At 42.3% G+C, this 72,089-nt stretch overlaps 1 protein-coding gene across 1 annotated transcript; it reads left to right on the top strand.

Moving 5' to 3' along the window:
• The first annotated feature begins 19,090 nt into the window (after nt 1-19,090).
• Nucleotides 19,091-47,616, top strand: LOC142140439 (organic solute transporter subunit alpha-like). Its single transcript, XM_075198187.1, has 8 exons — nt 19,091-19,529; nt 29,310-29,461; nt 30,911-30,984; nt 34,430-34,588; nt 36,579-36,690; nt 38,586-38,732; nt 43,287-43,392; nt 45,133-47,616. The coding sequence occupies exons 1-8, from the start codon at nt 19,424-19,426 to the stop codon at nt 45,315-45,317; spliced, it is 1,041 nt and encodes a 346-aa protein (XP_075054288.1). The 5' UTR covers nt 19,091-19,423; the 3' UTR covers nt 45,318-47,616.
• The last annotated feature ends 24,473 nt before the right edge of the window (nt 47,617-72,089 follow it).

Below are 72,089 nucleotides of genomic sequence, written 5' to 3'. Positions count from 1 at the left end.
ACCTCACTCAGCCCAGGTGGCGGAACTAGTAGCACTAAGGAGAGCGTGTGAATTGGCAGAGGGTAAATCAGCCAATACATATACTGACTCTAGGTACGCCTTCGCGGTAGTGCACGATTTTGGGGCCCTTTGGCGTCTTAGAAACTTTACGACAGCAGCAGGTACACCAGTAGCACACTCACAACACATAAAAGGACTTCTGACAGCGATACAGTTACCCAAAACAGTAGCCGTCATAAAGTGCAAAGCCCATACCTTTGAAGAAGACCCAGTGTCATTGGGCAACAACAGGGCAGACGAAGCTGCTAAATGGGCAGCAGGGCAACCTATGACTGTATCGACCGAGACTATGATGGTTTTTCAGACATTAGACACTCAGAAATTAATTGAAATGCAAGATTTGTGTTCCCTGCAGGAGAAGGCGGTCTGGAAGGCGAAGGGATGTGGTCAAGAGTCCTCAGGACTCTGGAGGGATGGACAAGGTAAGCCTGTAGCTCCCCAAACATACTATCCAAGCCTGGCTGAAGCAGCACACGGCCTGACTCACCTGGGTAAAGAAGGTATGTGCAAACTGGTGAGAGCGTACTGGTGTGCTCCCGGATTTTCCTCTCAAGCTGGTAAGAAAGCAATGTCATGTCTTACTTGTTTGAGGAAAAATGTTGGGAAAACTATTCCAACTGAGCCATCCCACATCCCTCCTACAGACGGACCTTTTCAGGTAATACAAATTGACTATATCCAATTACCACCGTGCAGGAATCTAAATGTGTTAGTGTGTATTGATGTGTTTTCCGGTTGGGTAGAAGCATATCCGGCAGCCACTAATACTGCTGTGTTCACTGCAAAGAAAATTGTACAAGACTTTGTGTGTAGGTTCGGTATCCCTAGAATCATTGAAAGTGATAGGGGTACCCATTTTACTGGTGATATCTTCCAAAATATGTGTAAACTCATGGGAATCAGTAGCAGACTTCACACCCCTTACCGACCACAAGCCAGTGGTAAGGTGGAGAGAGTAAACGGTACTATCAAGAACAAACTAGGTAAGATAATGGCTGAAACTGGGTTGGCATGGCCTGAGGCTTTGCCGTTGGTCCTCCACAGCATTCGAACCACTCCTAGACCTCCTCTTAATCTGTCCCCCTTTGAGATACTGTTCGGACGACAACCTCATTTGATCGTGAGTCCACAAGACGACTTAAAGTGTAATAATGAAGTGACTGTACAATATCTTATAAGAATGAGTAGACAGCTGAAACAACAACAACAAAAACTAAAAATGCTGTCACCTGGTATGCCAGAGACGAACTGTCATGATGTTGAACCTGGAGACTATGTTATGATCCGCAATTTCTTACGTTCAGGTTGTTTAACAGACCGTTGGGAAGGCCCGTACCAAGTGCTGCTGACCAGTACTACATCACTGAAGGTTGCAGAGAGAGACACTTGGGTCCATTCCACCCACTGCAGGAGAGTCCATAATCCGGAGAAAGTGCAAGACAAGACTCAGACCGACGACATAGAGCTGTCACTCGTAAGCCTGTTCCGGGAGACCTAAAGCCTGCAGTTGAGACACCTGAACCAGAGACGTTGCTTCAGAACTAGGACATTCTATTTTTGTGAAGGAGGATGGAGGACGGAGGAGAGTTCTGGGAGTGATACGGATGAAATGGAGGCCGAAGAAAAGTTAATAGGATATCCTGAGCAGCCCATTATCAAACTTGGTCCAGGGGTTATGAAAAGGTCTGCTAGCTCAGGAACTCGGAGGCAGTGTGAGGGGCTATTGTCTGATGAGTATTGTATCTGCAAGTTCTGCAACTCCCTAGTTGAAGAGAGATGCATCCAACGATGCCAGTCCCCCAGTACTCTGAATATAGGCGGGCATCCTTTGGAGGATTATCACTCCCTGGTGGGTAAGGTGCTAAACCAAACCAAGTGTTGGGTGTGCTCTCACGTGCCTCAAGGGCAGCATAACATAGGACTAGTGCCATTCCCTCTAAACATATCCGAAGTACTCGAATTAAGGGGTGGGAGGCCCATAGAAGGGAGGTACAATAACACTAGGTCCCCTAGTCTGACGCTTCGACAATACTCCATAGGCAGATCTTTGCTGTGCCTAAACATATCTCACGCAAAGCGCCTGGAGAATTGGGAGGCTGACCTATCAGATCAGACAATGGCTCGCCACACTCATTTTAGAGAGAGACTCACAAGGTCACTACTAGGCAGGAATATTGATGGAAGTCACAAGTTAGGGCGTATAACCAAACATAAGAAGGTATCCATTGGAAAAGTCTCTACCGATAAATGTGAAAATGTCATTAATGCCGACACATGTCTAGAGCAGATGGAGACACTAGGCATGGGTAGTTTTATCAAAACTCTGTGTGACATAATTCATGGGCATACCATCCCTTATGTTCTCCCTGAGGATGTGTACTTTGTTTGTGGAAGAAAAGCTTATTCCTGGGTGACTCCGAGTTCCAAAGGCTTGTGTTTCTTAGCTAAACTGGTTCCTGAAATCATGACTATTACTCATGAAGAAATGGTTGATATTCACAAGACTACATCACCACCATACATACACACACAGTATGAACACCATGGCAAAAGAAACATGATTCCTGGTGAGGAACCCATAGCTACAAAATTGATTAGCGAAACTACTGGTTTCCAAGTTATGGTTGCTCTAGATCTCACCAGGACCGCTCGGGGAACATTAAACTTTAAATATATCCAAGACCTAGCTAAATTAATAGATAATATCACCGAGATGTATGATGACACTTTCAGGTATACTGGAAGGGAGCTACAAGCGTACAAAAAGGAGTTGGTGCAACATAGACTGGTACTAAATTATCTCACCTCTATTACTGGTGGGTACTGTGTGACACTGACCACCCAGTTCGGTGTCAAATGTTGCACGTACATTACTAATAATACTGATGACCCTAAAGAGGTTATAGACCGGAAGATGGATGAAATTTTGCAGCTGAAATGGGAATTTCGAAAGAGCCATAATTCTTCGTTATATGAGGTCGGGGAAAAGGTGGCGGGTTGGTTCTCATGGTTGAACCCAGCAAAATGGTTTTCCGGTCTGGGGGAGTGGGTACAGGAAATGATTGCGAGTGTAGGTAAGCTCCTTCTCCTTATACTGGGTGTCATCTTAGCAATTGGTTTAGTTGTCAAATGTGTTCCTACTGTGTTGAAGTGTGGAAAACGGTCTCATGGGAGTAACACTGAGAAAGAGACTGAAAGGGTGGTACCAGATACTGAGATCATGGTCTGTGAAGAAGTATTGTATAATCCTGAACTTGAAACGGTGATTGGGTGATAGTTTATTACACTATCAAAGGGTGGAACTATCGAAGTCAGCAAATTGGATAAAGTCATTTCAATTAAAGTCTAGCAAACCTGGTTGTCTTTGTCTGAAAAGATGCGTACGGTACGCTATGACGTACAAGGGCACGCTACGGCGTGAAAGGGCGTACGCATCCACTGCACGTGGCAGCAACAGTAATTGGTCTTTTACCATACATTCGCACAAACACGCATACTTATAAAATAGTACACATTAATGGTAGTTGCAACACATAGTCAGTTATGTCGAAATATAGTAGTATTTATATGTTATATCAGAGTTACATGCATATTAGTGAAATACACGGAACGGGTTAAAGGAATAACCTCATGAGTGGTATCATAATGAACCTTGTTACATATCCTACTGTTTGGTACACTCTGCGAGGGAATCGCAGAGTGCATACGCAAGTTATGAATGATAGGGAATTATGAACTACTTAAGACTAAGGAATCCTGGCGGGAAGAGCAGAGCATACCCCCTGCAGAGATGACCCCCTCCTTTGGATTCCTTAGGATGAACCAGCCAATGATTGACGACCCCTTGGACATTCCTGAGACCCGGACCAATAGATGCAAGCTATACCATCTTCATTGTATTACTGTATTTGATTGTGTATATAAGCAGCAGCTTGTGATCCAGAGTGCAGACATCTTGTCCCCAGACTTCAGGATTGAATGACTGCACTGGATCCAGAGCGCCTGCGATAAGTAACGGCTGTATTTACTATTACTTCGCTTGAGCATATTATTCCACTTATTGCGAATAAATCTTTGTGCTTTGGAAACACAAATCGAGGTTCGACAATCGTTATTGGTTAGCGACAATAAGCACATAACAGAGCCCTTTTATAGGGCTCTGCTAACATTGTGAACATGAGGAAATACACTTAAATATGAGTAAAATGTACACTGTGTATTGTTAGAGCTTTAAATGATTAAGCTATAGACTATAGGAGCTACAATAGGCTATATTGTAAGCTTTGTTATAGAGTCACAGACCATGTGGTGTATCTTTTAAGAAGTGTTTTGTTTAGGGTAACACTGTAATGTGGCTTCTCTGTGAATATCTGCTAGATAAAGATTCATACTATTGTATAACACTGTAACTATATATTGAAGTTCTGGTTGTTGATTTTAATACTGACTGTATTTTGAAACTTGTCTGACTAGTGTGTGCACTCATCCCCTCCTTCTTTGGTTGTTGCTGGGAAGTTTGTAGATATCCCTCCCCCGTTAGACAAGAAATATTAGTGGACCTTGTGTGATAACTGCTGAATAGAGAGCTATTTGTGGTGGACTGACTAATACTGGTTGTAATAAGTTAAGGGCCTGTCCTGACTTTACATTGCTAGTAAGTTAGGCCATTGAGCGAGCCAGCATATACTTATAGCAAAGCATTGTAAGCAGGGCCGCCATCAGGAGGGTACGGGGGGTACTGTTGTACCGGGCCCAGGCTCACCAGGGGGCCCGGTACAACAGCACAGCACAGACTTACCTGGGGCCTTGCTGGTCTCCGCTACTCTGTCTTCAGCCTGGCTGTCACCGTGACAGCCAGGCACCAGGATGCGATCGCAGGGGTGGAGGAATCATTCCCTCTGCGATCATGTGATCTGCCTGATCGCAAGGGGAATGATTCCTTCACCCCTGCAATCGCATCCTGGTGCCAGGCTAAAGACAGAGTAGCGGAGACCAGCGGGGCCCCAGGTAAGTATGTGTTGCTGTTGCTCATGGGGGGGGGGGGGGACGCTCATCGGGGGAGGCCCGGGGGACACGGGGGGTCCATGCTGGTCCCATGATTTCTGAAGGCGGCCCTGATTGTAAGCAAGCCATTTTGGATGGTGACTTTGCACTGTAAGAATAAGTTTCATTATGGTCTGAGATACATACACACAGTTACATGCACATACACACATATGCATAATTAGCAACAAATTAATAAGATATTGTACCTACACACAGAATACCATCTATAATATGTAACGTGTGTAAGATTATGTTATCGAAATTATATTATTATATTATTGTACAAGTAAAGATTCTCTTTCATACATATATATCTGCATTGTAGTTATGAATTTATAATGTTTTGATACAGGAGATATTTTATATAGAAATCTGTGTGATACAGTAAATTAGGTTTAAAGGACTGAAGTAAGCATGTCATAAGAGGGAAAGTGTAAATGCCTATGGTAATGTAACAAACGTATCCAGAAATAGAATAATAAAATAGCGTACGTAATTAAGGCGTAACCCCAAGATCTTTTACAGTATAGACCAGTGCCTCCCCATGGGGGCAGACAGGCGGCCGCATCACATGACAGGGGATGCGGCCGCGTCATGTCATGTGATGCGGCCGCCTGTGCGCTGACGCGGTCGCATCTGATATCATCAGATGCGGCCGAGGGGGGAAATGATGTATTTTGCATCGGGGGGCGGCTGGCCGGCCGGCCTACCCCCCAGCCCTAATAGCCGTCTGACCCAGAGGCCCGGGGGGGCGTTGCCCCCCTGCCCCCCGGGCCAGCCCGCCCCTGCTCTTTAAATATACAGCCAAAACCAGTCTCCACCCCTGCCATAAATTCAAATAAGCACTTGATATAGTGCACCAATCCTGGTGGATGTTTGAGCAGGCAATCTGGGAATGGCACTGAGCTAACCAGGGGTAGATTTGACTCCCCCAATGGGCGAGGACGTTTTGTTCATGACCAGTTTATTTTTCCTCTGGCTTTGAAAGTAGGCAGACTTCTCTTTGTGCCTATAGGAAAGTTTACAACTCAGATATATTACATATTAATGTTTAGTATCAGGGTAGTAGCTCTAGTCACAGGAAGCAATGTATTATCTAGAATTGGATTTAAACACATTTACAGTAACTTGGGGTTTCCAAATCTGCATATTTAAGCAGTACACACGCACATATTGACACACAGGTAACACCTGGCCGAGGCTTCAGGTCTCAAAATATTACACAGACTCTCTCAAAAATAAAAGTACATAAATTCCACTAACTGCATTTACAATAATATACACCAAACACACTGATAAATACATTATTACAATAAGTTACCTTTTCTTTCAAAATTCTGTTAATATGCTATGTCTAATCAGAACCCAGTCATCAACCAAGTCATCAGGTACCAGATGGTGTTGGATCTTTTCTCTCAATAACCTTAAATGCTGGAAAGATTGATTGGCTATTTATAACTACACTAGTATTTGGTCAAGGGACCACCTCATACTCTTTGAAAAAAAAATATGTGTTATGTGTCACGCTGTAGGCCTATGAGGCTGAAGATAATAACACACTAACCGGTATTGGTGCCACTGGTCAAACAGGCGCGGAGTCTAACGTACCCCTGGTGTTCACCAGGGACCCCCGCAAGGAGGTTTGGACTTCGCAGCAGAGAGCACGCAGGTCGCGGTCCTATTAGCCAGTTACCAGTGTAGCGTAGAGGGGTCAGACGGTTTCCGGGTCACAGCAATCAGGAATATCAGGTACAAAAGGGTAATCCAAAGGAATAGTCGCCAAGCCGAAGTCACAGTACAGAATGGGTCACACAGAAGAGTAGAATGGTCGCCAAGCCGGGGTCACAACAGGTAATCAGGAATCAGAATACTCAGGAGTATGGAGAAATAAGGAAGCCAGGAACACTGGTGGTGAACCTGTTACTCTGGCACCCTATTGGCGCCAGAGGCAGGTTTAAATAGAATCCAAACTGAGGTGATTGGTGCAGAGCGGAGGCGGAAACTGAAGCAGCGTCCCGTTGCCTAGCAACGGGACTGAGGCCAGGGCGCATGCGCCCGCAATCCGGAAGTCCGCGGCAGCCGACGGGGGGATCAGACGTCCGTTCCCCGTCTGACAGGGAATCAGCGGGGACGGCGTCTGACATTATGGTGCATTTTGCAAGTCCTTCATTGAGATCTCTACTTGCAAAGTTGATATTGAAAACGGCATGGAACCTGAAAGAAGACAACAACAATATATAAGCACTAGTATTGTAAGATATGTTCCCTAACTTAAAGTTTAAAATGATGGGGCCTATTTATCAATCTGCGGTGATAAGTATGATTGTCTATCATGGTGATAAAAAAAAATCTCTTATTCCCGCAACTTATCAAAACTGAGCGATGCTTTGCTGCCCCTGGGACACTAGGTAAACGTAAACTGGCTTGATGGCTCACACATGCACAGTGTATTTAAAAGTCCAAATTGGGCTTTCAGTCCCACCAAAATAAAGAAAAAAAATGTAAAAAAGATATTACAATTATTACAAATATATTTCCACACCCTAATAATTTAAATAATGCTTTATTAAAAATAATAAAGCATCTTAAAATAGTTTTTATCAAGTGATACTTAATAAAATAGGATTACCCATGAAAAGGCATAGAGGAGCTATCGCCAGTGAAAGCTCAGTTATTGCCAGTAGTAAGATCTTGGGGGCAATGAGAAAACGCCCTATCACCAGCAAGAACACCTATTTTCTCCAGCAATGGAGGTTTTGTACCCTTCCATAAAGTGGCCCCTTATTCTTCAAACTGGGACATAAGCAGTTATTTGCATAAAATACAAACTACACGAGCCATGCTACAATAGAGCTTTTTGTTATATCAGTGTAGTGTATATTAAGGATGAGCGGGCTCGGATTCCGCTAATCCGAGCCCACCCGAACAGTGCGGATCCGACGGGATCCGAGCACTGTTCGGGTACTTCCGCCCGGGAAAAAAATCTGAAACGAGGCTATGACATTCAAGTCTTGGGTCGGATCTCGCGAGACTCGGATGTCATAAATTTGCCTCTTGCGGCCGCCATCTTCATTTGGGCTGTGATCAGGGAGGTTGTAGGGTAGTGGTGCTCCTGCTCCTGTGTGATCAGTCCATTGGTGCTTTATTCTTTTGTCCTGTGCTCTGTCCTGTTGAGTCCAGTGGTGCTTTGGCCAGTGCTCTGTCCTGCTGAGTCCAGTGGTGCTTTTGTCCTGTGCTCTGTCCTGCTAAGTCCAGTGGTGCTTTTGTCCTGTGCTTTGTCCTGCTGAGTCCAGTGGTGCTTTTGTCCTGTGCTTTGTTCTGAAAAGTCCATAGTAATTTTATAATTATTAACAAATCATAAAAAAAATGTAAGAAAATAAAAAAATAAATTATACAAAAATAATTTTAAAAAAAATCTAAAAAAATAATTTAAAAAGTATAAAAAAAATTCTAGAGCAATATATTCTTGCAGTCCAGAAATATTAGTACTGCAATACCAACATTCACTGTTCTTGCAGTCCAGAAATATTAGTACTGCAATATTTACCTACGTTCACTGTACTTGCAGTCCAGAAATATTAGTACTGCAATATTTACCTACGTTCACTGTTCTTGCAGTCCAGAAATATTAGTACTGCTATATTTACCTACGTTCACTGTTCTTGCAGTCCAGAAATATTAGTACTGCTATATTTACCTACGTTAACTGTTCTTGCAGTCCAGAAATATTAGTACTGCTATATTAAACTATGTTCACTGTTCTTGCAGTCCAGAAATATTAGTACTGCTAAATTTACCTACGTTCCCTGTTTCTGCAGTCCCAAAAAATAGGTACTGCAATCTATATTACTACGTTCACTGTTTCTGCAGTCCCAAAAAGATAGGTACTGCAATCTATATTACTGCGTTCACTGTTTCTGCAGTCCCAAAAAGATAGGTACTGCAATCTATATTACTACGTTCACTGTTTCTGCAGTCCCAAAAAGATAGGTACTGCAATCTATATTACTACGTTCACTGTTTCTGCAGTCCCAAAAAATAGGTACTGCAATCTATATTACTACGTTCACTGTTTCTGCAGTCCCAAAAAATAGGTACTGCAATCTATATTACTACGTTCACTGTTTCTGCAGTCCCAAAAAGATAGGTACTGCAATCTATATTACTACGTTCACTGTTTCTGCAGTCCCAAAAAGATAGGTACTGCAATCTATATTACTACGTTCACTGTTTCTGCAGTCCCAAAAAATAGGTACTGCAATCTATATTACTACGTTCACTGTTTCTGCAGTCCCAAAAAGATAGGTACTGCAATCTATATTACTACGTTCACTGTTTCTGCAGTTCCAAAAAATAGGTACTGCACTCTATATTACTACGTTCACTGTTTCTGCAGTCCCAAAAAGATAGGTACTGCAATCTATATTACTACGTTCACTGTTTCTGCAGTCCCAAAAAATAGGTACTGCACTCTATATTACTACGTTCACTGTTTCTGCAGTCCCAAAAAATAGGTACTGCAATCTATATTACTACGTTCACTGTTTCCGCAGTCCCAAAGTGTGTGTGGTTTAGGGAATAAAGTAGGGAAAGATCAAGACCCACTTCCTCCTAATGCTGAAGCTGCTGCCACTAGTCATGACATAGACGATGAAATGCCATCAACGTCGTCTGCCAAGGGCGATGCCCAATCTCAACAAATGTATGGCCATATGTAGCTTATGTAAAGCTCAGATAAGCAGGGGTAAGGATCTTGGCCACCTAGGGACATCCTCCCTTATACGTCACCTGAAGAACCTTCATAATTCAGTGTTTAGTTCAGAACCTGTGGCTAGTCCAGGGACACCTAAATCCCTTGGTCCTGTTGGATACACACCACCAACACCCTCCTCGTCAACTTCCTCCACGATCTCCATCAGATATAGTCCTGCAGGGCATGTCACCAGTATGACTGAGTCCTCTTCAATCCGGGATTCATCCGAGGAATCCTGCAGCTGTACGCCTTCTACTGCCACTGCTGCTGTTGCTGCTGGTAGTCGGTCATCTTCCAAGAGGGGAAGTCGTAAGAATGCTACGTCTTTCACCAAACAGTTGACCGTCCAACAGTCGTTTGCCATGAGCACAAAGTACGACAGTAGTCACCCTATTGCAAAGCGGATAACTGCGGCTGTAACAGCTATGTTGGTGTTAGACGTACGTCCGGTGTCCGCCATCAGTGGAGTGGGATTTAGACGGTTGATGGAGGTATTGTGTCCCCAGTACCAAATCCCGTCTAGATTCCACTGCACTAGGCAGGCGATACCCGGGATGTACAGAGAAGTACGAACAAGTGTCCTCAGTGCTCTGAAAAATGCGGTTGCACCCACTGTCCACTTAACCACGTCATGTGGACAAGTGGTTCAGGGCAAACGAAGGACTATATGACTGTGACAGCCCACTGGGTAGATGCATCGCCTTCCGCAGCAACAGCAGTAGCAGCATCTCCACAACCGCTGCTCGTTCCAAGGCAGGCAACGTTGTGTATCACAGGTTTTAATAAGAGGCACAATGCTGACAACCTCTTAGAGAAACTGAGGGAAATAATCTCGCAGTGGCTTACCCCACTTAGACTCTCCTGGGGATTTGTGGTGTCAGACAACGCCAGTAACATTGTGCGGGCATTACATATGGGCAATTTCCAGCATGTCCCATGTTTTGCCCACACCGTTAATTTGGTGGTGCAGCATTACCTGAAGAGTGACAGGGGTGTGCAGGAGATGCTTGCGGTGGCCCACAAAATTGCTGGACACTTTCGGCATTCTGCCAGTGCCTACCGCAGACTCGAGCAACATCAAAAAAGGCTGAACCTGCCCTGCCATCACCTCAAACAAGAGGTTGTGACGCGCTGGAACTCCACCCTCTATATGCTGCAGAGGATGGAGGAGCAGCAAAAGGCCATTCAGGCCTACACAGCCACCTACGACATAGGCAAAGGAGTGGGGATGCGCCTGAGTCAAGTGCAGTGGAGACTGATTTCCGTGTTGTGCAAGGTTCTCCAGCCGTTTGAACTTGCCACACGAGAAGTCAGTTCCGACACTGCCAGCTTGAGTCAGGTGATTCCCCTGATCGGGCTGTTGCAGAAGCAGCTGGAGAAAGTGAGGGAGGAGCTGTTAAAGCATTGCGATTCAACAAAGCATGTAGCTCTTGTGCATGAAGCCCTTCGTACACTTTGCCAGGATCCGAGGGTGGTCACTCTTTTAAAGTCAGAGGAATACCTTCTGGCCACCGTGCTGGATCCTCGGTTTAAAGCGTATGTTGTGTCTCTGTTTCCGGCGGACACAAGTCTACAGCGGTGCAAAGACCTGCTGGTCAGGAGATTGTCCTCTGAAGAGGACCGTGACATGCCAACAGCTCCTCCTTCATTTTCTTCAACACCTGTGGCTGCGAGGAAAAAGCTCAGTTTTCCTAAAAGACCCGCTGACGGGGATGCTGAGAACATCTGGTCTGGACTGAAGGACCTGCCAACCATTGCAGACATGTCTAATGTCGCTGCATTGGATGCTGTCACAATTGAAAAAATGGTGGAGGATAACTTTGCTGACACCATCTAAGTAGACATGTCAGACAGTCCTTATTTTTACTGGCAGGAAAAAAGGCAGTTTGGAAGCCCCTGTACAAACTGGCTATATTTTACCTGAGTTGTCCCCCCTCCAGTGTGTACTCGGAAAGAGTTTTTAGTGCAGCGGGGAACCTGGTCAGTAAGCGGCGAAGGAGGTTGCTTCTGCAAAACGTTGAAAAAAATGATGTTCATAAAAATGAATTATCAATTCCTCAATCAAGAACAGCACTGGCCTCCAGAGACTCCAAAGGGACCTGTGGTTGTGGAGTCCAGCGGGGACGAATTGATAATGTGTGAGAATGAGGAAGTACACACTGAAGGGGGCGAGGAATCAGAGGATGAGGATGAGGATGACATCTTGCCTCAGTAGAGCCAGTTTAGTTTGTACAGGGAGAGATGAATAGCTTTTTTTGTGTGGGGGTCCAAACAAACCAATCATTTCAGCCACAGTTTTGTAGGCCCTGTCGCTGAAATGATTGGTTTGTTAAAGTGTGCATGTCCTATTTCAACAACATAAGGGTGGGTGGGAGGGCCCAAGGACAATTCCATCTTGCAACTCTTTTTTTGGCATTATGTGCTCTTTGGGGCCTAGTTCTATCTCCATCAGAGATATTCCTGCAGGCCATGTCAACGGCACAGCTATGTTGGTGTTAGACGTGCGTCCGGTGTCCGCCATCTGTGCAGTGGAATTTAGACTAGTTGAAGGAGGTATTGTGGCCCCGGTACCAAATCCCGTCGAGATTCCACTTCAATAGGCAGTCCAGAAATATTAGTATCAGATATTAAACTACGTTCACTGTTCCTGCAGTGCAGAAATATTAGTATCAGATATTAAACTACGTTCACTGTTCCTGCAGTGCAGAAATATTAGTATCAGATATTTAAGTACGTTCACTGTTCCTGCAGTGCAGAAATATTAGTATCAGATATTAAACTACGTTCACTGTTCCTGCAGTGCAGAAATATTAGTATCAGATATTAAACTACGTTCACTGTTCCTGCTACATCAAAAAAGCATGAACCTGCCCTGCCATCAACTAAAACAAGAGGTAGTGACGCGCTTGAACTCCACCCTCTATATGCTGCAGAGGATGGAGGAGCAGCAAAAGGCCATTCGAGCCTACACAGCCACCTACGATGGGCTTAGACATCCAGCTACCTCGGTGCAACCTTTTGGACTAAAAACAATATTGTGAGGTGTTCAGAATAGACTGAAAATTAGTGGAAATGAATGTTATTGAGGTGAATAATAGTGTAGGAGTGAAAAAAAAAACCAAAATATGGATTTTAGCACTTTTTATGCTTTTTTAAAAAAAAATCAGAACCCAAAACCCAAAATCAGAACTAAAACCTTTCGTGGGGTGTTTTAGCAAAACAAATCAGAACCTAAAACCTCAAGCTAATCAGAACCCAAAACACCAAAAGTGGCCGGTGCACACCCTTAGTGTATATATGATTTTTATTAACAATTGTAAATATAAATAAAACATATGCAAGCTCAATCTACACTATTAAAGTTGTCCCACGACTCAATATCCTGCTAAAATTAATCCCTTCATTTTTTCGGTAATTAGATTTATGGGAAAATAGTATGTAATAATATTCAGGTGAGGGTTGTGTGGAAAAATAAAATGTTTATGTAATCCATTGGGTTACAGCATATCCACCAATGTCTGATCCCTGACATGAGGGCCTTAAACCAGCACCACACCAATACTAGGAATTGTACATTTTAATATCAGTGCTAAAACTCACATAACCAAAATGTCAGAATTTTACAGTCTATAAAAAGGACAACCCAAAATATATTTACAGCAGACTACTATAATATTTCAAAGAAATCAAAGAAACAACTTTTCCCGGACCAAAATATAACAAATGCAAAGACATCCTGCTAATCTAAAATACTTCCCTGTACCAAGCTGCCTACAAATGACAATACAATAGCTTTACAGGGAATATCCTTGCATTGTCAAATGTCTGTTTCAAAATAATATCTTAAGTAATCCCTTGGTGCTGACTGGTGTTTGGATAAGTAATGTGCACACATTCCCCACAGCTCCTATAGTTGTTTTGAACGTTTCCCAATTTATCAGAACTTCCGATGTTGAAATTAATTTGTCCCTGGAGTTCAATGAACTTATGGTAATTCAGTATGTGACTAATTACCAGAAAGGAATTTCAGGTCTTGAATAAAATGCTCACTTATACATATATACTTGACATCAGTACATGCCTTACCACATAAAACCACATTACAGTATTTAAAGTTTTGTGCAGAAAATTAAGATGAGAAATAAGTGTTAGTGCAGCTAGATTTTCTTATACACTACTGTCTAAATGGCATAGTGAATAAGTTAGAGAACCCCTGATAGTTTTTTATTGCTTTACTATAAAGTGCATTGTGCACTATGTAGTTAACTAACTTTCCACCCTCCAAAAAAAGGATTTCCCTGTGACTATACTTACTATTTTTTGAACTTTGCCCCTGCTTATCCATTAAATCAAGTGTGCCCTTTATGTGCTATACTCTCTTTTGGGACTGTTTCCTTGAGCCCATTTAATAGTAGAGATGAGCGGGCTCGGATTCTGCTAATCCGAGCCCACCCGAATAGTGCGGCTCCGAACGGGATCCGAGCACTTTTCGGATATTTCCGGCGGGCAAAAAATTGAAAACGAGGCTCTGTCGTCCAAGTCTCGCGTCGAATCTCGTGAGGGGTGGGAGGGAGGGCCCAGAACAATTCCATCTTGTACCTCTTTTTTTGGCATTATGTGCTCAAGCTACCTCGGTGCAACCTTTTGGCCTAAAAACAATATTGTGAGGTGTTCAGAATAGACTGGAAATTAGTGGAAATGATTGTTATTGAATGTTATTGAGGTTAATAATAGCGTAGGAGTGAAAAAAAAAACACTTTTTATGTTTTTTTCAAAATAAATCCGAATCCAAAACCTTAAATCCGAACCAAAACCTTTCCTCAGGTGTTTTGCGAAACAAATCCGAACCCAAAACCTCAAGCAAATCCGAATCCAAAACACAAAACACGAGACACCAAAAGTGGCCGGTGCACATCCCTATTTAATAGAAGACCTTTCAGGTATAGAGGAATTTGTCTTGGGCGCAAACTCTCTATGTTGACAGCCTAGCTAGTCTCTGGAGAACAGCAATCAGGCGTACTATGGTAGCTCCTATCCAAGCTACCTCTATAACTTACAGCTCTCTTGCTGAACAGAAGGTTTTTTTTTCCATCTGCTAACTAAAGTACATAGGATCCCATTTAGCGTGTTGAGTAAATCCAAGTAGAAGATGCAATTTTGTACCTCGGTAAAACCATGTTGCCCAGTATTTATGTGCTACATCCAAAAGTAGCTAGTATTTTCCTTGCATGCCCAAAAAAAAATTGCATTTACATCCATCACAACATGGTTTGTCCAGGTGTAACATATATAGCGTTACAGAGATTAGGCCCTGCCCCCTGGCTACGGCAGGCGAGCTCACCTGGAGGATATCTTAGGGTGTTCAGACTACTGCCTAATTAGAGCAGGGAGCCGCATCACCGGCAGTGGGTTGACCTTAGCCACATGGTACAGATGTGGATGGTAGGCTCAAGTGGGGAACCAAAGTCTATAAGGCTCTGGTTTCCCTGTGATCAGGATGAGAGTGGTCATATTGCCGGGGGACAGAGAACAGGGGAGGTAGAAGTCCCGATGTTCCCCCGACATTTGAAAGTGGGACACGCGGTCTCTGTTACGAGGTCATAGAATAGAAGAGCTCCTAGAGGTGTAATAAATGGAGGGGGGTGTGTAGCAAATACCGTGCGGTCTCAAATAAATTACTCCACTAGGGAGTCTAGACCCCAAATAGACAAAACTTCATTAGATAAAGGGCAGCGCGTGGCAGGTGCCCTAGGAACCCTATAGAGGGGACATTCAAAGTGATAATTATTGAAGTGCCATGAGGCCAGTGTGGATAAAGAGGGGAAGAGAACCCTGATAGCTTAAGCAACTATGAAGTAGCCCACTTGGAAAGACCCCCATACTAGGAGGGGGGAGGAGGGTTGCTGCACGGTGCACCATGGCTAAATGGGAGTATGGCTGTAAGGGAGGAGGAGACTGTATGGCAGAGGAATCACTGGAGAATGGGACGGAGGTCCTGAGGATCTGTGAATGGTCCATCTGCATGCCTGCAACTGGTTGAGCTGAATTACTTTTGAGAGCCAGTGAGATACGCCTGTGGTCTGTGCTTGTGAACTACTGCTCCCAGCAGCAATGGCTGGTATGTAACAGCTGTTAAATTTATAAGTCCTGTGCAGGAGTGAGATGAGAGAAGACAATAACATCTGTTGAATAAAATGTGCAGGAGGAGGAGGCGCTTAAAGACATGTATACCATTTGCATCTTTTATGCTTTTCTGTGCTGGAGGAAGAGGAGTTAAATAAAGATTATGTTCCTGTTGTGAACTGAGATGACCCGGCCCAATATTATTGCTAATGCACCATGCACACCATGGTGTATTACGCTACCCTGTATCCAGAGGCTGTGGCTCTGTCCACCATGACTTCGGAAAAGGTAGTGGATGTGCCACTAGGGATTTTCAGCAGAGTAGGGTTTCCCAGTACAATCCTAATTGATCAAGGGACACAGCTAATGAGTGAACTGATCCAGTATCTGGATAAAGTACGGAGAGCGTCAATGCAATACCACCCTCCTACAATCTCCCCCATTATCTTTCCTCTGTGACTCTCTCCCCCATTATCTTTCCTCTGTGACTCTCTCCCCCATTATCTTTCCTCTGTGACTCTCTCCCCATTATCTTTCCTCTGTGACTCTCTCCCTCATTATCTTTCCTCTGTGACTCTCTCCCCCATTATCTTTCCTCTGTGACTCTCTCCCCCATTATCTTTCCTCTGTGACTCTCTCCCCCATTATCTTTCCTCTGTGCCTTTCTCCCCCATTATCTTTCCTCTGTGACTCTCTCCCCCATTATCTTTCCTCTGTGACTCTCTCCCCCATTATCTTTCTTCTGTGCCTCTCTCCCCCATTATCTTTCCTCTGTGCCTTTCTCCCCCATTATCTTTCCTCTGTGACTCTCTCCCCCATTATCTTTCCTCTGTGCCTTTCTCCCCCATTATCTTTCCTCTGTGACTCTCTCCCCCATTATCTTTCCTCTGTGACTCTCTCCCCCATTATCTTTCCTCTGTGACTCTCTCCCCCATTATCTTTCCTCTGTGCCTCTCTCCCCATTATCTTTCCTCTGTGCCTCTCTCCCCCATTATCTTTCCTCTGTGACTCTCTCCCCCATTATCTTTCCTCTGTGCCTTTCTCCCCCATTATCTTTCCTCTGTGACTCTCTCCCCCATTATCTTTCCTCTGTGACTCTCTCCCCCATTATCTTTCCTCTGTGACTCTCTCCCCCATTATCTTTCCTCTGTGCCTTTCTCCCCCATTATCTTTCCTCTGTGACTCTCTCCCCCATTATCTTTCCTCTGTGACTCTCTCCCCCATTATCTTTCTTCTGTGCCTCTCTCCCCCATTATCTTTCCTCTGTGCCTTTCTCCCCCATTATCTTTCCTCTGTGACTCTCTCCCCCATTATCTTTCCTCTGTGCCTTTCTCCCCCATTATCTTTCCTCTGTGACTCTCTCCCCCATTATCTTTCCTCTGTGACTCTCTCCCCCATTATCTTTCCTCTGTGACTCTCTCCCCCATTATCTTTCCTCTGTGCCTCTCTCCCCATTATCTTTCCTCTGTGCCTCTCTCCCCCATTATCTTTCCTCTGTGACTCTCTCCCTCATTATCTTTCCTCTGTGACTCTCTCCCCCATTATCTTTCCTCTGTGACTCTCTCCCCCATTATCTTTCCTCTGTGACTCTCTCCCCCATTATCTTTCCTCTGTGACTCTCTTCCCCATTATCTTTCCTCTGTGACTCTCTCCATTATCTTTCCTCTGTGACTCTCTCCCCCATTATCTTTCCTCTGTGACTCTCTCCCCCATTATCTTTCCTCTGTGACTCTCTCCCCATTATCTTTCCTCTGTGACTCTCTCCCCATTATCTTTCCTCTGTGCCTCTCTCCCCCATTATCTTTCCTCTGTGCCTCTCTCCCCCATTATCTTTCCTCTGTGACTCTCTCCCTTCTTTATAGCACTGTCCCTTTCTGTTTTCCCCCTTGCCTCTCCGTTTCTTTGCTCACCTTATGTCAGCTTCTTTCTTTTCTTTTCTCTTCTGTCTTCTCTTCTCTCTTCTTTCTTCATGCTTGGTCCTCCTGGCTGCGGCGCTCCTCACTGACTGACGGGCGTGACTTGATGACGCCATGCCCGGCAGTCAGTGTGAATGAAGCAGAGAGGAGGAGCGCAGCTGTCACGTGAGTATGTATTTTTTTTTATTTTTTTTTTAAATTCTTACAGCTCCCCCCACCAACGATCAAGGCGGACATACATTGGAAGTGTACAGCCGGACTTGGGCTTCTAGTTCCACTTATTTTAATATCTTTACTTAAAGAAAGTTGCTTTATTTAAATAATAAAGCCTTATTACCAGTATTTTCAATGGGAGCGCCTAGTTAACAGACCGCTTTGTTAGTATTATTTGTTTTTTTTAAATAATGGATTAGGTCAAATCAAGATAAGAACATGGTAAGTATTAATTCCACAACACTACAGAAATACTGGGCAGAAAAAAACTGATTCATATAATAACAGCAGCATTATTTACTTAAGAATTTATTAAATGGGCCAATATTAATTTATTAATATATTAAAGGCGGAATTATTTAATTATTTTAATAATAAAGGGGGCAAAACAAATTTATTTATAATAAGGGCACATTTTTATTATGTTTAATCTACAGCAGCCACAATTCATTTACTTAATAATAATGGTGGTAGACATTATTAAGTTTATAATAATGGGGGCCCAGTTTAATAATCAAATTCCTAAATAGGACACATTCATTTTTTTTTTTCAGGCACCCACCAGTCATGGGTACCAGGAGGGGCCAAATGCTTCTTAGCATCACAGCCCATTAATGAAGGGAAGGAAGGATTTTTTTATAGCGATGAACATGGCCTTTTCAGCCTTCTGTATAGTGGTTTAAGCACTAAACAGTCGGCTGGAGCACTAAACAGTCGGTTGTGGTTTAAAACCGCCAAATTGAAACGCCGTTTAGTAAATCTATCCCCAAGTGTACATGCATTGCTAGGAATGTCTGAGCTACAGGTTTTTAGCATGGAATCTGATCTACAGAGTCTGCAGACACATGTTATGCTCAGAGAAAATACAATAGTGAATGGCAAAGCCCTCTGGTGGATCACCTCCTATCAGCAATAGTGAAGTGAGTCAGCTGCAAACTGAGCATGTCTCATATTATAGAGATCTTGGATAACTGATTTACAACCTATTTTTATAGCCTTTGGTTGATGTTTAGCTGAACTTGCCTTAGCTTTAAAACTAGTGCAACCGAGTATTAGAAGCTTAGTACAGCTGAAGCAGCCTTCAGCACCATATTTTTCCATTCGGTATTTCTACAGCCTCAGAAGTTTTGTCTTTAAACAACTCCCTCTGTTGGCTTTAAGACTCCCTCTGTGAACAAAGAGAAACTAGAACTGTATTTTTTTTTTGTGTGAAACCGTCCACTCCGTATTGTCAGTGAGAGCAGGAGAAAGGCAGGCAGCAGGAAGGAACGGGGATATAGAAGTGAAATATCTCCAGAAAAAAGAGTACAAAATGAGTGTAACCCCAGTGACTTCTAATGGAACTGCTACCCCTGTTACTCCGTTTAATCCAATCTGTGGGACCAGAGAAGCTCCGTACACCTATCAAATCCTTCAAAGTAAGTACAAATGTATCTACTTTTAAGACTTTTTAAACAAAATGCATTCTTTCCCAATACAATTTCTTAGTTATTCAACTGTTTCACTCTCCACATTACTGAGTTATTTTGGTTAGTTTTCAGAACAGCCACCGTCTGGAATTATTTAGTGTAAATCAGGTTATTAAGGTTAATATATTTGTTTTATGTGTTTCATTGCACTCAGCCTTAATGCCAGAGGATCACACGGCTTCAATATTTTCTAATCTCATTGTATGAAAACAGATGAATTTTTTAATGAATAAGAATCATTAAGACAGATTCATCACTGCTAATGACAGTTCTCAGATATCATTCAATAACAATACTCTTTTTAGCAGAATCTAGGTGAACTTTCGTCATGTATCTGGATAAATAGCGTTGGCACAAATGTCAGAGTGGTGTCCTAGTTTTATGTTTCAAAACAGGATCTTTATGCATTAGCCTTACTACATTGCAGTAGTTGTAATAAATTATCGTTCTATCACTCAAACATTTTAGTAGCATTTTATCTGTATCTTAAGAGTGACTACATTGAACCAGTGCTCAGCTCTGGCAATAGCACTGGACTCAATCCAGGCAGAGTCCCACGGGCAACATTATATATCTCATCCTGTTTTAGGTGTTCCCTAACTGCCTAGGATTCCCCATTGGGTGTGCTGGCCCTCTCTGTACTTAAACTTGAAAGAGGAGTATTTCATCTTCATCACTCCATGATAAATTTATTATACTTGCTTTCTCGGGTCTATGCATTCACTAACACCACTTTCTACATAGGGTTAAATGTTTCATATTTCAAGTCTGAACCCAACCAAAGAATGAATGGAACACAGCTCATATACATCTAATACACCTGATATTGAATAGCTATAGTGTTGCTGGACTAGAGATTTAAAACCTGTAAGGGGATATACCCACATATAGTACATCAATCCATCATACATTGCTTTAAGAATAGAAAAAGATTAAAAGCAAAAAAGTAAAAAAATAAAAATGATCACTTGCAGTTCTTGCACTCATGGTGTTTTCACAATTGTCAAAGAGACTGTGGATGCTAATTGTTGTATTCATGGTCACTGACAATACTGTTATGATCACAGAAACAGCATTTGTGATAGTGATAACATAATCACTATTTTGACAAGCATTTAAGCTGCCTTACTTTCTGGTGAATGCAGGTCAGGGCAATGCCCCATAGTGGACTTTTAGTACGAGAACGTAAGGTGAAACTTGCACAAAGAGCCTTGTGTTTGTCTTAAAACAGGCTTTAACTTTCGAGTGAGGTTACATTTTTTACATCTTAATGGAGGAGAATAAATGAAATTTTCACTAGTATAGTGGTTTAGTTTTCCCTTATACCTATTGCGTTTTTGTGGTCAATTTCAGTAGGTTCCATCATCAGTGCCACCATATAAAGCAGTGGTAGCCCCAGTATAGATTTCCATCCAACAAGAGAATTGAGACTGGAATAGTGAGTAGTCAAACTGTATGCTCCAAATTAACTTCACATTACATGGTGTACAGGCCTTAAAAAGTCTGCATACTCTAGCAGAGTCCAGATGGATGCCCTTGTAATTAAAGAAAGGCATTTCAATTTTAATCATTACCTATCTATATCTTTCATATACTCTACTAATAATGCTTTCTGATGGAAGACTGTTTGGGTTTTTATCCTATACATCTAGCATAAGAATTCCTAGTTAGCATCCACAATATAATACACTGTTTCAGGATTACTAGGCAGTGGAATAGTTGGTCCTGCTGATCAGCCACAATGGCAGGAAGTAACTCTCAAACATGGAGTAGCCACTAATGGTGTGCAGGGCAAAATCAAATAAAAGTTGGGCACCAGACCATCTTATACCAAAAATTAAGTTTTTATTTTCCAACACCTTCTCCTCCTACACACACCATAATGGCTGCAATTCAAATGAATTCAAATGCCAAACTGCTCCACCACAGATCATAAGCACAAATTCTCAAATGCCTCCAGCGCATAAACTTCAGCAAATTTTAAGCTGTAGTACTTCTTTACACCACCTGCACTTGTTTGCATCCATTAAATATAATTACACAGCTGCACACCCAGTGTTGTTGGGTGCAGTAGTTCCACACACTCTAACAATATTTGTCTCTCTCTCTCTGACAAAAGTCAACACAGAATGGGCATACTTCAGAGGTTCATACTCAGGGTCCAACAAGGATTGATATCCCACTATCTAGGAATTCTCCTTGCCACGGTGCACCTCATCCCTCACAGGGACCCTCTTACTCCAGCCCCACTGCTGCATCTCACACTGCCACTTTCAGGTGTCATCCCAATATCCAGAGACCCTTCCATTCTTAGAAACCATTCTGCAATTTTGTGCAATTCAGAGACATTAGATTTTCAGGCAGACCTCTTAAACATCCCAATGGCAAGGGACTCTGCTTCACTTGAGTAACAATTATTCAACCACAGGACTCATCTACATCTTGCAGTGGGGGTGTCTTTCCAGAGTAGCCAACTGCCGGGTTGCTGTGACACCCTGCCTCCTAATGTTATGGGGGACTTTTCAAGGGGGCTCTCTTACATGGGAACCTCCTCCGCTAATTCAGCTAGCCAGCAGCAACTGCAGCGACCCCCCCTCACATTATGGAGGCCTTTTCAGGGTCCTCTCTCACTTCACATATGGCGTGCAGCCAATTACACTCACACATTTGAAATAGTTTTTCTTTCTTTCCATCCATGCCGTTCTCTCCAGGACCTGTCCTCCAAGGCTCTCCTCCGTAAGGATTTTTCTGGTGGGAACTCTCCTCTTGTCCAAGTGAAGCTCTCATATACTTTGGCATTCACACTCCATGTCTGGTGTCTCTTCTAGAGACCCCTGAAGGTGGGGATCCCCCTCTCTCACTGCCCCTTAACTATGGGGCTTTTAGTTACTTGGGGATTTTAACCCCTTTATTACTCCTTCCTGAAGGCCTCATTAAAATTTGGGGGCTCTTTCTACTGCTTGTAGTAGACTCTTACATTGCCCCCCCCCACATTTGCTGAGCACCCAGGACCACCCTCCTCGCTCTCGGGTCCGGACTAAAATAGCTGCTCTCTTTCAACGTGGGAAACCAGAGTCTTAACTAGACATGGGGCTCCCATAGCCAGCGCAGATGTTTCGCACCGCACAGCCACCCCCTAATCTTGCGATGAAGCAGATAGCCGCGTCATTGTGATATAGTCTTGTAAGATCCACACCTTGATTCCTACAACTACCCCTCAGGATGACTTCACCTGTCACTGGGGGAGGGGGGGGGGCAGGACCTATTCAAGTAACGCTAGACCATACTTGCCAACTCTCCCTGAATGTCAGGGAGACTCCCAGAAATAGGGGTGATCTCCCTCACTCCCTGAAGAGTCTGGCATTCTCCCTGATGCTGAGCCAGTACAAGACGTGGTTGGCTTCGCCATCTGTGGCATGATGACACAGTTCAGAAATTGTATCCTATGTCTATGTATTGATGCCTATGTAGGTGGCCATTTTCATGGAGACCAAGATTTAATCAAAGCCTGACAGGTAAGACAACATGACTTCAGTAATGGAGACAGAAATGTAAAAGACACTTCAGTCTCTAGAGATTCATTAGCTGCTTTTCTTTAATGCATAGTTGCCTACTATCCCGGAATGTTTGGGAGACCTCCTGGGCTCCCGGGAAAGCAGGACAATGTCCCGGTTCTCACCACCGCAATAGATACGTGATGGGGCGGGACTTAATGACGCAAATATCGTGTCATCTAAGCCCCCCCCCCTGCTGTAATTGGCCAAAATTGTGACAATCGTTTAGGGGGTGGGGCCAAAATGATACAATTCATCAAGCCCTGCCCCCGCACACTCACCTCCTGCGGGATTTCCCTGAAGCCAACGAGGAAAAGTTGGCAAGCATGTACTAGATGTGTTACATAACCCAGTTGTGTAGAGGCAGAGAAGTGCGAGAGTCCCACTACATGAGCATCAGCGCTATTGCCAAGTACTACTTCAAGTTCTTATGTCACCTTAATACACTAACTGTACACTACTACACCTGCTCTATCTGCACTTTACAAACTTTGTTGTTATTCAACCTGCATGGGCTGGGACTCTGGCTTGTTGTTCTCCCACTGGAGCATGAGGTGAGAGAAACTGGGTGATTGATCTGAACATACTGCAGAGGTGTAATGGAAAAATACACTACCACCCACCAGATAGAAGCTAGCGGACCTAATGACAGGTTTAAAATTATTTCAATCTGCATGCAGTATCTGGCTTATTACTGTTAAGCACACACCTGCGTACTCTCCCGGAATTCCCGGGAGGCTCCCGAATTTTGGGGAGTCCTCCCTACCAAAGACTAAATTCCCTAACATACACACACACACACACACACACGCACACACACAAACAGACTAGGGTCAATTTTGATAGTAGCCAATTAACCTACCAGTATGTTTTTGGCACATAGGAGGAAACCCATGCAAACAGAGGGAGAACATACAAACCCACACAGATAAGGCCTGTTCGGAAATCGATCTCATGACCCAAGTGCTGTGAGGCAGAAGTGCTAACTACTTAGCCACCATGCTGCCCCACCTTTATTGGCTTCAGGAAAGGACTCCCCTTCCATGCTAAAAAAGAGGCCTAGTTACTTTAGTTCATTAGCAGTCATCTGCCATCATTTGTGTCTCCATCTGGGGGCACTGAGATGGTGGGAGCAGGTACAAGGTACAGGGGCCTGCCTGGGGACCCTGGCTTCCCTGTGTAGTGGGAAGAGCCACCCATCTGGTGTGGTTATGTCCAAGGAAGGGGTCCCATGAAGTTGCTGTACAAAGGCCTGAAATTCCTCCTGGCGACCCTGCCTCCATCCCAGACTAATCTAGAAAACTTCAGCTGCTTATGCAATATATCTGTAGAAACAGGCCCTGCCTGAAACAATCACTAATAATATATACAATTTATAAACCTATGTGTTCTCAATAGCTCACTTGATTGTGTTAAGAACATACTTGCCTACTCCTGGAAACTTGTTTCCCAGGCTTTCCGGGAGAGTTGGCATGTATGGTTAAGAATACTGATTGGATGATGCAGCAGCTACCCAATTACTACTCACAAGAGGTTTCAAGAGTACAAAAATGCAGAAGTTTTCTCACACTCGCTGCAGGAGAATAAGACAGTTAATGAATTGCTGGGGATGAATATCTCACAAGGTAATGTCAAGGTGTCTTGACATTAGAGATATGATTCTGGTATGATATGTTATACTGGTATAAAACAAGACATGAGAATAGATTTCAGTGTTTGAGATTCATTGGAACACAAACAGAACCCAGGTAGATCAGGATTCACCTAATTTTTAGGTACAGTGAATGGAATTTTTAATTTAATTCTGAAGTGTTGCTGCCTTAGAACATAACAAGACAAGAAAAGGTGAATAACCTGTGATCATAGAAGTACAGACTGCCACACCTACAATGTTATGTCTTTATGATATTCTTTGAAACTGTTAAAGGTGAGTGACTTCAACTTTAACCTCACTTAAAGACATAATTAAAATCCTCCTTTATCACATAAATAAATGTTATTAATTAATTTTGCAGCATATGGGAAAAATCAGAAATAAACCACTAACATTTCAGCAATCTTAGAGATCTATTTATCGGTGGTCAGCTTTTGACAGTAACTAAAGTTCTGTATCACCACTTAGCACAGAAATACAGAAAGTTGTATCGCTACAATTTCTCATTGCTTTCATGTCAGACGAGACCCGGTGAATAACCATCTCTACAGTGAAACTACAGTATCTCAGCTCTGGGATTGCTTTTGCAGTGTGCCCATTTACTTGGTAGATGTCATTATTGCACTTGCGTGGTGAAATGTCTGTGCATGCACACAATGGGCCTGAGTCAATAAGGAGGGTAAGGCAAAAAAAGGAGTAAATTTTATCCTGGACAAACTATACTACAATGGGAGACATTCAGGAGTTGCATACTCTCGAATGTCTGGGACTTCTCCGAATCCTGTCACTTCCTTATTCACTTCAGCCGGAGGCGGACCTTAGTGTCGGTATTCACAGAATATCACGTCATCATGGCCCCACCCATATTGTAATAGGCCGAAATTTGTGTCATTTTGCAGAGGGGGCTGGGCCTAATAACACAATTCCGATGGCTATGCCCCCAGAGCGCGTCACTGAGATTTACCCTCCCGGAGGGGGGATCTCAAAAGTGGGCAAGTATGTGCAAGGGGTGCAAATTAGTTTATTATTTTTCATGTAAGGAAAATACTAGCTGCTTTGTCATGTAGCACACAAGCTTGTAAAGGGAAGTTTGCCTTTACAAGCCATCGCCGCTTTAAATTTCCCCTTGCAAATTCGCCGATTTCTGGCGACTTGCAGAAATTGATATTTCATACATTTACCCGTAAATGTATGATACTCCGGTTTCTTCAACTCCCGCGAGTTGGCGAGATGACAGCTAAATTTTAAAAGCGGCGCTGCCTTGTAAAGGCAAGTTTCCCTTTACAAGGCAGCGCCGTTTTAAATTTTAGCTGTCATCTCGCCGAACTCGCGGGAGTTGAAGAAACCGGAGTATCATACATTTACCCCCTGGTCTCAGTGAACCACAGGTGTGCAGAGAGGACTGCAAGCAAGAGGAGGTTTGTTCCCAGTGCATCTCACGGTGACAGATATACTGGAATGGGACTGATACAGATTCAAGTAACTGCTTCAGAAAAATACATTGGGCCTGATTCATTAGGGATCTTAACTTGAGAAACTTCTTATTTAAGACTACTGGACAAAATCATGTTACAATACAAGGGGTGCAAATTAGTATTCTGTTTTGCACATAAGTTAAATACTGACTGTTTTTTTCATGTAACACAGAAATATCAACTTTAAATTTCAGTGCACAAATATGCTATCAAGTATTTGTGTGCTACATGAAAAAACAGTCAGTATTTAACTTATGTGCAAAACAGAATACTAGTTTGCACCGCTTGCATTGTAACATGATTTTGTCCAGGAGTCTTAAATAAGAAGTTTCTCAAGTTAAGATCTTTAATGAATCAGGCCCATTGACAAGTTTATGAACTGCTACTGAACTGCTACTTCACTGGATAAGTGTGAAAGTAATCACTGCAGATATAAACTAAAGACATTCAAATAAGCCGGGTTATGCAACAAGTGCAACAATGGTACCCAACATTATGCATGTATTGATGTGTTTTTTTTGTTTTCGATAGCCTGAGTGAAACCACTGTTTCTGAGTGATTGCTATAAGTGATTTTCTTTCCTCTGATTGATTATCTGTAAAAGGTATTATATGTTAGCATTTATTGACATAGCTGTTTTATTTATTCTGGTCTACTGGCAGCGGTGGCTTATATACCAGTGTTTAATGGCTGAGCTGTTTCTGCCATCAATATCTGATGGCAGAAACAGATTTAGATATATATCTGACAGGTTGTTCTAAGTCTCTTTTTATTGGTAATCTAACATGTATTAAATTATATTGTACCATTCTGATTCTTTGTCTATTTAGATATATCAGTGCGTGGGCAACTTGTTGTCATGCCAATGTGCTAAGCCTGTAGGTACATAAATGTAGTGGGTCCTACCTCACTCAATGCATCGATCTGCGGAAAACTACCAATCTGTTATTGGATCACCGATGTAAGATCTACTCACCTTCAACAAGAAACATGGATCAAAATTTGGGATGAGCTGGACTGGGTGTGTTTGGGACATTTAGCTGGGGTGAGGCACCTTTGTCACACCCTGATGCCACTGCCCTGGTTACACTAGCCTGGGCACAGCGATTATAAGTGTTCACCGCAGAAACATATTCTTCATGGACACTGTACTTGCTTGGGAGTGAGGGCAGGGCAGTAGCGTTGCAACATGGATCCTACTCAACGTGGACTGTGCTACTCCCTTTTATTGAAGATCAATCTTCTACACCGCTGCACCTGCAAACAACACACAACAAACCCACCGACCGTCTGCCAAACTATTAACGCCAGAAGAGTGTTCCACCCAAACTAGTCCCTATGCTGCTCAACTAGCAACTAGACTAAGTGTGGTGTACTACCCTGTTTAACTCTAGCACTCCACAGAGTCCCAACAAATATACAGTATAATGCAATATAATGCAGACAATACAATATTATACACAATGCAGGAGAGCAGTAAAATGCAATAAATGTTCAAGAGTTACTCCAGTCTACCTTTAAAGAGGTCCTGAGGGTGCTTCTCCTCATGTCAGCGTCTGTGGCTCCGTGTAGGGGTACCCTTTGGGGCATCACTGTGCATAAAATGCTCTTGGAATACAAGAGGGCACATCACCACCCTCCTGCCATGCTCACCAGGCCTGTTTTGCTGGCCCTGGGCACTAAAAATATGTCATTCATTCAGTGATTTAGTGGTCTCCTAAACATTAGTGCCTAGATTGGTGGTAGTCATTATTCCGGATCTCATAATTCCGACAGCGAATTTAGTTATAGTGGCAAAAAAATGATGATTACTATAAGGTTTACATGGGGGTAATACAGATTTACTATAAAATAGACACACAACATGTCCGACACGCCTGATGTAAATTGCGCCTGGAGAAGAAGTCGGCACTGGGATACTAGTCATTTAAAATGGCCACAGTCAGATTGCCAGTTTTAAGGGGGCATAGGCAGGACCCACCACCTGTATAATCTAATCTAACCCTTAGGGTTAGGGTTAGGGTTAGGATTAGGGTTATGGTTACAATTAATCTTAGGGTTAGGATTAGGAGTTCCAGATTAAACAGGTGGCAGGTTCTGCCATTGTCCACTTAAAACCGGTTTTGTTTGCAAGTGTCAAATACACGACCCCCCTTTGCAGCCAAGAGTGCTTTATATTTTTTACAGGGCATAGTAGTTAGTTGTAGCAATATCTCCAAAACAATGTGACATTTATAGTTGGTTTTCAGTCATTGAATCTCACCAACAAGATCACTTGTGTTTCTTTATTTCTGGTACCAATATTAATCAAAAGCCCTCTAGTTACACACTTATGAGCTTCCAAACTATTTTACTATCAATATTGCCCTTACCATTATTTGCAGAATATTTAGAATATTGTTCTTTATCTTAAACTATAGTAAAGGGTGGGCTTAGAGTAGCTTTAATGAGCAAGGGATGACTAACTAACCTGCAAGAGCAGAGCCTATTGGTAGGCAGACCTCAGGTATAAAAAGGAAACTATAAGCTGAGATAAAGCAGCTAAGCAGGAGACTAGAGACAAAATCTAGAGGGTCGAGATCTTGAATTGTACCTGAACATACACAGACACTTAGGGCTAGATTTACTAAACTGAAAAAGTGGAGATGTTGCCTATAGCAACCAATCAGATTCTAGCTGTCATTTATTTAGTACATTCTGCCAAATGACAGATAGAATCTGATTGGTTGCTATAGGCAACATCTCCACTTTTTCAAACCCGCAGTTTAGTAAATATACCCCTTAGAGTGAATCGTAAGTCCATTTTCGATAAAACTTATTCTGTTCTACACATCCATACCAAAATGTATCCATATTTATACACATATACAGCTACCTAGGACTCATATCTTTTGTGGGTGCTGGAGGCTAGGTGTAAAGATTCATGCTGAGTGCGAGCATTCTAAACTGTCTTAAAATAATATCCTAGTACTGTGTTGTTCTATTACAGATTGTGTCATTTTACTACATTACTAACAATCACTTTTTATGTCCTTTGTGTTTCTAGACCTTGACATCACTGGGATATTGCTGTTTGCTATTTTAACATTTATGACACTGGTTGCAGTGTTGGTATTCTTAGAAGAAGCAATCTACATGCACAACAAAATACCTGGCGCTAAAAAGTCAATTTTCATCTGGGTAAATGCCGCTGCTCCGGTATGTACACTGAAGATCATTTATAGTACTTTAGCCATAATCCTGCTTACTATCATTGGCCACAAAAGCATTCCTCTGTGACTGTATGAAAAAATAATGTAGTAATCTCTATGCCATTCTCAAAACCAAATTCATGAAGGTACTTCATGGGGCGATTACGCTGGGTGAAAATAACAAAATCTAATTTTCAGCAAAGATTTCAAAAGAAATGATAATTCTACGGGACAAAAAGCAAACCATTTATCCAGACTAAAAATAGACAGGCAGATCACTTTGCCAAAGTATTTAGATAATGCCGCTGTATGGGTCATTGATACGGCCTCATCTAGAATACTGTGTTTAATTCTGGAGGTCCTATCACCACAAAGATATAAATACAATAGAGACTGTACAAGGAAGGGCACCTAAAATGGTGCATGGCATGCAGCACAAAACGTACCCAGAAAGATTAAAAGATCTCAATATGTATAGTTTGAAGCAGAGAAGGGAAAGGAGAGACATGATAGAAACTTTAAAATATATGAAGGGTTTGAACAAGGTAGAGGAGGGAAACATTCTTCAAAGGAGGAGAGATATTAGGACATGCACTGAAACTGGAGGGAAGTAGGTTCAGAGGAAATTTGCAGAAAAACTACTTCACAGAAAGGGTAGTAGATAAGTGGCATAACCTCCCATCAGAGGTGGTAGAGGCTAATACAGTAGAGCAATTTAAACATGCTTGGGATAGACATAAGGATATACTTACAAAAATTAAAAGATCAAATAGGGTTTGAGATTACAATATGTTAAAAATTGGGCAGACTAGTTGGGCCAAGCACTTCTTAACTGCTGTCAAATTCTATGTTTCTATGAGTAAAATATTTGAGTTTGTACGGTATCACTAACAGTTTCTCAGGGCATTAGAGAGGAAGAGATGAAGTGCCAGGATGTTGTTATAACTATGTCACCCATCTCATGAAATCCAGGAGATTGGGAGATAAAATCATGGAACTGGGAGACATATGCAGTAGATTCCTAAAATTCCAGGAGGCTTCATAGGTCTGGTCAAATGGATTCCATGGTTGGAAACAGCAAGTTTAAATAAAAGATTTAATTATTGGGTATCATAAAAAGGTGGCTGTGGTGGGTCTTTATTTAAATTTATTTAAAAAAATGTGTAATGGTGCCTGTACAGGCAAATATCCTCTGTTCTTTGCCACTTTGACCTCACGTGCCTTCTAAGGACATACTAGTTTCCTAAGTAGACTAAATATAGTCAATTTATAACTGGATCTACTAAACTAATCCATTATTTTTACTATTATTTAACTACTGGAATAATGATTTTTCTTTTTTAAAAATGTTATTGTCATTTAATGTTTATGATGCATTTAGAAAACTATAATAATTTATTAATATGTCACAATGTTTTCAATAAGTGAGTATTAATTGTCTTTAATTGTTCTACAGATAATTGCTATAACCTCCTGTGTTGGAATGTGGATTCCTAGGAGTACAATGTTTACAGACTTTACTGCTTCTGTGTATGTATTGGAAACGTCAAACCATATAGTAATATTTATTGTTATTCTTGCTTAAAAAAAACCAAACCCTTTAAACAAAAACAACCACTCTAATGCTGCTGTATATGTGTGTGTGTGTGTGTGTGTGTGTGTATATATATATATATATATATATATATATATATATATATATATATACAGAGGCGAACGCAGGATTTAGAAGGGGGGGGGGTTTCCGCCCCCCTGGGGAAAAAAAAATAGAGCAAGAGCAGCTCCATTTCAGCGAGTCTGAATTATACAGCAGCCGCAGCGCTGTCAAGAAGCATCCGCGGCATTGCTGTATTATACTACAATACAGCACTGCCGTGGACGCTTCTTTGACAGCGCCGCGGCTGCTGTGGAGTACCGTTGGTTCCCGGAGGGGAGGGGTTTATGGGGAACCAGAAACCCCCCCTGCGTGCGCCACTGATATATGTTTGTGTGTGTGTATATATATATATGTGTGTCTGTGTATATAATTGTGTGTGTGTATATACTTGTGTGTATATACATGTGTGTGTGTGTGTGTGTAGATACTTGTGTGTATATATATGTGTGTGTGTGTGTGTGTATATATATGTGTGTGTGTGTGTGTATATATACGTGTGTGTGTGTGTGTGTGTGTTTGCAGGGGGGGGGGGGGTTCTGTTCTCCTACAGAGGCCCTGCTATGGTAACCCAAGGGTATTGCTAGTTTGGGGAGAAGTGGTAGTAAGCTTATCTTTTAAACTTGCCTAATATAAAGGGGTACTTGTAGAGTCGGGAGTAATTTACACCAAAAGCATAGGAAAAATTACGGCCGTGAGATACACTTAAGGAATATCATACTTTAAGAGAGTATGATACAGGATGAAAATAAATTTACAAAGGAACGAGCAGGACCCCCAAAAGTAAAACCAGTTCTCGTGCTGCCAGCCTAGGATGATGTCAGCAAAATCCATGGGGGAAGAAGTGAGGGGTCCCCTTAAAATTGCCAATACCAGCACTAGGCTATACCAACCAGGACTAGTACCACTACAGCAGGAAAACCTGCAACCTAAACAATGCAGTAGTACCAACCAGTCCTAGACCCGTCAGTGTGGGGCTGAAATTCCTAGGAGGGATCGGGCCTATAAAACAAAATGAGGATCCCCCCTTGGAAAAACCATCCCTGTGCTGATAGCACTAGGCTATTCCCACTCCCCTGGACAGTGGGTGGGGGTTAATAAGTGAGTAAAAATACTTAAATTATCATTTTTGTCTGTGGTGCATTACAGGTCCCAGCCAGGGCCGTCTTTCCCATTGGGCACAATGGGCAGGTGCCCGGGGGCCCTGCAGTCCAGGGGGGCCCGTCAGAGGCAGCAAAATAAAAAAAACCTGAAAAAAAAAAGACAATACTTACCTTGCTGTCAGCTGGCGATCCGGCTCCCTCCATGGTCTCCTCCTCCATGCGGCGCTGGAAGTGCATGTCGGGCGTGAGGTCATCACGCCCGCCCGACATCCATTGCGGAGCGCAGCATGGAGGAGGAGACCATGGAGGGAGCCGGATCGCCAGCTGACAGCAAGGTAAATATTGTCTTCTTCTTTTTTTTCAGGTTTTTTTTTTGTGCTGCCTCCGACGGGCCCCCCTGGGCTGCAGGGTCCATATATATAGCCACTTTTTTTTTTAATGTATATATAGGGGCCCCGTTGCACTGCTTTGCCCGGGACCCAAAAGGTTGTTAAGAGGGCCCTGGTCCCAGCATACCCTTAAGTGGGTGGCGTTATGGTGTTTGTTGTACTACAAGCTCCAGCATACCCATGGATACCAGGGTATGTTGGCACAAAAGGAAAAACAATGCCAGCCTGCTCTGGCATCCAGGGTGTACTGGACCTATAGTTCACCAGAGAAAAATGTAAATAACAGCCCTCGCGGCCACATTCTTATTACATACCTACACCTATAATTCATACCCTTCCCTATCCCTCTCCCTTCCTCCCCCACCAACATTAACCTCTCACTGTTTTCCTTTTTACTCTCTACAACCACCATCATTAACCTCCCACTGTTTTCCTACCAATCACCACAATAAATAACCCTCCTTCTGCACAATTTCAGCCATGCATTCAATTAAGAGCGAGTTCCCAAACCACCCCAGAATTAAATTAATAGTACCCTCACCCCACCTTTATTAATAGGTACCACCATGACCCGGCTATTAAATAGCCATCATTATGACCCCACCAATAATGAATAGCTCTTACCACTGTTAAATGATTAGCCCCCACCTTTCATCACACTATTAATTTAATAGTCCAGAGATCGTTCCACAATACATTATGTAACATATGTACACCAATTGTTTTATTTTTCATGTATGTTGAAAAAGTATTTTTACTGCATTTGAAAAATGAGATCCAGGTGAAAATCACACATACATTGGCCCACAGCATATTATATAAACCCTCTTGTATTTGTATTCTCAATTCTTCTCTAAACATGTTATTCTTTAGAGAGAAGATTTATATTCATTAATGGCAATAGAAATTTTAATACCTGACCAGCAGTTAAGATTCATTTATCATCAAAGCAAATATAGAGCAAGCATACTACTGGCAATCCATGCTCAGCATCTTATGGCTCAGTGTAAATCTATATAATGTTATCACATCTAAGGCTCACGTCTAGTTCCACATAAAATCCATGCTATGACATTGCCATTTGGAAATTTTTATCGAAACATATAACTGAATTGATTGGACTGTAATTGCAAATGAGTATTACTGAGTGTACATCTAGTATCATTATTAACATAAAACAATATTCCAGCACATAAAAGAATAGTGACATCTAACAAAATAAGCCTTCTGCTTCCCCCACTCTTATGTCTTCCTACATAAGAGTGTGGGGTGGCATGTCAATTGGTGCGCCCCCACGTGTGACGTGCCGTCAGCGGGGGAAAGTTGAGTGGGCACACAATGAGGAGAGGAATGGATCAGGACCCATCTGCAGCATGCAGTAAGTTGGCTGGTCCCAGAGATGGTATCAGCCACCAAGAAGCAAACTGGTAATCGACCACCCCATTCCTGGGCTCAGGGAGGGGTTTCTGGCCAACGGAATACTGCCCCCTAAGTGTGTGCCTGCTCAGCAGATATTTAAAGATGCATGCTATTTGCAAAGTAATACACAGACTTTAATTAATTAATGTGCAAATGTGGATTTAGTTGTTCTTTATAATGGGACTTAAAGCCCAGTGGTCATATACACAGAATGAGGACTTGGCAATGATAATGAATACATTTTCAAGAATGATTCTTATTCATCTGTACTATGTCCGCTGACTGCTTCACAGAACCTCCAATATGATCCTTTCCAACCAGTACAATCCACTTTCATTGCAATTTTGCACTTTATTACACATATAATATATTTATATCTCATTAACATTTTTTTTATCCCCCTGTAACAGGTTCCTTGCTGTGCTCATACACCAGTTTCAGTTGATGCTTGTAAATGAATGTGGTGGTAGAAAAGGATTCCTCAAGAAGTTTAAAGACACAAAAATTGCTCTCAGCACTGGCCCATTCTGCTGTTGCTGTATGTGTCTGCCACTGAAGGATGTAAATAGGTTAGTTAAAGCACATGGTACCTCATACTTTCCAGTATAAACCTGAAGAGGAATCAAGTATTGCTCTTTGTTTGCTTGCTTTTTATGATTGCTGAAATATTCACCTTTTATTTGTGGGTCCTTCCCATTTCATTAATGCAAATTAAATAACCTGCTTGATATTATTAAGAAATTCACAGGAATACGGGTGCTTGACCGAGTCAGCTTATGTAGTTTTCAAGTTCGTCAATCTTGATAAAAAGCATACACTCATGTATTAATGATTTCCCCATTAAATTCATATACCCTATATTATGTCCAGTATAGTCTACATGAAAATGGAGTCTAAATGATTTCCAGTGACGAAACAGGGGTTGACCTGGGTGAACTCTGACACATAAGGGGCACCAGCCATGTAGAGGTGGCAGATGTAGACAACCTCCTACGTTCACCACCTACCGCACCTGTGCGCAAAGTGGTTTATAAGGGAGGGGATCCATCTGGAGTTCCTAGGCATAGACAAAATACTTCCCACCCAATTACAATGAAGGAGTGTGGATAGTCTCAATAGGTGTGTCTTATCTTTGACCTGAATCTGCCTAAAATGCAAATTTGCTATTGATTTGTGTCTTTCTGTGAATTGTTTTTTGTAATTGGTCGGCCCACAATTCCTTTGTGTGTGTTTGTAATCCTGTTTCTGATTGTTGTGTGGTGTTTGTAATAATACCAGGATGTTAGGGTAGGAACCCAGAGTTAAATCCTGGTATCTAGGAGTTCATGATCACACAGGCAAAGAAAAGGTGTGGATACAACGGTATCTTTATTACAGCAAACTGCAAACAATAGCTTATATATATATATCAAACAATAATTTAAACAACACCCAGTGTTCACCAAACTTCAACCATCACCCAGTAACACCCCAGTGTTCAATAACCCCAAATTGTTTATAACGAAAATAGGTTTTCTTTACCAGTCCAAGTTATTGGAGAATGATGATATCCGTGATTAATAGAATAAGCCAGGCAGAGTAAACAAGTCTGCAAATCCAGGAAAATCTTGTAATCCAGTAGCCACAATACTCCCAAGGAAAATCCTCGGCACACTGGTAGCAGCCGAAACTCCAACGCCAGTAGCTTCTAGAAGCAAATCACACACCCAGAAGTCTCGCCTGCAGGGCTTCTTAAAGGGACAACATTCCCTATGCTGGGAATCCTTCCCTGCAGGGTTATCCAGAGGTCATGGTTGCTGGGATTGGCTGGGAGGTATTAGTGGGATGGAGATGGGAGTGGAGAGCTGTCATCCCCGCATGGCCTTTCCTCCTTCTGTTTTGGAGTCTAGGAGTCTCACACAGTTCCAAGGAGAACAATAGCTGCTCCGACCAGCTGCTGATTGACTTAATCCTGGTTAAGTAGGAGAGCCTCCCTGTTTTAACCCCTTCCAGTCATTTGCGATGTCAGAGGGACTCCAGCTGCTTTCAGCTTCCTGTCTGTAAGAGGGGGGTGATGCCTTGATCAGGAAACAGTACATCCACCATGTTGTAATCCGATATGATGTTCAGATGAATACATGTAACCCACCTGGCTTCACTTTAAGAACAATGACTAACAGCTTAACTGCAAAATCAACAATATACAATAAACCATATACATATTTACAATAAGTAACATATAGTGAAAAAGTCTCCTATATCCACATGTAATTAGACACTCTTGGGGGACATGGGGATAAAAAGTATATATTCAACGGTTCCGCCACAGTGTTTATTTATGTATGTTGATATGTTAGATTCCCCTTTGAACATCCTTCTTTTGACCAATTTGCTCCATTTATACCTTATTATCACTGCTATCCTAGTAGATGAATTACTCAGCACTATGGGATTGAAATAGATCATAATTTATATAAAATGTGCTGGAAAATACAAATTATGTTGACAAATATAAAGAGAAACCAAAAGTAGATGTGCACCGAATAACAGAAATATGTTGGGACTTTTCTATTTGTACAGAAAGACTTTATTTGTCCTGAAGTTGGGAACCTTTCAATTTGCATTCCTGAGGCCAATTCTCATGTTTTTGTCTGTCGTGCTTTGGGCTAATGGAAATTACACCATAGGTGATGTGAGTATTTCACTAGTTGAGAGACATACAAGTTGGCACTGCAGAGCAATGCAGGTGCTCTGTTCTAATGCACTGTTGTCTTTAAGGCTATGTACATTTGCTGTGTGTGATGCATGTGTGTAGAATGCAGTATGGAAATACAGATATGGTGGAACGTAAGGGCGGAATCATCAAAATGATCAAAGCTTGTGAAATACAACTTCCAAAGAGGCGGCTCTAGGATTTTGGGGACCTCAAACAAAAAACTTACAAAAGAATCAAGGGATTTATTTCATTTCATTTCATATCTATAATATAAATGTCTAGTGGCGTGTGTTAGTCTGTCTGTGTGTGGAAAAAATAAAACCAAGCTGCAGCGCCACCTGCTGGGCGGAATTATACACTAACCTACTAAATTTTTAGTGTGTGTGGGAAAAAAAATTCAGAAAGGGCTGAAATTTGGTATACTAAGATGTTTTTAATTTGTTCATTTCATTTGTTAATTGTTAAAAGTGTTTATAAAGATTTAAAAATTATATATATTTCTTGAAGTGGGAGTGGTTGGTGGTTGCCGGGGGTGACAGTGGGGAGTGGTTGGTGGTTGAGGCCTGGGCTATGGCCCAAATGCATGACAAGAACCTTTTTAACACCTTAAGTAGCTTGATTTGACTAGAATGCATGAGTATCATGCACGGGTTAACTTGTATCTAATATATATAAACTTTGTGGCGTGTGTGGAAAAAAAAAAAAACAAGCTGCAGCGCCACCTGCTGGGCAGAGTTATACACTGACCTATATATTTCTTGGAAGAGAAGTGACAGTTGGGAGTGGTTGGTGGTTGCCAGGGGTGACGGTGGGGAGTTTTTAACACCTTAAGTAGCTTGATTTGACTAGAATGCATGAGTATCATGCATGGGTTAACTTGTGTATATATATATAAATATATATATATATATATATATATATATATATATATATATCTCAATCAGTATATTATATATTGTAATTATATGTGTACAGTAGAAGGATACTGTACTCAATGGAAGGAGCATACATCTCACATTTACCATGTGGGTTACTTTCAGGGCACATGACAGCAACACACACCATCATCACCATTTATTTATATAGCGCCACTAATTCCACAGCGCTGTACAGAGAACTAATTTACATCAATCCCTGCCCCATTGGAGCTTACAGTCTAAATTTCCTAACACACACACACACACACACACACACACACACACACACACACACACAGACAGACATAGATAGAGACTAGGGTCAATTTGATAGCAGCCAATTAACCTACTAGTATGTTTTTTGGAGTGTGGGAGGAAACCGGAGCACCCGGAGGAAACCCACACAAACACGGGGAGAACATACAAACTCCACACAGATAAGGCCATGATCGGGAATTGAACTCATGACCCCAGTGCTGTGAGGCAGAAGTACCAACCACTTAGCCACTGTGCTGCCCATACACCAGCCTATCCCTTGTCACTGACAGCCAATAGCTAGCTTCTGTGTGCTCCAGGCCTTGCTATAGGTCTGCAATGTCCTAGGAAACCTGTAAGGAGGCTTGAAAAGCATGACACTGATGGTCTCCATCCCCTTTCCATGTTTACACATGCCAGATAGAAGGAGGGCAGGTCATCGGGAAAGGAGAGATGGAAGGACTTGGGGACAGGATGGTGGACTGGAGGTGTAGCAAGGTGGCAGCTGTCTAGGGCCCCCAGTACCAGAATGGGGGCTTTAGGGAGCTACTTACCTTGCTTATGTGGTAGCAACACCTCTGTTCCACTGTTAAGCACCTAACTTGCTCACATCCCTCTGTATTTCTATTGTAACATCACTGCTTAATTAACATCAGTAGTCATGGTCACTACAAATTACTATTGTCTTTTGTCTTACAGTCACGTCCACATAAAGCTACAGTCTATATTAATGTGTCTGTTGGCGTGATTACCATTCTCTCACTCTGGGCAGTGGGAGTTCTGTTTAATCATGTCAGACCTACCTTGACAAACAAGAATATTATTTCGAAATTTGTAGCTTACGAGGTAAGATATTGAACAGCAAACACAGATATATAATTGTAGTTGTACAATATTTACAATAAGTGTTATTTCATTGCTAAATTGAACGTTAATTGGCAATATAGGGTTTTTGTTAATTATTACTTTGACATCATTTATGTTTAATTGTTGTCTCATTTTTTTCATTTTTTTTTACCAGTACGGCTTTTGTTTTTGTTTTTTATAATAGAACTGTAAACTTTTGATTTTGGAATGGAAATACTAAATAAACTGTTCTGCCAAATGAGGGTTTTGTCCACACGGGCACAATTCTTCAGCATTCACTAGGAATGGTCATGGGTACATACTACGAACACAGATAGAGCACCCATGTGTAAGAACCAAATTACAGATCCTAGAGACATAGGGCCTTATTTAAGTTAAGACTAAATTTAGGTATTAGGTGCAATTTTGCATCTTGGCAAAACCATGTTGTGCTACAGGGTGAAAAATCTAAAATGTGCAGACTGGTTTAGGGTTGGCAGCAGTGGCAGAACTATCGCAATTGCAGGGGGTGCAGCTGCTACAGGGCCTGGAGATGAGGCGGCCCATTAATGCGGGTCCACTCTAACGAGGCTCCTGCATTGTTCTCAGGACAGCAGAGTAGGGGCCTCTTCTGAGAGCAGGAGGTCACATGGCAGAGGATCAGCCAAATATCTCTCACGAATTGCTATGATTTTAAATTACCGGAAAAATCACAGCTTAATACATTTACCTCCTGGATTAATTTGAGCAATATCCGGTCAAACATTGGGGTTTGGGTAGAAGAAAGCATGATTTTTGTTGTAGAGGGGCAAAAATGATTATTAATTTTCTTACAAGGGACAAAATATTTTATGAATAATTTACTGGTCCAAATTTAAATAATGATTATATTTTAGGGATGTTTTAAAATATTTTTATTATATTATAGTGGCTTAATATTTCATCACCAGTGGGGCAATATTTATAATTTTATGATGTGGCAACACTTAATATTTCCTGATGGGGACACTATTAAAAATGCATACTTGTGGCACTACAAGTGTCAGCATACACATGAACACATGTAGTGTAACAAGTATGTAGTTTAAATGGTGTCCCCATCAGGAAATATTAACATCCTGAGAGAAAATAATTTGCCCCACTTTTAAATAGATAGTAAGCCAAAATAGTAAAATAAAAAAATGTAACAAAAAATGACATATATTCATTACAGAAATTTGCACTCATCATGTATAGTCTTTGAATTTGCTTTTGGTAAGGGACATATTTCAAAGATAAGTGTATGCCAAAATAAGATGCATCTCAAGGGGAAATGTTGCTTAATGTGCATCTAATGCCCCTTACCAGGGCCTGATTAAGGGTTCTGGCCGCCCTAGGCCTCCTCCGAATATATAGGTGTATAGGAACACTCCTGAATATGAATGTTCAGGTGTATTCTCCAGCATTCAAATTTAGACAGATTGTGCCATTGTCTCTTACCTGTTCTTGCTCTTCTCTCTTGCAACTTTGTTATCCTCTCGCTGGCTTCTGGAAAGTTGGCGTCCTGTTTTGAAAATGCAAAAATGTATTATAATGCAAACCCTGAATGATTAGGCCCTTTAGTTAAAACAAAACACTCCATTATGGCCAGCTAAAAGTACCCCATTGGACAGGCATATATAAGCAATATCTGAATATTTGTTGTCAATCAAATACAAACCTCTACCAGCCCCATCTCACTAATATTTAGTATTCTAGTGATTGCTGAGACCACCCATGTGACCACCACACAATCATGAGATTCTGCCCCCCAAAGCTGCTGTATTTTTTAAATACCCCCTGCAGCCATTTTCCTTAACCACAACCCCCCCCACAGCCATTTTCCTTAACCCCTGCTGCAGCCATTTTCTTTACCTCCCATCCTGCATCCATCCCCCTTGCAGCTATTTTCCCTACCTCCACTCTGCTAGCTAGCTATCCCCCCCGTCACATCAAAACTCCCCCAGTCACATATATCAGCCCCCCTCCTCTGCCCTCCTTCATACATATCAACCTCTCTCCCTCCCTATAGATTTTCATGGCAGCCCCCCCCTCCCACCCTATAGATTTGTATGACAGTCCCCCGCTCCCTCCCTATACATATGCATGACAGTCCCCCCTCTCCCTCTCTATAGATATGCAGTGCAGTTCCCCCCCCTCCCTATAGATATGCAGGGCAGTCCCCCCCCCTCCCTATTGATATGCAGGGCAGTTCCCCCCCCCTCCCTATTGATATGCAGGGCAGTTCCCCCCCCCCTCCCTATAGATATGCAGGGCAGTTCCCCCCCCTCCCTATAGATATGCAGGGCAGTTCCCCCCCTCCCTATAGATATGCAGGGCAGTCCCCCCCCCTTCCTATAGATATGCAGGGCAGTCCCCCCCCCTCCCTATAGATATGCAGGGCAGTCCCCCCCCCTCCCTATAGATATTCAGGGCAGTTCCCCCCCTCCCTATAGATATGCAGGGCAGTCCCCCCCCTCCCTATAGATATGCAGGGCAGTTCCCCCCTCCCTCCCTATAGATATGCAGGGCAGTTCCCCCCACTCCCTATAGATATGCAGGGCAGTTCCCCCCCTCCCTATAGATATGCAGGGCAGTTCCCCCCCCCTCCCTATAGATATGCAGGGCAGTCCCCCCCCTATAGATATGCAGGGCAGTTCCCCCCCCTCCCTATAGATGTGCAGGGCAGTTCCCCCCCCTCCCTATAGATATGCAGGGCAGTGTTCCCCCCTCCCTATAGATATGCAGGGCAGTTCCCCCCCCTCCCTATAGATATGCAGGGCAGTTCCCCCCCCCTCCCTATAGATATGCAGGGCAGTTCCCCCCTTCAATTACCTGTAGTTGTGCCAGCGTCGCTCCTCTCCTCAGATCAGCAGATAGGAAGTGAAGACGTCCTGCTTCCTGTCTGCTGCACAGCAACAGGCAGCCTGGCGATTGGCTGTGTGTTGCTAACCACTGACCACCATTGCTTTTGATTGTCGAGCCCTCCACCCCCCCGCGGCGACCCCCCCCTCCCCCACCCCGAAAAAAAAAATGAATGAAGGAAAAAAAATTATTTTATTTTTTTTAAAAAATACCCACAGGGCAGCGCCCCCCGGGACCCAGCGCCCCAGGCTGCAGCCTGGTCAGCCTAGTGGTTGATCAGGCCCTGCCCCTTACTATACTATAATGTATTAATATAATGGTGTAATTGGGGCATATGGGCAGTGCAACACATTTTACAAAATGTACAAAATTACAACATTCTAAGCCATTTACATCCAACTCTAAATTAAACAAATGCAAATAGATACATGCATACAGATGTTGCACAGAAATGCCAGCCACCAATGCCTGTTATTGTCAGAGGATGATAATGCAGATGGCTAAGAATAGCCACAGGCACTTTACTCACCAGCTGCAACAACAGTTATTCTGCTACCTTAAGTAACACCTGTTCCCCACACCTCCTTTTTATTGTAAAAAATTGGCCAGGCCCATCTTTACCTTCTGTTCCACTTCATTGCAATTAATGTTTTTGTGTCATGATCCTCTCAATGTACATTAATATGTAATATGTTGGTGCTTTATAACTAAAAGATAATAATAATAATAATAATGTAGTATATACTGTAGACTGATTTAAAAATATTACATAAATGTGCACAACTAATTTATTTGTAAAATAATTTTTTACCCGTTGGCTAATTTATAAACATTTTTGCTCCTTTAAAACATAAATCATGCTTTCTTGAAACTCCCATTATGCCTCCTGTTATATTAACATTGCCCTGCAGTGTAACAGTGATGTGTTTGCTAATCTCGTCTATAGAAAGCAACATGTTGTATCTGGCGATTATAAATTCAAGCTCAGGCGAGTTTGCAAAATCGCAGCTTCATACCTTTGCCGATTGTATAGCTAGAGGGACAAAAAGTCGGAACTGCGATTTGTAGCAATTTTGGGAGTGGTGACTTTTAAAGAAACACGATATTACATCAAATCGCTGTTTAATACATCTGCGAGTTTAAACTCGCCCGAGAAAATCGCTAGAAATGCAAAATAGCACCTTGATACTTTTAACCCCAGGTCTTTCTAGAAATGCAACAGATAATCCTGATACACCCCAAATTGTACAATGCGTGTTTGTGCTGCACCTCTTACACTCTAGTAATAGAGAGTATCAGGATATATTACATGTTACCAGAGGGACTTTACAGAGATATTTCGTAGAGGATAGTAATGAGGATAGATTTTATTTGTTAAAATTCAGAAGCACCAATTGATTGGTAAAAAAAAAAATCATACTATGATTTAATAATAGAAAAAGTATAACACATACCGTATTAGTGAGGGTGGTACTCACGATTCACAAGTAGCATTGACAAATACCATGACTACACATCTGTTGCTCTTATGTGATATCACTGGATTCCACTGGTGGGATCTATGCCACATATTTTATATATTCATACTCTATAACACTGTAAAACACTAGCAGTGAATTATTAGTATTATGTGGGTTACACAATCACTGCATTTATTTCCTTTATTTACAGTTTGTTGTTATTCTGAGCCAACTCCAAACATCAATCATCAATATCCTTGGTACCACTGGTGTGATCTCCTGTGTTCCACCACTTCCCGGCCCATCCAGAGCGTCATGTGAGTTCCTTTTCATTTTAATATTGCTTTAGATTACTTAACAGACATGTTCATATATGAATGTTCTAAAGAATTGCTACAGATATGTGACCGGTAGAAGGAAGAGAGTTGATATATTTCTTACCAAATAAGGTTGGCATCTGATTACCAATTACAACCTTAGCTCAGCAACATGCTGCTCAATTGTCTCCTGGAAGCATCCAAACCCCCTGTGCTTGATTCTTCGATCAATAGGATATGGATTACCTAGTACATGAAGTACATCACTAGTACCTTCTATAATCCCACAATGTATTTTTCTAGAGCTAGTAGGCCAATGTAATGCTTCCCTTGAGGTTTGATTTTATACGCCCCTAGTCCCAGGTACTTCAGACTTATCTCTCCCTTGTTGGGTCTGATGTTAGCTTAACTATTGCATTATTCAACCTTGTCCCCCGCTTTCCTTTTACCCCAATCTCCCCATACCCTCTTTTTCCTCTACTACATTCAACGTTACAATGTTCTTTGGTTCTATCTACATTCTTTTATGATTTTATGTAATGCTTCTGTGTATCATTGTGATGTACAACTTCAATAATTAAATGTCTTAGCAAATATAAAAGTGACAACAAAGCTGATGTAATTCATTACTGCACTGAATTTAGTATTTCAGGTCTAGGTAGTGATAGTACTAGATGTTGTCATATTTAGGTCATATTTAGGTATCAATCTCCTGAGATGAGCAGAATGTCAGGTAAATCAAGTTTTTGCAGAACAGACTGACATGTGAATTTCAAGTGTAGGGGTTTTGCTCGGCCATTTCGCACTGCAGGGTTGTAGTTTCTTGTCTGTGACATTGGGTGAGGAATTGGAGATTCCTGATCTTTGGAGTTACAGTGCAGGAAACAAACTAAGGATTGGAAGGGGAGGGTTGAGATCAGAGTTGCATGAGCAAGACTCTCTTTTCACCTGTACAAGTGCAGAGCACCCAGCTGGACCAACACCTTTGGGAGCATATAGTGTGGTCGTCTCTGAGTGCCATGTCCACAATAAAGGTGACTAACAGGGTGATGATGCAACAACCATCTAGTGTGGACTTTAATGTAGTTATATGTAAATGGAATTGACCACCCTAAAAGTCAGGACATAGAAATTGACACATGAGGCCAATAATATAATAAACACAATGGGCCTGAGTCATTAAGGAGAGCAAAGCATAAAAAAGGAGTAACTTTGCACCTGGGCAAAACCATGTTGCATTGGAGGGGGAGGTAAATTTAAATTATGGGGACAGATTTAAATTTAAATTTCAGTGTAAAAATAAAGCGCTCAAGTATTTGTGTGCTAAATGAAAAAAAGCCAGTATTTATTTTATGTGCAAAATAATAAACTAATTTGCACCCCTTGCATTGTAACATGGTTTGTCCCTGAGCCAATTTACTCTTTTTTTACTTTCCTTAATGACTCAGGCCCAATATGTGCAACTGTGGACAAGCAGGGATACAGGAACTCTGTCAAATTCTGAAAGATTAGCATCTTACAGCCAGAATCCTGAGGCTGTGCAGGCTGGTCAGTGTTTAGCACTGAATTAAAGATGTATGATAGAATAGGTGAACTAAAAATAAGTGACAGACTATTTAAAGGTGTGCACTTACAACAGTTCTGTTTTTGCTCTCCAATTTGTCTGTTGTACGGAAGTGATAACACTAATGATTACAACTACTCATATGCCATATTTCTTGAATTTCATGTTTATTTCAGACATGAATCAGCAGCTCATGATCATGGAAATGTTCCTCACTACTGTGCTCTGCCGAATGCTCTATAGAAGGAAATATGATGAGAAACCTATATTTAGTGAAAATGAGGAATTTAAAGATAATCTGCAAAACAGCGCACTGTGTCTAAATGGGAAAGCAGGAGATGATGGCATGCAAAAGGTTTAGAGGACATCTGAAGACAATGGAATTTCAAACAAACTTTTCTCATTGGAATGTACTGACAGATGATTCAACGGTTTTGAACTTTTATTGGATTATAAATACAGCTATATAAATATATATTCTTGTATATAATATTCAGTTTTGCATATATATTCTACATGTTTGTTCTTTTCTCAAACCTAGGCAAATCAAAAAGATTGTGATAAATAAAAGAACTTATATTTCTGTGTTATGCTGTCCTATTTATGGCTGGATTAATAAAACATACATAAAATATAACAATATATATTAATATTCTATTGCTACATCAGCAATTACAGAGTTGTATCCCAGGGCAACCAATAACTGATTTTGACCATGCTGTATAAAGGTTTAAAGATTGGGGAAAAGGGAGAGTAGTTCATGCTGGAGAATGCTGCATATAATTGGTCATGAGCCTTGGCTACCAAAGCTGTATTCTCTGGCTCAAAACCAATTGCCACCCTCTTTGGCAATGATCGCTCCCATATCTTTCAAACTTTTCTATTCCATGAATGCAAGAGGAGTGTAAAACCCTTTTAAGGTAATAGTGATGGTATAAGCAACTTGTATGATAGTATAATAAAGTACTATATATTACAGTAGGAATAGAAGATGCAGCAATATCTAAATCTTCCTCATTTACGTACTGTCCAGATAGGTGTCCTACCAATGTCATGACTACAGTCTTGTTGATACCAACATTTTATAAGTTATAATGGTGAGTAAAAGTAATACAGTTTAATTTTTGATACCATATATAAAACGTATCTTAGAATGAGTGCCAATATGATGACTTGCAAGAACCTGCTGTAACTGGGTATTAATTATGAATTAATGTAAGGTATAATTGTATTACCTATCAAGTTTTGCAGTCTGTTTTTTATTTATAGTGTACATTTATCATGTATCCTTAAACTGAACTTCAATTGATTGTGTTTCTTTGACAAATTAGAATTATACATTTTAAGATGTATATGGATTATGGTAGTAGGTAGGAGTTATGGATTAGATTATAAAGTCATACCTTTGCCTTATATTTTGCCAAATACTAGCCAAGATGGAATGTCATCCACTACCAGACTTTTATGTAGTATGCATGTCTGTTTTTCAAAATCACTGTTAAGTCACTGTTGTCAATTGCCCACAACAGTCAAGTATAATAAAGAAAAGTACACCACACAACTAAATACAAATATATTTTTATTTCTAATTTTTCAAAGCCTATGAACAAATTTAATGTCAAGCGCATGTTTGGTCAGACAGTAGAAATTATTTATAATGTGAAAACATTTTATTAAAATATTATAATATTATGTAAAATGTTGGTTTTATTTATTTCCACAAGGCACTCTCTTGCCAGAAATACTGGCCTGGTCCTCATCAAGTTGTATTAGCCATTACAGCCGGGAAATGAATAGAAGATACAGAACTAATCTTAGTATGTGAAAAGTGGGATTTTATTCTGCGTCATCAACATTTCAGATGTTTTGGGATTCTTTGTAAAGGCTTATAACATAACCTAAAATGATATCTCCTTGACAAAGACCGCAAGACGGTTGAAACGCGTCGGCGCGGTATGACTGATTTATGAAAACATTTTAACAGCTTGCTAGAGATTGACTGTATGGCATAGAAGTGAAGAAAAATAGCCCGGGATCAACAACATCTGATTTCTTCCCTATATGCGATAAAGAACATATCTCTGGTAGGAGTATTCACTTATTATTGTGATTTTATGTGTAGTTTTAATAAATTTTGGAACATTTAAACGATATCACGCCAGATTCTGTTTATTTTCCTTTTTTGAATTGGAACTGATGTCATCCATGTTGGAGAGGAGATGAACAGCGAGATATTTGATATACAGGAATTCTAAGTTGGGAGAAGTCCTCTAAATACTTACAAGCCCACATTATTCTACAATCTGGTAGGAGTCCATCTTATATTACTACCACGAAGGTGATGGGGAGGTGCTTATTTCTTTGAAATAAACCACTTATGATGTGAAAAGATCATCATTAACATCTCTGCAAGATAGAGACGAATATATGAACTGTTTTATAATACCTGTTAATGAAGGTCTGAACAAGTTTGCATTGTGATTAGGGTGAAGTTTATCTGCACCTATTTTTGTGTTTCATGAGAACCAGATACCGTTGAATGTCTTGGCATATTACTGTTATAACCTAAAATGACTCGCTTTATATTTTACCACCAATCAGTTCTTTGGTGACACAGAAAAAGTGGACTTGTTGCTATGGTAACCCCTGAGGCACTCTTACCTGGCATAACACCTCAGTGTGTGCATGTATTACTTTGTATATATACCTCAATAAATATTGTCAAAATTCATAAATAAATAAGTCTTGCAATCTCTATTAAGGATAATATATGCCTATGGCTTATCACTTAATTTTAACTAACAGGATAATTATATGACTTGTATGCCCCTAGGCCATGATTGTGTCCAGATTGACTATACTGAATAAAAAGTACAGTTTCTTGGTATGTTCACAGTTGAGTATGTCACTAGTATGCTCAGTCTCTAAGTGCAAATGTACACTATGCTGTTCTTTGTGTCACAGAACTCAAGATCAGGGTAATGTGTGTAGCAAAACCAACTGCCAAGATCCCCCATGTTTAGTCTGCTTGATTTTCTGTCAGTGGAAATGATGGAGGGCGTTATGTCAGTAGCTGTCACTGATAATAGCATGTTCTCTCATCTACCCACTTCTATGAATCTAAGGCTGCACTTTAGTGCACATTGCTATACAAGGGAGGTTACTCTATCTCAAAAACAGGCTCCATGTCCATTCACTCACTGTAGATGAAATTAGCCCAAAACATTGTCCCAGCACCCCTAAAGCTAATCACTGGTAATTGCATTAACCAGAATTAGTCTTGAATGTGATTATTCAGCAGACAGATATTTAGGGGTAAGTGGCGATCTCTCAGCAGATAAACATAAAACAGTCACCAATGACCATCATCTGCTGAAACCACCTCAAGTATTCAGTGACTATTCACTCATGATCAAGGGGCTAAAAGTCTCCCATGAGGCTTAATCCCTAGGCTAGAAGCAGAGGTCCAGTACATATTTTGTTTCTCTCTTGCTTCAATGTAGCAACATTGCTAACTGGTCTACCACCAATAGATTTTATATATTTTGTTACGTTGGTTTAGCGACGAGTGATAAAAAGATAAATGCAAAAAAGAAGGGCACAGTTTGGTTTCTTGGATCTGGTGCAAAAACACCATTCCCCAACCCCACTACTCAACATGTCTTATCTTTTCAGTGGACCCTGTTTAGGATGCACGCTGCAAAACGCCATAGATTTGCACTGATGCACCCTGCTGGGGCAATCTAATACATGCCTACTAGGAAGATACCTCTCAAAATTAGAAATTTACCTTGGTTTGCATGGAGGTGGAAAAATCTTGAGGTGCACTGTACAAATATGTAAACAACACATCAAAGTACAACATAATTCCACTGTAAATTATATTTTTCTGTCTCAATTCAAAAATGTATGGTCAAAAGTTTGTGGCCACCTGAACATCACATTCATATATCCTTGTTGTTACAGCTAACAGTATTATCATGAGTTTGTAGAACCAGTTGTAGAGGTCTTCACCTATAGCAGTCGCCTTTCCCGTAGAGCTAGTTATGCTCACAGGATGCCCCCAGGACTTAAACTCAATGTAGTACAAGCTTATGAACGTACTGCCGTCCGAGATAGCGGGCATGGTACAAGTGGAGTAATGGACAGGCCAAAGGTCTAGGGTCTGAAGCAGGAAACGTGGTCAGGTACAGGCAAATGGTTAGGGCTGGCAGCGGTAGCAAGGCAAAGGTCAGAGCAACGAGCAAACAATCTAGGTCCAGGGTCCAGGCAGAAGGTCATACAATGTAATCAATCCAAAGTTCACACAAACAGCAACAGGAGGAGGCAAGCAGACAGGGTACTGAGCGCTATAACCGGCAGGGAGGCTAAGCCTTCCCTACCTTAAATACACATGGTGCCCAATAAAGATGCAGGATCACACCTGCACTAATCAGCCAAGGAGGCTGGGATTGTTCTTTAACAGACTGCGTGCGCGTACCTGGCTGTTTGACAGGTGGCCGGGGGCGGCGGCAGTGGTGAGAACGCGTCCCGGCTGTTGCCCAGGCAACCGGGATGAAGAATGTGGAAGTGACGTCCCAGTCATCATGGAGACGGCCGGGACGCTGACAAGCTGAGGCAGAAAGTCGTGGCAGTAAGGGGATCCACCATGGCTTGTGACACTTGTTGACTATCTCATTCCAAAACCATGGGCATTAATATAGAGTTCCCCCGCCATTCTACTAAACCAGGCTTCACCTATCTGGGAAAGATTTCCACTATATTTTGGAACATGGGCACTGATGTCAGGTGTTACTCGGTAGTGAGTATTGCAACCAAGGATAGATGATTTTTACATGCGATCCCGTTCTGAGAGCTTAAGTGATCTATTGCTTCATGGCAGAGCAGTTGTTACACTTCACAATAAGATCACTTACAGTTGACTAGGGCAGCTCTAGCATGGCAGAAATTTAACAAACTAAACTTGTTGAAAAGGTGGCATCCTATGGGAGTGACACATTGAAAGTCACTGGGCTCTTCAGTATGACCCATTCTACTGCTATTGTTTAAATATAGAGATTGCATGACTGTATGCATGATTTTATACACCTGTTAGCAAATGGTGGGTCTGAAATGGCCAATAGAAGGGTTGTCCACATACTTTTGGCCATGTAGTGTACTTTATATGTATATATACCTTGGGCCTGATGCTGAGTTGGACATGTGCCAGTTCGCATAGCTTAAAATCTGCAAATATATACAGTCCATGCCCACAAAACAAGCCACATGCATATATGCAGATTTGCTTGCGTCTGACACTTATGCTTACTTGCAACTTAAGAAGTGGGACAAGGGAGGAAATGGGCTGTCTAATATAGGCCAAGTTCTGTAAGGGTGTATTTGAGTAATTACGTACATATGCAGATGCATACAGGAATGCATATATGCCCATATAAATTAAGCATTGTGATGTATTTTCTATATTAAATTACACTTAATAAGTTCAAGTCTCTGTGTTCTTATGAATTCATGCGACAGTTTGGTCAAAACACTACATAATTGAAAACCAGAGAGAACATTGTGGTCATTGTTAACTCTGATTAAAGTAAATTTTGTTAGATTAGTTCTACGGGAGAACCTAAGGCTTCCTAAATAAGAGTGTCAGCTCTTGATAAAAAAAAACCTTGGTGGTGGCACAGTTGGTGTTGCAAAGCCAATGTGTGGCATAGATAGGGATGGATTTAATCATTTTAGACAGACCAGGTGGTTGTTTTTGATTAACTCTGTGTCACACCCATATCACGCAGGCTCAGGTGAGTGCCGTTCGTGACAAATTATGGAGATTTCATGACTGTATGCATGATTTGGTGGAAAGGCACCAAGGGGTGCCTTTGGCCATGAAAGATAAGTTGATAGCGGAAATAATTTGTATGACAACATTAGGTGTCATTTCTCCAGTGGTAGAAGCCACCCCGTGGGTGTCGGCCATGGTTGCTGCAGTTAAAAAGGATGGTTCAGTACAATCTGCATTAACCCTCTGTATCTGAATAAAGCTCTGATGAAACAGCATCACCCCCTCAGAACCATGGAGCACTTCATTGCCGACATGCCAAATGCAAAGATATTCACCACTCTGGATGCCAAGTGTGGGTTCTGGCCACATTGGACAAAGAGTCACCCTTACTCACTACATTTATGACACCTCTGGGCAGACATGCATTCCTCCGAATCTCCTATTGCATATGTACTGGCAGTGAAGTGTTCCAACGCAGCATGGAACACCTCTTTGAGGGATACCCTTGTGAAATCATCATTGATGACATCCTCATGTGAGGTCGCACCATAGAGGAACATGACATGCACCTCCGCAAAGTCCTCCACAGAATTTGTGAAATAAACATGCTGTGGAGTAACTTGCTATTAGAAGATGTCCTTAACAAAGTTGGCACTCTGTATATACAGGCTTAGTCATATACAGGTGTTTATTGTCAGGATTACAGACTGGATTAAGGAAGGAGATTCAGTGCATGGTACAAATCGGAAGAAATAAAAGCAAAAAACATTGTTAGTCAAGGAACTACCATAAATACAAATGTGAGCAAGAAAATAATTATATGACACTAGTAAAGTTAAAAGCAATCTCACAATGGTCTGACTCAAAGCATATCTTTCAAGAACACAAAGTACAACCAGAGCACACAAGGTTTGGTTATCACCTTATTTGAGTGTCATATAAAGACTATAAACTGTTTGATAAGTAAATTATATTCTAAACATTTATGACTTTTTCATGCTTAATGGTAGCCACAAACAAGATATGTTTCCATGCAGGACACATGACTCGTAAGTACAAAATTGTATTTCATATTCACATGGCACTAGGATTGTCTAATATATAATTACAAGACTTGAATAAATAGGTGACCCTGTGATAAGTGTTTGAGATAATGTTGTACTCAAGAAACGTTTGATGTAAATTCCCTAAACCTAACTTACTAGCAAATGACCAAAGCTTAGAAGAAGCCATGAGCACAATCTATAAGTAAATATCAATATCAGTGCCATTAGGCCCAACTTTAGTGGCTTTTGATATGCAAAAGAAAAAGGCCATGCCCACTTATGTGGCCACATGCCTTTTTAAGGTCACACCATCTGCTTTAAGACTACTCTCAACCACATACAATTATTTAGCAAGTTCTGCTTGCTCTCTCAAGCTAAAAAAGAATGCCAATGCCATGACCAAAATGCATGACCCAAATCCCAATATACAGTATGTCACATGGCAGCATATTGTCTACTGTACTTTCCACTCTCCATGACGTTGCACAATTCTATAATTGACAGTAATATCTATGTAAGCTGTATACACAGTACTGCCCCCTTCAGTACTATATACACAGAATTACCCTATACCAGTGTGTATTCTACTGCCCCAGTGTGTCAATAGTACATAGCCATGATTCCCAAAAAGTGCGCCGTGGTTTACAGGGGTGCCGCGGCGCTGTTACAGGGATGCTGTGGCCAGGAAGAGAAAAAGCAAACAAAAAAGAAAAACTTACCCATTCGGTGGCACCTGCTTCCGGTACACTACTTCCTGTTTCTTATTCCATCTGAGGCTCTTCCAATTCACAGGTAATCTTTGCCTGGTCCTCCTCTTGTTCCTCTGTATCTGCATCTTCACCTAACATAGTTGAATAAAGACAAAAAATAAAATCTGTTTGACTCAATACCATCCATGTTTTTACATCATATTAGTCGAACATGAAAGTTGGTGTGTATATGTGGAGTAAATCTTTTCTCCAAAATTAACTCAAATTTAATAACTTATCAATGGATCAACCAGCACATATGTGTATTGAGTGGAATGTTACCTAGGCATCCTTTAGAAATCTCGCAGTGATCTTGTCTGAAAAAACTCAGTAATCTTGAAGACCATTGTCAGATTCTACAATAGGCTGGCTAGGTTGCAGTATAAGTGCCAAGGATTTAAGATTACAATTGGCAAGTGCTAATAATTATTGAATATTTTTTAATAAAAAAAGCCAGCTATTGTTGTCGGGTGTTTAGATTGCTGTAAACCAAACATCTGTCTTCTTTTTTATCTCAGGGGTGAGTAGTGTTGTTAGAAGTGAGCTAGTTTTGGTGTCAATCCTCAATCCTCTGCACAAACTGCTCATCATTGCAGGCCAATGGTGTGGTCTCCAGGAGACTGAGGTACAATTGAGCTGGGTTTCCAACGCTTGTCGCACTAGTATGCCTGTAGTGGTCTCTCATTTTGTTCTTTAGGCGACACTTAAAGTCTTGCCACCTGTGTGTATGTTCCAATGCATACAATCAAAAATATTTTTTTAAAACTTGTGCAGACATACAAATACGATAGAAATGTATTGGCCCTAGAGATCAAAGACTATTAACAGAAAGCTACAGGGCACTAATACTTAAATTTGAAGACTTTAAAATAAGGTCTCAAAGTAGGAATGATAAAGTTTTTGACGTTATTAAAGATGTAGGTATGTCATAGCATGGACAATCAATTTAAGGTTGTTTAACTTTTCAAAGACCTGTACTATGTATGCAGAGCGCAATTTATTAATTTTGGTCCCTAATTTTTTTTTTACCATATTTTGAACTCAGTCACCGTTCATCTGATTGGAGCAATGGCATTGATCTGCATTGCAATGTCCTCAGGGGTGGGCTGGCCCGGGGGCCGCTCGGTCAGACCGCTACTCGGGCCGGGAGGGTAGGCCGGTCGGCCCCCCCCTCCGGATGCAAAATACAACACTTTCCCCCGCGGCCGCATCACATGACAGGGGATGCGGCCATGTCATCAATGACGCGGCCGCATCCTTAGTCATGTGATGCGGCCGCCTGTGTGCCCCCTGGGCTTCCCTCTCCCAGCCCGCGCCTGAATGTCCTCCTATATTTGTGATTTTGCTGGGGTGGAGAGCTGCCGGGTGGTAAAGTGCAGCCTCTTCACCACCAGCTGGACCAACACTTCTACCTCCCTAGTGCTGAAATTGGGTTGCCTCCAAATCGCGGCTGAAGCAGAGGAGCCAGAGGCCTGATTTTGCCCTGGTTACTCTTGGTCGGCCATTATTCTAAACATAAGTAAAAAGAAAGTCATTTTTAAACAACGTAAAGGACTTGTAAACTCTCTCGCATAGGGCCTTGTACTCACCAATAATTTAAAATATGAAGTTTTGATCTCCCAATCCCAAATTTTGAAATTCTAACAAGTGATTAGAACTCACAAAATGGCAGGGCTGAATGATTGTCTCTCTAGCAGTTATATAGAGTATGTAGGTGCGTTCTCCTGTGATTGCCTGTGTATGAATGACTAGGAGGTGTCACGCCCCTACTTGCCTGGATACGGTTGATTATTGTGATTAATTGACAGCTGAAAGTCAGCCATTTTATATGTGCTATTGAAGGGATCAGCGACTGATGTGCATGCGCCCACACGTGCACTGAGAACAAGCCAGTGATGAAAATGTTGAAAAGTCTCATTCACTTGCAAACATGAGAGCAACTATCTTCTCTCGTGTCGAGCTGTGGGTGTCATGAATCGGGGTCTTAGTCCAGTTTACACCACTCGGCGGTACCATATCACTGTACATCTCCCTTCTGGTCGAATGCAGCATTCTTTCCTGGGACAAGCATGACTTCTGTCTGCAGTACTGGAGGCTGCCATCTTGGGTGAGACATTTGCTAAACATCTTGCTGAGTCTGAACACTGGATCTCATCCACCAATTGGCTTCCTCTGCAGACTATAAGAGTCTCCTCCTACACTCAGCAAATTGCCAGTGAAATACTTTCTTAGCTCCTGGTTCCAGACTACCACAGTTGCTGTTTGTTTGCTGCTTCATCCTGTCTGCTGTATACAGATCTCAACCATCAATCCTTCGTGTGAATTCAGCTTCACCCTTTTTGCTGTTCTTTGGATTTCTACCATAAAACCTCTGAGTGAGTTCAGCTTCATCGTGTATGCTATTATATGAACTTTTATCACTAACCCGCTGAGTGAGTTCAGCTTCATCGTGTATGCTTTTATATGAACTGCAAACCATTAACCCTTTGTGTAATTTCAGCTTCATCCTGTTGCCCCAACTCCAATGTCCGAGGCATCTACCTCATCAATAAATGTCAGTTCAAAATTATGGTGACTGAGCATCGGTGCCATACAAAAGACTTTCTTTAGAGTCAGGAAAACTTCTGTGGAATCCAAAGACCAATTGGATGGGTCTGTCCCTTTACGAGTCATAGCAGTAGGATGGGCGACAAAAACACAAAAAGATTGGACAAACCTTCGATAGTAATATGCAAAACCCAGGAATCTCTGCATCACTTTCAAGTTAGTGGGTTTGATCCAATCTTGAATGGCCTTGACTTTAGTTGTATCCATGGTAAACCATTTGGCTGAAATTATCTACCCTAAAAAGGATACCTGATATACCTCAAATTCACACTTCTTCAGTTCTGTGAACAATTTGTTGTCTCTTAACTCCTGAAGAACTGACCTGACATGATGCCTATGATGAGGTAATGAGGACAAACAGATTAACTTATCACCTAATAGACAACAACGGATTTTTCAATAGGTTTTTTTGTAACACCCTGTATAAATACTGAAGACAGTCTTTCTTTTGACTCCAAGACATCCATATTCGGTCGTATACCCCTCAGAGGTTAATCTTGCTGAAAATAAAATTTAAGATTTTAATTACTAACATTCACAAGGTGAAATTGAAATTTGAAATGTGTCTATGTATTGATATATATTAAAGTGCCTACAGTATCAGAGCTCTCTTGTTTTTCTCTTTGTTTTCACAATAATTGGATATTGTTCTGGAAGAGCACCGCTTATAAAAGTGACAAAATAACTATACCAATAAACTAGAAAACAGTGGACTCTACTAGTGAAGTTATCTACCTTAGTAAATATAAATAGAAATGGGAGTGACCAGCCTTACTGGAAGAGAAAGACAATACTCTGGGCAAGATTCTCTCCAACAAACAGTTTGACTGGTGGGCCAAATAATAAGAGGATTGTGTTGGAACATCCGGGGGAAACACAGGATTATAGGATAACTAGGAAAGCGTAAAATCGTAAAATATATAAAGAAATTACCTCAGAGTGAAGGCAACCCACCTGCAATGTGAGAGGAGTTATTTTTAGTTTAATAGGCACATTAGGTAACAAGAATATGAAGGGAGTTAGCAGTTTAATGGCTAAGAAGGAGTTTATCTGGCCTACCCACTTTGCACTGGCTGGCCACCCAGGGGAGCCTTAATATACCAGGTGTCACTCACCGGACTGTGAGTGCTTCTTCCCGGACATTTAGGAACCGTGGCCGTCCTCCATCCTGAGGGACTGCGCATGCGCAGCCCTTTCTAAACCTCCAGTGTATGTTCCTTTAACTTAATTGGCAGATCAGGCAACCTCCCTATATTAAGCACCTGTGGTCAACACCACGTTGCCTGATCTTGGAGTCTCATTCCCCATGAGTCTCTGAAGGTGTTCCTGTGTTTCCTCGTTTATTCAGCCCAGCTGATTCCTGTGGTTTCCAAACCACTTCTACCTCAGTGGTTTCCAAACCACTTCTACTACTGTGGTTCCCATACCACAGTTACCCTTCTGTGTATCATCGTGACTGTGAGCTGATTCCTATCCGCTGCCTCCGTGCACTACAGTCTTCTAACCACTTCAACTCTACCATGTATTATTGGGACTGTTAGCTGATGCCTATCCGCTGCCTCCGTGCACTACAGTCTTTCATTCACATCCACTCACCTGTTCATGATTGTGACTGCTAGCTGATTCCTATCCGCTGCCTCCGTGCACTACAGTCTTCAACCTGCAACTCGTCTGTGTTTCATCATCGTGACTGCTAGCTGATTCCTATCCGCTGCCTCCGTGCACTACAGTCTTCAACCTGCAACTCGTCTGTGTTTCATCATCGTGACTGTTAGCTGATTCCTATCCGCTGCCTCCGTGCACTACAGTCTTCAACCTGCAACCCGTCTGTGTTTCATCGTGACTGTTTGGCTGATTCCTATCCGCTGCCTCTGTGCGCTTCAGTCTTCAGTCCTTGTCTACTCTCCCGTGTTTCCTTGAGTCTGCTGCCACTATTGCTACCCGCTACTCTCCGTGATCAACAGTTCCAGTTCAACTCTGCTCTCCCGTGCCCCATCGTTACTGCACCTGCTGGTTGCTATTGGATACCTCCGTGTTCCCGCAGAGACCCGCTGCTGCTACTCCTCAGCGCTACTCATCCATCTACTGCTGATCCGCTCTCCACGCTTTCCGGTGTTCCCTGCTGGTCTACCTATCTGTGCGCTGCACCTACTAGACCACCGCTTCACCCATCCAGGGACTTTGCATCCTGCCGGCCTCCTGCCGTTCAGGTATCTCTGCACTCCTGTCTGACTGCCTTCTCCTGAACCACGGTATGCATACTTCTCATTGACTGTGCTGTGTATTGCATACCTTGCTGGACTGTGTTGGTTCTCCTCTGGAGTTTGCTATCCGCTGAGTCTATTGCCATCATTGACTGTGTTATCTCGTGCTGGATTACTTCAAGAGACTTTCTATATTGGCAGTGTTGTTCAGTCATATATACATTTATATTGTGCATATTACTGTGGATCAAAGTCAAGGTGCCCGTGTATATATTGTGTTGCAGTCTCTCCCCGTGCACCTCCTCACATATATATATTCAGTGGTACAACTTGCTAGTGGCAGACCACTGACCCCTGTTTCCAGTTTCACCTGTTCCAGTATCCTCTCACATAGCAGTGGTACAACTTGCTAACGCAGACCACTGACTCCCCGGATACCTCCACTTGGATTCCATTCCTTCACTCAGACAGCGGTACAACTTGCTATCCGCAGACCGCTGACTCTCATCACCTCCTCGTTTCTGTTGGACATTCCTCCTCACTATAGCAGTGGTACAACTTGCTACCGCAGACCACTGACTACCTTCACGTGTCCTTTGTCCATACAGTTCCTCGTGTATTACTACCTCCATATTGCCAGTGCTGCTAGTCATAGACTTTCCTGAGCATCTCATCATCTGCTATTTCCTGTTCCGTGATCACCCTGCTACCAGAGTACCATATTACCACCTATACTGCTCTGGTAAGCCTATCACCTGGTGATCCCTGGGTAAAGACTCCTAGTGCCCGTGACAGTAAGATCAGGCCATGACAGACCCAGATACGGAACCTACCGCTAAAGAGATGCTGCAGCATCTGGTCAGCCGTGTGGAGCAACAGGATGCTCGCCAACAGCTGTTACTTCAATGTTACCAATCATTAACCTCCCAAGAAACATCTGGACAGACTGTTACAGCTAATATTGAAGCTCCTGTGCTTTCCTCCGTTTCCCCAGTGCCATCCCAGGTGTCTACAGTTCCTACGCTTCACCTGCCTACTCCGTCAAAATATGACGGGGACCCCAAAACTTGTAGAGGTTTCCTTAACCAATGTTCAGTCCATTTTGAACTCCAACCTCAAAATTTTTCTACCCATCGTTCTAGAGTGGCCTATCTTATCTCATTGTTTTCTGGACAAGCCCTGGCTTGGGCCTCCCCTCTGTGGGAGAGAAACGATCCAATTCTACAAGATAGTGCCAAATTCATTTCCACGTTCCGAAGTGTGTTCGATGAACCAGGTCGTGTGACCTCCGCTGCTTCCAGCATTCTTCGTTTGCGACAAGGCTCCCATACAGTAGGACAGTATGTCATTCAATTTAGGATCTTAGCCTCTGAACTTCAGTGGAACACTGAAGCATTAGTTGCCGCCTTCTGGCAGGGGCTCTCCGATAAAATTAAGGATGCACTGACTACCCAAGAGCTTCCTTCGTCACTAGAAGATTTGATCTCTCTTTGCCATCGTGTAGATATGAGATTTCGTGAAAGAGAGTCTGAGAAAACAACGGCTGTCAAAGCACCTCTTCGTTCAAACCCTCAATTTCGTCCAGCTCCACCCCCTGCGATTCCCATGGAGATAGGACGTTCCAAATTATCTTCAGAGGAGAGTAAACGAAGAGTAAAGAATAGACTCTGTATCTATTGTGCTGATTCCACGCATATGCTCAGCTCTTGCCCTAAGAGATCGGGAAATGCCAGGCCCTAACTAGTTCTGGAGAGGTGAAGTTAGGGTCCCTGGAGTCCTCTCCATTGTCTATGAAATCTAAAGTCTGCGCTTTTGATGTTACGATTTCCTTTGCTACCAAATCCTTTGAGTCACAGGCATTGATTGATTCCGGAGCAGCAGGAAATTTCATTTCTAAATCACTAGTGAATCAATGGTCCCTACCAGTGATCACTTTAAAAACACCCATTACTGTGACGGCTATAGATGGATCACGTCTCATCAATGGTCTCATCACCCAGAGTACGTCTCCAGTAACCCTTCAGATTGGTGTACTACACCATGAAGAAATTTCGTTTTTAATTCTTCCAGTTACGACAAGTCCGATTGTCTTAGGCCTTCCATGGCTTCAGTGTCACTCTCCCCAGATTGACTGGCGCACCCCTCAAGTTACGTCTTGGGGGTCTGAATGTCACCATCGTTGTCTTTCTCAAGTTATTCCTCTTAAAGTACAGCAATCTTCCATCTCATCTTCCTCCCCGGGACTCCCTCCTCAGTATGCTTCATTTGCCGATGTGTTTGATAAAGCTCAGTCTGAACGTCTTCCTCCTCATCGTTCTTGGGATTGTCCGATCGACCTTCTACCTGGCAAGACTCCTCCCAGGGGTCGGGTCTATCCTCTCTCGTTACCTGAAACTCAAGCCACATCTGAGTACATACAGGAGAATCTCCAGCGTGGGTTCATTCGACCTTCCACCTCTCCCGCTGGAGCTGGGTTCTTCTTCGTCAAAAAGAAGGATGGATCATTACGCCCTTGTATAGATTTTCGTGGACTTAACGCCATTACTATCAAGAATCGGTATCCCATTCCGCTGATCACTGAGCTATTTGATCGCATCAAGGGAGCTCGGATATTTACTAAGTTGGATCTTCGTGGTGCCTACAATTTAATTAGAATCCGTTCCGGTGACGAATGGAAGACCGCGTTTAACACCAGAGATGGGCATTACGAATATTTAGTAATGCCCTTCGGGCTGTGTAATGCCCCCGCTGTTTTCCAGGGTTTCATCAATGAGATCTTTCGGGACTTATTATATGTATGTGTCGTTGTCTACCTGGACGACATATTGATCTTCTCACAGGACCTGCCTTCTCATCACCAACATGTGGCAGAGGTCCTCTCCAGACTACGGAAAAACTCATTGTTCTGTAAATTGGAAAAATGTTCATTCGAGTTACCCCAGATTCCATTCTTGGGGTATATAGTTTCCGGAGTTGGCCTGAAGATGGATCCAGACAAAGTAAATGCTGTACTACATTGGCCTCAGCCAACTACTCTTCGTGCCATCCAGCGTTTTTTAGGTTTTGCCAATTACTATAGACGCTTCATTCAAGACTTTTCATCCATTGCATCTCCTATTGTGGCCCTAACTCGGAAAGGGGCTAATACTAAGCAATGGTCATCTGAGGCTCTCCAAGCCTTTCAAATTCTCAAAGAGTCCTTCTCCTCTGCTCCCATTCTTCGACAGCCTGATGTGACACTCCCCTTCTTCCTAGAAGTAGATGCCTCTAATGTGGGCTTAGGAGCCATTCTCTCCCAACGCTCAGAGCAACAAAAATTACATCCTTGTGCCTTCTACTCTCGGGGTCTTCTGCCCGCAGAGAAAAATTATACTATCGGGGACAAGGAGTTGCTGGCCATCAAAGCTGCATTAGAGGAATGGAGATACTTGTTGGAAGGAGCTCGCCATCCGGTGACGATCTTCACGGATCATAAGAACTTGTCATATTTGCAATCTGCCCAATGCTTGAACCCTCGTCAAGCAAGATGGTCTCTTTTCTTTTCCCGTTTTGAATTAATTATAACCTTCAAACCAGCCGCTAAGAACAAGAAAGCTGACGCTCTATCTCGAGCTTTTGTGACGTCCTCTGATGTAGAAAAGGTTCCCAACCATGCTATTCTAGACCCCAAATGTATTTCTCTGGCTGCTTCATCCACCAAAATGCTACCATTTGGGAAGACCCTCGTGCCTCCTACTCTGAGGAGGAAAATCCTTTCGTGGTTCCATGCCTCTCGTTTTTCTGGACACGCCGGTGAACACAAGACCTTTGAGATTCTCTCTCGTAGTTACTGGTGGCCTTCAATGAGGAGAGACGTCAAAGAGTTTATTGCTTCCTGTGATTTATGTTCTCAATTCAAATCCTCCCGCAGAACTCCAGCAGGGTTGCTGCGACCACTACCTATTCCGTCCAAGCCTTGGACCCATATTAGTATGGATTTCGTTACTGATTTGCCACCAAGTAAGAATCACAATACTATTTGGGTAGTGGTAGACAGATTTTCGAAGATGGCCCATTTCGTCCCTCTGTCCGGTTTACCTTCCTCGTCTACTCTGGCTGAACATTTCATTAAAGAAATCTTTCGCATCCATGGATGTCCGTCTGAGATTGTGTCAGATAGAGGAGTACAATTCGTTTCCAGATTCTGGCGGGCCCTTTGTAAAACCTTGGGCATACGATTAGCACTCTCATCTTCTTACCATCCGCAATCTAACGGACAAACGGAACGAGTCAATCAAGATCTTGAGACCTTTATTAGGATGTTCTCTTCAGCCAACCAAGACAACTGGGTAGAATTGCTCCCTTGGGCTGAATTCGCCCATAACAACATGTACCATGAGTCATCATCCAAAACTCCATTCTTTGTGGTCTACGGTCACCATCCGTCTTTTCCGGAATTTCCTGCCCTCCCGCCCACCCAAGTTCCTGCTGTGGAGACTGCTTGTCAGACCTTCAAAAATATCTGGTCTCAGGTCAAAACCTGTTTAAAGAAGACATCTAACAAATATAAGTCTTTCGCAGATAAGAAGAGGCGGGCTATTCCACCACTAAAAATTGGAGATCGTGTCTGGTTATCTACCAAAAATATTCGTTTGAAGGTTCCATCTATGAAATTCGCCCCTCGTTTTATTGGTCCATATAGGATCATTCAAGTTATCAATTCAGTATGTGTTAAACTTCTTCTTCCTAAGAATCTTCGGATTTCCAATGCCTTCCATGTGTCCTTGCTCAAACCTCTCATCATCAACCGTTTCTCGACTCCTCCCTCAGCACCGCAGCCAGTTCAAGTTCATCAGGAGGAGGATTTCGAGATTACTGAGGTATTGGATGCAAAAATTTCGCGAGGAATCCTCCGTTTCCTCGTTCATTGGAAGGGCTTTGGTCCTGAAGAGCGTTCATGGATCAAAGCTGAAGATCTTAATGCTCCTGCCCTTCTGAAGAAGTTTTATTCCAAAAATCCGGACAAGCCCGGTTCCAGGCGTTCTGTGCCCACCTTTAAAAGGGGGGGTACTGTCACTCACCGGACTGTGAGTGCTTCTTCCCGGACATTTAGGAACCGTGGCCGTCCTCCATCCTGAGGGACTGCGCATGCGCAGCCCTTTCTAAACCTCCAGTGTATGTTCCTTTAACTTAATTGGCAGATCAGGCAACCTCCCTATATTAAGCACCTGTGGTCAACACCACGTTGCCTGATCTTGGAGTCTCATTCCCCATGAGTCTCTGAAGGTGTTCCTGTGTTTCCTCGTTTATTCAGCCCAGCTGATTCCTGTGGTTTCCAAACCACTTCTACCTCAGTGGTTTCCAAACCACTTCTACTACTGTGGTTCCCATACCACAGTTACCCTTCTGTGTATCATCGTGACTGTGAGCTGATTCCTATCCGCTGCCTCCGTGCACTACAGTCTTCTAACCACTTCAACTCTACCATGTATTATTGGGACTGTTAGCTGATGCCTATCCGCTGCCTCCGTGCACTACAGTCTTTCATTCACATCCACTCACCTGTTCATGATTGTGACTGCTAGCTGATTCCTATCCGCTGCCTCCGTGCACTACAGTCTTCAACCTGCAACTCGTCTGTGTTTCATCATCGTGACTGCTAGCTGATTCCTATCCGCTGCCTCCGTGCACTACAGTCTTCAACCTGCAACTCGTCTGTGTTTCATCATCGTGACTGTTAGCTGATTCCTATCCGCTGCCTCCGTGCACTACAGTCTTCAACCTGCAACCCGTCTGTGTTTCATCGTGACTGTTTGGCTGATTCCTATCCGCTGCCTCTGTGCGCTTCAGTCTTCAGTCCTTGTCTACTCTCCCGTGTTTCCTTGAGTCTGCTGCCACTATTGCTACCCGCTACTCTCCGTGATCAACAGTTCCAGTTCAACTCTGCTCTCCCGTGCCCCATCGTTACTGCACCTGCTGGTTGCTATTGGATACCTCCGTGTTCCCGCAGAGACCCGCTGCTGCTACTCCTCAGCGCTACTCATCCATCTACTGCTGATCCGCTCTCCACGCTTTCCGGTGTTCCCTGCTGGTCTACCTATCTGTGCGCTGCACCTACTAGACCACCGCTTCACCCATCCAGGGACTTTGCATCCTGCCGGCCTCCTGCCGTTCAGGTATCTCTGCACTCCTGTCTGACTGCCTTCTCCTGAACCACGGTATGCATACTTCTCATTGACTGTGCTGTGTATTGCATACCTTGCTGGACTGTGTTGGTTCTCCTCTGGAGTTTGCTATCCGCTGAGTCTATTGCCATCATTGACTGTGTTATCTCGTGCTGGATTACTTCAAGAGACTTTCTATATTGGCAGTGTTGTTCAGTCATATATACATTTATATTGTGCATATTACTGTGGATCAAAGTCAAAGTGCCCGTGTATATATTGTGTTGCAGTCTCTCCCCGTGCACCTCCTCACATATATATATTCAGTGGTACAACTTGCTAGTGGCAGACCACTGACCCCTGTTTCCAGTTTCACCTGTTCCAGTATCCTCTCACATAGCAGTGGTACAACTTGCTAACGCAGACCACTGACTCCCCGGATACCTCCACTTGGATTCCATTCCTTCACTCAGACAGCGGTACAACTTGCTATCCGCAGACCGCTGACTCTCATCACCTCCTCGTTTCTGTTGGACATTCCTCCTCACTATAGCAGTGGTACAACTTGCTACCGCAGACCACTGACTACCTTCACGTGTCCTTTGTCCATACAGTTCCTCGTGTATTACTACCTCCATATTGCCAGTGCTGCTAGTCATAGACTTTCCTGAGCATCTCATCATCTGCTATTTCCTGTTCCGTGATCACCCTGCTACCAGAGTACCATATTACCACCTATACTGCTCTGGTAAGCCTATCACCTGGTGATCCCTGGGTAAAGACTCCTAGTGCCCGTGACACCAGGCAGGTATACCCAGTACCTTCTAGGGGTTCACTAATCATTCAGGTAAAGCAATTATAAAGCACAACGGTACTTATTTTAAAAAAAATCATTTTTATTGGTTTTTAAAAGTTTATATGCAGAGGGGGGAGTTACAGAAAAAGAAGAGGGAGACAGTGCACCACATCATTTTGTAAATAACAACAGACAACTGTGTGTAAATAGGATACGAAGCAAGTAATAAAAAAATAATTGTAGAAACAAAACAATAAGGCCCAATGGGGTAATGCTTGGTGGAGAGAGAGAAAAGAAGGGGAAGTACAGAAGGAAGGGAAGAAGAGGTAACTTGTCTGATATTATTAATCCTGTAAAGGGGGCATGGCCCCAAAATACTCAGTCCATGGGCTCCAGGTACTGGCAAATTCATTGGGGATGTGATTGAGAATATTAAAGATAAACTCCATATGATAAACTTGCCAGGTCCAGTTAACAATGGAAATAGCAGGAGGTGTTTCTAGGTTCTTCCAATAAAATGCAGTTTGACATCAAGTTGCGCTACGAGTATGAGTAATCAACTTTTGGATATGTGTGGGGATATCTGGGACATGGCAGGGTAACAGACAATAAGAAAGAGAACCTGGTAGGACTACATCAGTGATGGAGGTGATCAGATGGTGTATTTCCTTCCAGAAGTAATTTCAAGCAGTGCCACCAAATGTGAGAAAGAGTGCCCATGGCGCTGCAGAGACGCCAACAAAGACAAGAATTCGGATAAATAAGGTGCAGTTTATAAGGGTCGAGGTAACAACGGTAATAAAACTTGTGAGCATTCTCGCTGATCTTTACACAGATTGAATTTGTAGAAAGGTGAAGTCGGATGGACTCCTAAGAACGATGTCTTATTTGGAGATATTGATAAAAGGAGGGGCTATGAAGACTTTTGGAAAAATTGAGTGGGGCATTAAGGAATTTCATATCGGAACCATCCGTTCAGGAGACAGTGTGAGGCCTGGCGGAAATTGAGGGTTCTTCCACAGGAAATTCATACGCCAGGAGCTAAGGATAACATCATAGGTGTTGGTAGTGTGGGACCAAAGTGCTATGACGAATGCCAGGGAGGGGGGCAAGGAAGATAGAGGTGGTCTATGTTGCGGGTTAAGCCATAGGAGGGTCAAGGGCATAAAAGATTGAGAAAAAACAGCTTTGATATCGACCCAGACACTCACATGACAAGGTGAATGCAAAAGAAACCATTGATTAAGGTGTGTAGCACTATAATATTTAAGAAAATGAGGTAAACCCAAGTCACCCTCCTGAATAGGTTTATGGAACATGCACATATGAATCCTGGATCCTAAATTTGGTGGCCTATTGTTGGGGCCATTTGAAGGTGTTGGTGGGTACTCTAAGAGGGATAGTTTGGAAGAGGTACAAGAGACAAGGTAGAACATTAATTTTAAAAGATGCAATTCTGCCCGTCCAAGATATTATGAATTTATCCCATCTAGCAAGATCGGACTTAATAGTATCTAAAAGGGGAGGAGTTAGCAGCATAGAATTGTGGAAAAGTTTAGGTGAGATAAATCCCAAAATATTTAAGTTTGTATGAGTGCCATGTAAAAACAAAAGTTGTCTGAAGGTGCTGAAGAAGGGTGGGGGAGATGAAGGTGGAAATTCAATTAAGTGCGCTGCTCTTCAGAGCAGGATTTGACAGAAAATGTCTGCTGATTTTTTTTCACGGCTCATAGAACTGCGAGCAAAAATCAGCGGAGAAATTACCGTACTAAAGATAACAACGTGGTTATTTGAATCTGCCCCTAAAATTTCAGATTTGGTGGTATTAATTTCATAGTTAGATATGCCACTGAAGAGAGATACATTTTTGAGTAGGTTTGGAAGGGAAATAACGAGATTAGCAACAGACAAGAATGTCATCCGCACACAAAGATATTTTATATTCCAATGAACCCACTCATATTCCAGAAATATCAGGGCTTTGTAAAAGTTTGATGGACAAAGGCTGAATCATAAGAGCAAAATCTAACGAGGAGAGCCGGGAGCGTTGATGGGTGACATTTTTAATCTGAAAGGGAGAGGATTTAAAGTCATTTGCTTCTAAGAGAGGGGCCCCTCATGCCACCAGGGTTTGCCTCATATAAGGCCAGCCGACCCTATCTACCTTTTCTGCATTGAGGGCCACCATCAGGGCAGGGATCTTGCTTATATTAGAGACATAAATTAGGTCTATACCGCGTCTGGTATTATCTGAGGCAGAGATCAAGCCCACCTGGTCAGAATGTACAAGGGAGACAATCACGTAATTCAGTCAATTAGCCAGGATTTTGGTGAATAGTTTTAGATCCACATTCAATAATGTAATCAATAATTTAATTTCTGTGGCTGAAAGATCTCTATTTAAAAAGACCTATAGTGCAGAGGAACACTTAGGGAGGCACAGGGAATCTAAAAATTATTTGATTTTCGCTTGTAATAAAGGAGAATCAGTAGTGTGAGGTTTGATATTATACAAGGAATTATAAAAGTCCCTGAAGACCTCAGCAATGCGTTTTTTAGGTCATATTTAAGTGGCCAGTGTCCATTCTAATATAGGTGATGTGGTTATGGGTGCGCTTATCTCTTAACTTCTGTGCTAAACGTCTGTTTGCCAAATCTCTTTTTCACAAAATTTCTGCTGGAACCATTGCAGGGTTTCGGCAGCTTTTTAAGATAAAATTTGATGCAATTGGCCTTTGAGAGCAACCAGTTTAAGATATGGTTTTTTTTAAAAAAAAAATTGTTGGCATAACAAGGTGAAAGACGTGATTCAAGTTTCCAGATCTGCAATATGTTCATTTTCAACGTGTCTTCTGGGTGAAAAGAGGCTGCTGAGAATTCTGCTTTTGGTGGTCTTATGGGACTCCCATAAATCAGAAGGGAATACAACCAGAGAAATGTCGATAGTAACAAATTCCCGAATGGAGTCAGAGACAGACGTGACATGTTCAAGTTTAAGAAAGAGGGAATTGTCTAATCACCACTTAGGAAGAGAAGAAGCAGAATCATGTAATTCAGCGTCGATAAGCATGGACGCAGGAAATCTCAGAGTGAGTTAAATTCTGAGTTGTCAAACTATCAACAAGGATTAAATCAATGCGAGTATGGAGGTTATGGGGAGCAGAAAAATGTGTGAATTGTTTACTAGAAGGATTCACTAATTGCCAAGCATCATGAAGATTATGGGACTTGAGCAAGCAAGGCAGGCATTAAGGATCTTGAAAATGCAGATTTCTGAGAGGAAGATACAGAGAAGCAGTCAACCCTGGGATTTATCGTAGAGTTAAAGTCTCCATCACACATTAATGTGCCCTTGGCCCAGTTGAGATAATTGGTCAAATAAATAAAAAATGAAGGCACTTTGTCCCACATTAGGAGCCCACATGGAGACAATCGTGAGCTACAAAGGACCAATGGATTCCACTAAAATAATATAATGTCTCTTTGGGTCAGCTACTGAGGAATCGATAAGGAAGGGGAATTTGTTATGAATGAGAATGGCAATGCGTCTCTGTTTACAGACGGTATAAGCATAATACACTTGAGGGAATATTTTACAAGAGAGTTGAAGAGAAGAGATTTTGTAATGTGTCTCTTGTATGAGAGCAATATCGATAGCTTGGCGTTTAAAGTGTTGGACAGCCATGGTACGTTTAATGGGAGAATTGAGCCTGTTAACATTTAAAGAAACCATTTTAAGGGTCATGGAGGATAAAAGTAGTAGAGGAAAGCGTATAAAACAGTGACCTCAATGTGGAAAAAAAAATAGGGAAGAAAGGGAGTCTGACCTCCCAGTATGGAAGCAAGTCCACAATAAATGGTACAACACTGGTACCAGAAAAATGATTGGGTGAACAGCAGAACGGTATGGAGGAGTCAGGTGAAGCGGGTAGAGACAATAGAACCCACAGGCTAGTGGTATTGGTGTAGGAACAACAATAACAAGGCTGATGGTCAGAAGCCAATGAGACACTAGGAGAAATATAACAAAGGGAGAACAGGAGCTGTCACAATGATGCACTCAGGAGTAGGCAGTAGAGACACTGGAACAGCGCAAGTTCAATACTAGACATAGGCTGAACACACTGGAGAAGCGGAGGTAACTCGAGACAACAGCTGATGAGTCATAGAATTAGTTGCTACTCTGGGCGGCAGCAATGAGAGAACTGAGGCTGTCACATAGAAGTACTCTGGAGATGGTAATAGTGGTACTGGAGCAGCAATAGTTCAATACAGCCAGAGACTGAGAGCAAACTGAAGTAGCGAAGGTAACCCTTAGTAACAGCTGAGGAGTCACAAATGTAGTAGCGGCTCTGAGTGGTAGCGATGAGAGAACTGAAGCTGTCACGATGAGGTACACTGGACATGGTAATAGCAGTACTGGAGCAGCAATAGTTCAACACAGCCGGAGACTGAGAACAGACTGAAGTAGCGGAGGTAACTCGTAGTAACAACTGAAGGGTCACAAGTGTAATAGCGGCTCTGAGTGGTAGCAATGAGAGAACTGGAGCTGTCACAATGAAGTACACTGGAGATGGTAATAGTGATACTGGAGCAGTAATAGTTCAACACAGCCGGAGACTGAGAGCAGACTGAAGTAGCGGAGGAAACTCGTAGTAATAGCTGAAGAGTCACAGGTGTAGTAGCGGCTCTGAATGGTAGGGATGAGAAAACCGGAGCTGTCACGATGAAGTACACTGGATATGGTAAGAGATGTACTGGAGCAGCGATGGTTCAGCGCAGGTCATGAACTGAGAGCAGGCTGACATAACGGAGGCAACTCGGATAAACAGCTGATCAGTCACAGGTGTAGTAGCGGCTCTGAATGGTAGGGATGAGAAAACCGGAGCTGTCACGATGAAGTACACTGGAGATGGTAAGAGATGTACTGGAGCAGCGATGGTTCAGCACAGGCCACGAACTGAGAGCAAACTGGACTACACGCAAACCACGAGGAGAACAGGAACCAGAACCACAGGCTGCAGGAAGTGAGTTTGAAGAACTGGCATCAGACAGGTGAATCCAGGAGGTTTAAATAGTGCTCCAGAAATACTAAGCCAATGACAAGAGGGAGGAGGCCCTGAAGTGCAGCAGACCAGCACCTGCGCAGATCTAAGTATAACTGAATAAATGAAGTGTCTGATACTGGAACATGGCAGTTTCCAGATGAATGAAATGCAGGTAACGAGACAGGTACTATTTGCGGGACCGGAGCGTTACACAAGCAGGTTTAACACACAGTCTGTTCCTTACCCCTCTCTAGCCCAAACGAGTGCAGTCACATTTTCTCTTGGTTCCTTGGCCCAATATTCTTTCCCTCTACCAGTGTGGTAGGAATCTGATACAAAGTTCCACTGCTCCAGCAGGCCCACCAAAGTATCAAAGTCATGGGGAGATGCACTGAGGAAGCATGAGTGAGAGTTAGCCCAGCAGAAGCCAAACTCCAACACATGGACTCCCAACATAGCAGCCTCTGCACTGTGTTCTTTTCTCACCACTGAGACCTACGAGTCCCAGGGCTGGGTCCCTCCTTTTCAACAAAGTTACAGGCTGTTTTGCGCAAAACGAATTTGTAGAGGATACACTCAAAACAGCCAGATATGTGCCTTAATGACTCAGACCCAGTGACTTTAGAAGGACGCAATCAGGGACGATGTCTGTGTGCATGTCAAAACCAGCAGTTGCAACTATTTGTCCTTATGGTTTTATGAACTTTTCATATTAGTGTGTGTGTTATCTAATATGAAAAGTCTCACAATGCTTTGCAAAGATGAGCCAGAGCAAGTTCTTTTGTTGTGCTATAAATGGCCATGCATTTCCAATAATTTGCACAATATTTTTTTGATAATAGGGATCATATGACCTGTGATCCTCACACTCTCCTATTGTCAGAAAATATGTAAACAAAATGTGAAATCATATACCAACAATATGCTGCATTTTCATTGTGCTTTTATGATTTCATTTTAAGCACACTTCTGGATACTTTGTATGAGTAAAACTAATACTAAAACATAACGAAAATACATTTTCCTGCTTTAGACCCACACATATACACTCAATATTAAAAATAATAGACAAAACTGCATAAAGCAATCATGTACATTGTTATTGCTTTCATCAAAGGATAACATGCATTTTTGTATATTTTTTAAAGAGATTAAACAAAATAAAACTATTACAGTGCATTTAAATGCAAAAACATTGATTGTCGTATTTAATACAGGATTATATACAGATATTAATATTAGTACACTTTTAGTGTAAGTATAACACTTAGACACCAGATGGCAGTAAAGACTGGTTTGATTTTCATCTGCTCTAAACTTTCCAGAAATACAGGTTTAAAATAGAATCTTTCAATAATTTTGATGATGTTAATTTAATGCAGAAATTGTTAGTGGACATTTGCAGTATCAAGATCAAGGGTCATTTTCCCCATTCACAATAATAGCAGGTTTACATTTATCAATTAAAATACTTGAGATAAATAGCATGTTCAATGAAGTAGGCTATGCACGTTTTGACATATATATTATAATTGGCATTTCACTGACAAACAATAATGCTGTAATGGTCCAAAAACAAAAACAGTAGGTCAGCCACAATAGGCAGGCTAGTGATGACCTCTGACTAGAGCTGTTATCTTTCCTGTAGAACTTAATGGGTTCACTGATTCTTGGTTGCCCCCATGTTCCCTATCAGGGCCACCAACAGGGGGGTACAGCCAGGGGCGATGCAAGGACCAGGGCCCGGGCTTGCTGGAGGGCCCGGGCGCCACTGGCAGTCAGATTTTTTCTTACTTTAAATTAAATGAAAAAAATTAAATGGAAAAAAAAAATATATCGTCCAGAGGATGATGCGGGCGCGCACACACCCACAAATGGGGGGGGCAGTGATAATAAGGGGGGAGTAGGGAGAGAGCAAGCTGACAGTTGTCAGCAGCTCCCAGTCCTCGGACAGTGTGTGATGTCACACACTGTCCAAGGAGCTCTAAGGGGCGTATTTAATTGTCGGCGGAAACGCCAAAAATCCCGCGATTCGCTCACGATTACCATTATTTTCTGGTAATCGTGCGCGGAAAAACAGTTAATACGGTAATTTACTCGCTGGATTTCAGCTCACAGTTCCCTGAGCCGCGAGCTGAAATCCAGCTAGATTTTACTGTATTAACTGTACTAGTTTTAATGCCGCGGAACTTTTAAACAATTGAATATGCCCCTAAGTCTCGCAAGATTTGGTAATCTCACGAGATTTAGCGCTTCTCTGCTGAGGCAGTTCCACAGAGAGAACATGCCTTCAGCTTGTATTGGGTTGTCATTCATGTTGCTGCATAGGAGTTCCTAGATTATGGACATCAGGATCAATGGAGCCATGCAGGAGGCAGCTGAAAAGATGTAGAGGATTGCTCCAAAATATAAGTACAACCTTTTTAAGAGCCCTTCATCTACACATTATATCAACAGAATAGTATGTTTATTATTGCCCTTAAGGTAATCACCTTTCTATTCCTCATGCTAAACATAAGGCGGCATTCAATTGGCCGCTTTATTGCTGAAAGTAACGCGGCTGCGCTCTATTACGGTGAATACTGTATTTGTAATCCCGATTTCTGCTTGTGCATGAGCCGTGAGCAAAAATCAGCGTTACAGATTACCATACTAACAGAAATAGAGCACGTAGTAGTAACTAATAGTAACTAATATAGTGCGCAGGCTGTATTACTTTCGGCAGTAACATGGCCAATTGAATTCCCCCCATAGAGTAGAAGCAGCC

This window comes from Mixophyes fleayi, chromosome 2 (genome assembly GCF_038048845.1).
Source record: "Mixophyes fleayi isolate aMixFle1 chromosome 2, aMixFle1.hap1, whole genome shotgun sequence".
In the NCBI taxonomy this organism is placed as follows: Eukaryota; Metazoa; Chordata; class Amphibia; order Anura; family Limnodynastidae; genus Mixophyes; species Mixophyes fleayi.
The sequence above is the reverse complement of the archived record's forward strand: the minus strand, read 5'-3'. Positions and strand labels throughout refer to the sequence as shown.

What these genes read in the sequence shown, in the direction of transcription:
- LOC142140439 (XM_075198187.1), top strand. Translation starts at nt 19,424, where the DNA reads ATGAGTGTAACCCCAGTGACTTCTAATGGAACTGCTACCCCTGTTACT. An exon ending in CGAAATTTGTAGCTTACGAG is followed by an intron (nt 38,733 to 43,286) that starts GTAAGATATTGA and finishes CTTTATTTACAG; the next exon opens with TTTGTTGTTATTCTGAGCCA. An exon ending in CGGCCCATCCAGAGCGTCAT is followed by an intron (nt 43,393 to 45,132) that starts GTGAGTTCCTTT and finishes TGTTTATTTCAG; the next exon opens with ACATGAATCAGCAGCTCATG.